This window comes from Scardinius erythrophthalmus, assembly GCF_964197995.2.
Source record: "Scardinius erythrophthalmus genome assembly, chromosome: 8".
Classification (NCBI taxonomy): Eukaryota; Metazoa; Chordata; class Actinopteri; order Cypriniformes; family Leuciscidae; genus Scardinius; species Scardinius erythrophthalmus.
Genome location: NC_138228.1, coordinates 17307432 through 17379520, shown reverse-complemented (window position 1 = coordinate 17379520; position 72089 = coordinate 17307432). Strand labels below are relative to the sequence as shown.

The 72089-nt window shown below is 38.1% G+C and overlaps 2 protein-coding genes across 2 annotated transcripts; one reads left to right on the top strand and one right to left on the bottom strand.

Annotated features, from left to right (window-relative positions):
- The first annotated feature begins 31401 nt into the window (after positions 1 to 31401).
- Positions 31402 to 36464, top strand: arsa (arylsulfatase A). Its single transcript, XM_081372009.1, has 8 exons — positions 31402 to 31796; positions 32465 to 32705; positions 32862 to 33080; positions 33914 to 34083; positions 34161 to 34285; positions 34392 to 34519; positions 35527 to 35629; positions 35716 to 36464. The coding sequence occupies exons 1-8, from the start codon at positions 31570 to 31572 to the stop codon at positions 36012 to 36014; spliced, it is 1512 nt and encodes a 503-aa protein (XP_081228135.1). The 5' UTR covers positions 31402 to 31569; the 3' UTR covers positions 36015 to 36464.
- Positions 36465 to 40429: 3965 nt separating this feature from the next.
- Positions 40430 to 71438, bottom strand: mapk8ip2 (mitogen-activated protein kinase 8 interacting protein 2; the record flags this gene model as incomplete). The annotated part of the gene is made up of 13 exons (XM_081371847.1): positions 40430 to 40502; positions 41051 to 41149; positions 41616 to 41686; positions 41863 to 41985; positions 42104 to 42213; positions 42532 to 42704; positions 42896 to 42971; positions 44333 to 46672; positions 46795 to 46989; positions 47353 to 47431; positions 47519 to 47749; positions 57153 to 57258; positions 71374 to 71438. 13 exons carry the CDS (start codon positions 71436 to 71438, stop codon positions 40430 to 40432), a joined length of 3741 nt encoding a protein of 1246 aa, XP_081227973.1.
- Between the last annotated feature and the right edge of the window lie 651 nt (positions 71439 to 72089).

The following is a 72089-nucleotide window of genomic DNA, read 5'->3' as shown; positions in this document are numbered from 1 at the left end:
CACTTAGCTAAGTATTTGATTGCATGTTTCTAGTATGTTGCTAACATGTTTAGCAGTTGGTGACACTTTTTTATATGTTATTAGGAGTCCAGAATAGTGTTAAACGTCACTTCCTGTTGCCAGCAGGCGGCGCTATGACTATATCTGAATATGAGCATGGACTTGTGTTCAGGAGATAACTATTATCAAACGTGTGAAGTTTGGGGTAGATTGGACATTGTATGCCTAAGTTACAACAACTTCCTTTAGCATTTCTAGCATGCTTTAGAACTTAGCTATGTGTTGCTAGCATGTTTATTGCATGTTACATATTAAGTTTGGGGCAGATTGGACATTCCATGCCTGTGTTACAGCAAATTCATATTTAATTGCAGCAATAGCATGCTTTAGCACTTAGCTAAGTGTTTGCTAATATGTTTCTAGTATGTTGTTAGCATGTTTAGCACTTGCTGGCACTTTTTTATATGTTATCAGGAGTCCACAACAGTGTTTAACATGTCACTTCCTGTTGCCAGCAGGCGGTGCTATGACTGTAACTGAATGAGCATGGTCATGTGTTCAGGACAGAACGCTTATCAAAAGTGTGAAGTTTGGCGCAGATTGGACATTGCCTTCTTGAGTAACAACAACATCCTGTTTCATTGAATTAGCTAAGTATTGCTAGCATGTTTTAACATTTTCTAGCATTTTTAGAAGTCAGTGGCATTTTTAACATGTTGCTAGAACGGCATCAACGTGTTAAACATGACACTTCCTGTTACCAGTAGGTGGCGCTATTACTATAACTGAATATTCTCATGTAGATGTGTTCAGGCCATGACTCTTATCAAACGTGTGAAGTCTGGGGCAGATTGGACATTCTGTGCCTGAGTTACAACAAATTTCTATTTAATTGCAGTAATAGCATGCTTTAGCACTTAGCTAAGTGTTTGCTAGCATGTTTTAGCATGTTTCTAGTATGTTGTTAGCATGTTTAGCACTTGCTGGCACTTTTTTATATGTTATCAGGAGTCCACAAGAGTGTTAAACATGTCACTTCCTGTTGCCAGCAGGTGGCGCTATGACTATAACTGAATATGAGCATGGTCATGTGTTCAGGACAGAACGCTTATCAAAAGTGTGAAGTTTGGGGCAGATTGGACATTCCATGCCTTAGTTACAGCAACTTCCTATTTATTTGCAGCAATAGCATGCTTTAGCACTTAGCTAAGTGTTTGCTAACATGTTTCTAGTATGTTGTTAGCATGTTTAGCACTTGCTGGCACTTTTTTATATGTTATCAGGAGTCCACAACAGTGTTTAACATGTCACTTCCTGTTGCCAGCAGGTGGCGCTATGACTGTAACTGAATATGAGCATGGTCATGTGTTCAGGACAGAACGCTTATCAAAAGTGTGAAGTTTGGCGCAGATTGGACATTGCCTTCTTGAGTAACAACAACATCCTGTTTCATTGAATTAGCATGCTTTAGCACTTAGCTAAGTATTGCTAGCATGTTTTAACATGTTTCTAGCATTTTTAGAAGTCAATGGCATTTTTAACATGTTGCTAGAACGGCATCAACGTGTTAAACATGACACTTCCTGTTACCAGTAGGTGGCGCTATTACTATAACTGAATATTCTCATGTAGATGTGTTCAGGCCATGACTCTTATCAAACGTGTGAAGTTTGGGGCAGATTGGACATTCCGTGCCTGAGTTACAGCAAATTCCTATTTAATTGCAGTAATAGCATGCTTTAGCACTTAGCTAAGTGTTTGCTAGCATGTTTTAGCATGTTTCTAGTATGTTGTTAGCATGTTTAGCACTTGCTGGCACTTTTTTATATGTTATCAGGAGTCCACAAGAGTGTTAAACATGTCACTTCCTGTTGCCAGCAGGTGGCGCTATGACTGTAACTGAATATGAGCATGGTCATGTGTTCAGGACAGAACGCTTATCAAAAGTGTGAAGTTTGGGGCAGATTGGACATTCCATGCCTGAGTTACAGCAACTTCCTGTTTCATGGCGAAACATCAAAATTTGTCAGGCCGCCGAGGGCCCGCCCTTCGACGAAAACTCAAGATCTTCGCAATTTAACGTCGCAAAGGCCTTAAGATTACACTCACCAAATTTGAAGATGATCAGATTAAAACTGTAGGAGGAGTTCGTTAAAGTACGAGGCCTGAAAATGGCAAAAAGTGCACAAAAATCAGAGAGGAAGTTGAAAATGGCTGACTTCCTGTTGTGTTTAGAGCTATGCTCCAAGAGACTTTTTTGTAGGTATTAGGTCATTACACATATGTACCGAATTTCGTACACGTACGTGGAACACAGCGGGAGGCGCACTCTGTTGAACTTTTATAGGTGGCGCTATCGAGCCATTTTGCCCCGCCCAATTCTGAAACCTATATCAGATGTAAATTTTCGCCAGTTCTGACGCGTGTGCAAAGTTTCGTGAGTTTTCGAGCATGTTTAGGCCCTCAAAAATGCAATTAAATGCGGAGAAGAATAATAATAAATATAGCTGCGAGCAGCGATTACGGGCCCAAGCCGGTGGCACCGCAACCCCAGTGCCTTTAGTAACCTAAAGGCACCGGGGATGGCGATGCCGCCGGCTTTGGCCCTCCATCGCTGCTCGCAGCTATATTTATATATATATATATATATATATATATATATATATATATATATATGTGTATATTTACACACACACACATATATATATAAGACAGAAAATATTACTTGTCTTACCTTATTCTGATTTTATGATACACTCAAAATATTCCACAACAAATCCTTTAAATTTAATGTAAAAATAAAAACGAAAGTAAGCAGTGTTGGTCTCACGTATCTCTCTCATTAGAATAAAAAATTTCAATATTTGCGATGCATTTGGATGCTAAACTGTTCTTTATTATAGGCTTTGTACTTCACTCATGTTCCAATATCGATAGAAAAAATCATCCTCTTCACACGCGCAAAAATGTGCTTGGAAACATCACAGTGGAGCTCTGCTTACTGTGAATGGTACAAATTGTACTACTGACTATTTAAACAGAGCAGTGTAATTCGTATATGTTAGGTTGACTATTTTTATTATTATATTGTATTAGGGCTATAATGAACAGGCTGCGATGTCAAGATTGCAATTCTGGAATGTGTGTGTGTGTGACGCGGTTGCGGTTGAACAGTGGACACATAAAAACATAAATAAAATGTTTAAGTTCATTCCTACTTCCATAGGCATACATTGAAAATGCTCGCTCTACTCCGCACCATTATCAATGTCTGTGCGGACGTCTGTATTTTACTTTCGCTTTTAAGTTAGCGATTTAAAAGCCCTCAGCGGTGTCACACGTCGATTAACTGGTGGGAAAATTTTATCACAGTCACATCCCTAATATATTTATATATAAATACAATAGGCCTACCTGAAAGAGAATTTTACTTGCCCGACCAGAGTATAGCCTGATTAGAACGTCAATAACAAAAAAATAACTTGGGAATCACTAAAACGAGAGATTATTCTAATTTCATTACATTCATTTTAAGTTGCAATCAGCAGTTCATAATAAATGTATTACTGATCAATGGTAACAAGGTTGCCCTGCTGAGGCTCATGCAGCTTCTCCAGGAGAATTGTAAACAAATGAGCGCATTACACAAAAACGCAACGCAGTTAACAACATACTGACTATAAAAATTACAAATATGGAGTTTTTTATATATTTTCTAACATATGATAAGAGTTAAGCAACCTCATTTGACGAGTAGGCAACTATTTCCTGAATACAATCACAATTGAAACTGTGACATTGATTTCATACAACAGGTTAATAAACAGTTACAATTAAGTCACTTACATTTTAGATGCAATATTGACTGTTTTTGTTCTGTTTCAGCAGCAAAAATAGTTAAACAAAGATCAGCAGAACCATCGTGCATCTCACAGCAACTTGTTTTCTCATTACTTAATGATTCAGCATTTTGAAACGAATCGGTCGACTCAAAGATTCAATGGTCAATCCATAAACATCTGTCTCAATCATGAATGACTCAGTCATTCGAACGAATCGTTTGAACGAATGAATCAATGACTCGCTCATTAAGATGGTCGCCTGGTGACACCTGATGGCGGTTTAGTGTTATGTTTAAAAGTATCATTTTTTCCAACGTGCACCATTATCAATGTCCGTGCGGACCTCCGTTTTTTACTTTCACTTTTATATTAGCGATTTAAAAGCAGCCGCTCGTGTCACACGTCGATTAACCAATGGGAAAATATCCTCACAGTCATATACCTAATAAATTTATATTTAAATACAATAGGCCTACCTAGTAAAACGTTTTATATACTATTTTAATATCCTTTTGGACACAAGAGGGCAGTATAGCCCTATGTTTGATTTTTTGTTGAACCAAATAGCACTAAATAGCCTGTTTTTAAATTTTTCATACTCCTTGAATTGCAAAAACAGAATAAAATGGGTTTAGTTCTAATATTTGTATCATTTTACATAAAAATAAATGGTGTATAATTACATTTTTAGAAGTTATGTTGAGATGTTTCCTGCTTCTTTTTTGACATAAATTTAATCCCTCGCCATAGCAAAACCGTTTGAGATATTCAATATCCGTTTACAATTTTGCATCATTAATATATTTTAATCATGTTGAAAAAGTTTGGTGGGAATAAAATAAACCTTTTAGGAGGAGCAACTAAAAACTCAGAGGCTGATTTAGCAAAAAATCCATATTCAGACCAAAATATCCGACACCCTGTTGGTCATAGCTAATAACTGTCAATTAGAAAGTTGTCCGGCTTGATGAGAACAATACACCTACCAAGTTTTGTGATTCTAGGAAAAACTAAGCCCCCATTTTTGACTAAAGGTGGCGCTACTGAGCCATTTCACCACGCCCGTTTCTGAAACTTTGCACATGTCTACTGGATAATAAATGTGATGTGTCTGTCGAGTTTCATGCATTTTCAAACATGTGAAGAGTCTCAAAAGCATCTGAAAAGAATATTAAAGTTTAATGCGTTGCCACGGCAACAGTATCTAAGATATCAATAATCCTTTCACAGGTCTACATCTGCCGTGTGTCTACATTATACACATAAAGTTTTAAGCAAATCGGGTAAAAATAAGAGGGTGATTTCAAAGCATTATGAAAGTGACACACTTCCTGTTGCCAGTTGGTGGCGCTATAACTTTGACTCACAAATGTCACATCCATGTGATCGGCCTTTTACAACGAACACACTGCTGAAGTTTCATCAAGATCAGTTAATGTATGCAGATGTTATAACACACTTCCTGTTTGAATTATTCGCCATAAATTCGTTTCCTTGCCACGGCCAAACCGTTCGAGATATCAAAAATCCGTCCGCAATTTAGCATCCTCAATGTCTTGACTTCATGCACACCGAGTTTGGAGGCGAATTGATGAATTTCCTAGGAGGAGTACATCAAATTCCACAGCATGCGTTTCCAAACAACCCATAATAGCTGACTTCCTGTTGGTCTGGCGTAAAACTTGACCAGGGGAAAGTTGTTCGGCCCGATGAGGTATATATGTGTACCGAGTTTCATATTAATTCATGCAAGCGTGTTTGATCTATGGACCAAGTTTTGGGACACCGTTCAAGGGGGCGCTGTTGAGCCCCCCTGCCACGCCCGGGTACCAGCTTCAGCCCGTCCCTGATGGCAGGGGGTTCTGACTTGTGTGCAAAGTTTCAAGAGTTTTTGAGCACGTTAAGGACCCCAAAAGCCCCTGAAACCTTGATTAACAATATAAAAGCAATAGTCAAATCCCCCCTCCCCTCACACACACAGAGACACAGAGAGAGGGAGAGAAAATTCTTCAGAAAATCCACATTCAAACCAAAATATCTCTCTTCCTGTTGGTCAGAGATAGATCATGTAAATTAGAAAGTTGTCCGTCTTGATGAGAACAATAAACATACCAAGTTTTGTTGCTGTTGATAAAACTAACCCCCCCACTTATGACTAAAGGTGGCGCTACTGAGCCCCTCACCACACCCGTTTCTGAAACTTTGCACATGTCTACGGGCTAATAAATGTGATGTGTCTGTCGAGTTTCATGCAATTTCAAGTATGTTAAGAGTCTCAAAAGCATAAAAAAAGAATATTAAAGTTTGATGCGTTGCCACGGCAACAGTATCTAAGATATCAATAATCCTTTCACAGATTTACATCTGCAGTGTGTCTACATTGTACACATAAAGTTTGAAGCAAATCTGGTAAAAATAAGACAGTGATTTCAAAGCATTTTAATAGTGATGTACTTCCTGCTGCCTGTTGGTGGCGCTATAACTTTGACTCACAATAGTCACATCTGTGCGATCGGCCTCTTACAACGAACACACTGCTGAAGTTTCATCAAGATCAGTTAATGTATGCAGAAGTTATAACACACTTCCTGTTTCTTTTTTTCGCCATAAATTCGTTTCCTCGCCATGGCCAAACCGTTCGAGATATCAAAAATCCGTCCGCAATTTAGCATCCTCAATGTCTTGACTTCATGCACACCGAGTTTGGAGGCGAATCGATGAATTCCCTAGGAGGAGTACATTAAATTCCACAGCATGCGTTTCCAAACAACGCTAAATAGCCGACTTCCTGTTGGGCTGGCGTAAAACTTAGAGCACGAAAGTTGTTCGGCCCGATGAGGTCTATATGTGTACCGGGTTTCATATTATTACATGCAAGCGTGTCTGATTTATGGAACAGTGTTTGGATCCCGTTCCAGGGGGCGCTGTCGAGGCCCCCTGCCACGCCCGGGTACCAGCTTCAGCCCGGCCCTGATGGCCGCGGGTTCTGACCTGTGTGCAAAATTTCAAGAGTTTTTGAGCATGTTAAGGGCCCCAAAAGTGCCCGAAAGGTTGACAAAATAATAATAATAATAATAAATATAGCTGCGAGCAGCGATTACGGGCCCAAGCCGGTGGCACCGCAACCCCGGTGCCTTTAGTTACCTAAAGGCACCGGGGTGGCGGTACCGCCGGCTTGGGCCCTCCATCGCTGCTCGCAGCTATATTTATATATATATATATATATATATATATATATATATATATATATATATATATATATATATATATATATATATATATATATATATATATACACATACATACACACACATACATATATATGTAAATATATATATATATATATATATATATATATATATATATTATTGTTCAAAAGTTTGGGGTCAGTAAGATTTTTAATGTTTTTAGGAGAAGTCTCTTCTGCTCACCAAGGCTGCATTTATTGATTAAAAATACAAACAAAAACAGTAATATTGTGAAATATTATTCCAATTTAAAACAGCTGTTTTCAATTTTTAAATATTTTACATAGTAATTCATTTCTGTGATCAAAGTTGAGTTTTCAGCATCATTACTCCAGTCTTCAGTGTCACATGATCCTTCAGAAATCATACTAATATGATGATTGATGCTCAATAAATATTCATTATTATTTTCAATGTTGAAAACAGTTGTGTACAGATTTTTTTTTTCAAAATGCTTTGATGAATGTTAGTTCAAAAGAACAGCATATATTTCAAATATATATATTTTTAACATTATAAATGTCTTTACTGTAACTGTTGATCAGTTTAACTCATCCTTCATAAATAAAAGTACTGATTTATTTTATTTATTTACCCCAAAAATAAAATTTTAATTATTACTAACCCAAAACTTTTGAGCGGTAGTGTTTAACGTTACAAAAGCTTTAGATTTCAGATAAATGCTGTTCTTTTGAACTTTCTATTCATCAAAGACTGTACACAACTGTTTTCGACATTTAAAATAATAATGAATGTTTCTTGAGTATCAATCATCATGTTAGAATAATTTCTGAAGGATCATGTGACAGTGACGACAGGAGTAATGATGCTGAAAACTCAGCTTTGATCACAGGAATAAATAACAGTTTAAAATATATTAAAATAGAAAGCAGCTGTTTTAAATTGGAATAATATTTTACAATATTACTGTTTTTGTTTGTATTTTTAATCAAATATATGCAGCCTTGGTGAGCAGAAGAAACTTCTCTGTTATGTGCGCGCCACAGACTGCACGCACGTCCGCTTAGAGTTCCGCCTTTTGCCTTCCGTCAATATTACGTTATTAGAAAAATATTTTTTTAGAGAATCGATTTTTTGACATTTGTGAATCGATTCAGAATCGTCCACGTCCGCATCGCGATGCATCTAAGAATAATTTTTTTCTCCCACCCCTAGATTTCATACAAATAAACAGTTACAATTAAGTCACTTACATTTTAGATGCAATGTTGACTGTTTTTGTTCTGTTTCAGCAGCGAAAATAGTTAAACAAAGATCACGGCAGAACCATCACTTATCATGTGTTTTCTCATAACTGAACGATTCAGCATTTTTAACGAATCGGTTGACTCAAAGATTGAATGATCAATCCATAAACATCTGTCTTAATCATGATCGACTCATTCGAACGAATCGTTTGAACGAATGAATCAATGACTCGCTTATTAAGATGGATGCCTGGCGACACCTAATGGCGGTTTAGTGTTGTTTATTCTTTCCCACATGTGTGTGATTTGTGTGTGCAACATTATCATTATTTTTCTTTCACTATTATATTAGCGATTTAAAAGCACCCACTCGTGTCACACGTCGATTAACCGGTGGGAAAATATCCTCAGACACATACCTAATATTTAAATACAATATTGGCCTACCTGGTAAAAAGTTTTATATACTATTTTGATGTCCTTTTGGACACAAGAGGGCAGTATAGCCCTATGTTTGCTTTTTTGTTGAACCAAATAGCACTAAATAGCCTGTTTTAACTTTTTCATTCTTCTTGAATTGCAAAAACAATATAAAATGGGTTTAGTTCGATATTTGTATACTTTTATATAGAAATAAATGGTATATAATTACATTTTTAGAAGATTTTTAGTGTTTCCTTTTTGGACATTACTTTAATCCCTCGCCATAGCAAAACCGTTTAAGATATTTATTATCCATTCACAATTTAGCATATTTAATGTAGTTTCATCATGTTGAAAAAGTTTGGTACGAATAAAATAAATAGTTTAAGAGGAGTGGCTAAAAATTCAGAGGCTGATTTAGCAAAAAAAATCACATTCAGACCAAAATATCTGACTTCCTGATGGCCAGAGCTATTGAATGTAAATTAGAAAGTTGTCCGGCTTGATGAGAACAATATACAAACTATTTTTTCTTTACTGTAGTTAAAACTAACCCCCCCACTTTTGTCAAAAGCATGTTGAAAGTGACACACTTCCTGCTGCCAGTTGGTGGCGCTATAACTTTGACTCACAATAGCTACATCCATCTGATCGGCCTCTTACCACGAACACACTGCTGAAGTTTCATCAAGATCAGTTAATGTATGCAGAAGTTATTCCACTTCGTGTTTCTCTTTTCTCGCCATAAATTCGATTCCTCGCCACAGCCAAACCGTTCGAGATATCAAAAATCCGTTCGCAATTTAGCATCCTCAATGTCTTGACTTCATGCTGACTGAGTTTGGAGGTGATTGAATGAATTCTCTAGGAGGAGTACATCACATTCCACAGCAAGCGTTTTCCAAACAACCCATAATAGCCGACTTCCTGTTGGGCTGGCGTGAAACTTGACAGAGGGAAAGTTGTTCGGCCCCATGAAATCTATATGTGTACCGAGTTTCATATTAATTCATGCAAGCGTGTTTGATATATGGACCAAGTTTTCAGACCCTGTTCAAGAGGGCGCTGTTGAGCCCCCCTGCCACGCCCATTTCTGAAACTTTTCACATGTCTACTGGCTAATAAGTGTTATGTGTCTGTCGAGTTTCATCCAATTTCAAGCATGTTAAGAGTCTCAAACGCATCCGAAAAGAATATTAAAATTTGATGCGTTGCCACGGCAACAGTATCTAAGATATCAATAATCCTTTCACAGGTCTACATCTGCCGTGTGTTTACATTATACACATAAAGTTTGAAGCAAATCGTGTAAAATTAAGAGGGTGACTTCAAAGCATTTTGAAAGTGACACACTTCCTGCTGCCAGTTGGTGGCGCTATAACTTTGACTCAAAGTAGTCACATCCTTGTGATCGGCCTCTTACAACAAACACACTGCGAAAGTTTCATCAAGATCAGTTAATGTATGCAGAAGTTATAACACACTTCCTGTGTCCCATTAATCGCCATAAATTCGTTTCCTCGCCACGGCCAAACCGTTCGAGATATCAAAAATCCGTCCGCAATTTAGCATCCTCAATGTCTTGACTTCATGCACACCGAGTTTGGTTGTGATTGGACGAATATTCTAGGAGGAGTATTTCAAATTCCAGAGGATGCATTTTTCAAACAACCCATAATAGTTGACTTCCTGTTGGGCTGGTGTAAAACTTAGAGCACAAAAGTTGTTCGGCCCGATGAGATCTATATGTGTACTGAGTTTCATATTATTATATACAAGCGTGTTTGATTTATAGACCAAGTTTTCGGACACCATTCCAGGGGGCGCTGTCGAGCCCCCGTGCCACGCCCGGGTACCAGCTTCAGTCCGGCCCTGATGGCCGCAGGTTCTGATGTGTGTGCAAAATTTCAAGAGTTTTTGAGCATGTTAAGGGCCCCAAAAGTGCCCAAAAGGTTGACAAAATAATAATAATAATAATAAATATAGCTGCGAGCAGCGATTACGGGCCCAAGCCGGTGGCACCGCAACCCCAGGCACCGGTGGTGGCGGTACCGCCGGAACATATATATATTTATATATATATATGTGTGTGTGTGTGTGTGTGTGTGTGTTTTTAGGAGAAGTCTCTTCTGCTCACCAAGGCTGCATTTATTTGATTAAAAATACAAACAAAAACAGTAATATTGTGAAATATTATTCCAATTTAAAACAGCTGTTTTCTATTTTAAAATATTTTACACTGTAATTAATTTATGTGATCAAAGTTGAGTTTTCAGCATCATTACTCCCGTCTTCAGTGTCACATGATCCTTCAGAAATCATTCTAATATGATGATTGATGGTCAATAAATATTATTATTTTCAATGTTGAAAACAGTTGTGTACAGATTTTTTTTCAAAATGCGCTGATGAATGTAAAGTTCAAAAGAACAGCATTTATTTAAAATATAATTTGTTTTAACATTATAAATGTCTGTACTGTAACTTTTGATCAGTTTAACTCCTTCTCGATGAATAAAAGTATTGATTTATTTTATTTCTTTCACCCAAAAATAAAATTAAAATTATTACTGACCCCAAACTTTTGAACGGTAGTGTTTAATGTTACAAAAGCTTTAGATTTCAGATAAATGCTGTTCTTTTGAACTTTCTATTCATCAAAGACTGTACACAACTGTTTTCAACATTTAAAATAATCATAAATGTTTCTTGAGCATCAATCATCATATTAGAATAATTTCTGAAGGATCATGTGACAGTGACGACTGGAGTAATGATGCTGAAAACTCAGCTTTGATCACAGGAATAAATAACAGTTTAAAATATATTAAAATAGAAAGCAGATGTTTTAAATTGGAATACTATTTTACAATATTACTGTTTTTGTTTGTATTTTTAATCAAATAAATGCAGCCTTGGTGAGCAGAAGAAACTTTGCTTAAAAACATTAAAAATCTTACTGACCCCAAACTTTTGAACAGTAGTGTATATATATTATATAAAAATGTAAGGGACAAGACACAGATAATTTTACTTGCCTGACCTGATTAAAACAATGAAAAAACTTAAATGAAAAAATAACTTGGGAATCACTAAAACGAGTGAATTAATCTGATTTTATGATAGAGTCAAAATATTCTACAACAAATTCTTTAAATTCAACGATGTTGAGAACGGAACAAGAATAAAAAAGAACTGTAAACAAGCTGAAACTAAATAAAATAAAAATGAAAACGAAATTAAGCAGTGTTGGGCTCACACAACTCTCTCATTAGAATCAAAATGTTTCAACATTTGCGATGAATTTGGATGCTAAACTATCCTTTATCATAGGCTTTGTACTTCACTCACTTTCCAATATTGACGGAAAAAATCATCCTATTCCAATAGAGTCTGGCTGCAGACTTGCACTTGCACTCTCAGACACCAGCGCTTCCTCTGCCTGTGACGTCACTCGCAATCGACACAAATTAACCGGAAATATGTTTCCAACAGTAAATATGTTATATTATTTATTTTTTCAGAAAAAAAAAAAACGGCATATTTTTTTAAGTTATTAAACATGGTATCGTTAAAGTTGGTATTATACCTTATATTGCTATCATATACTGTTGTGTCCCAACATTAACACAACATTTCCCCAAAATCATGTTTAATCGGAGATACTAGATTTATGACTTGGGAGCAGGGAGATACGAGGTTACGCTGTCATTGATAAGAGTGGTACGGACACTGAAGTCGCTGCTGCCGGTGTTCTGACGGAACGACTGGCAGTGTTCATCAAAGTCTGCGGGCGCGTTGAGCCTTTTGACAAGAGAAGGCTTAAAGAGCTATTCAAATCTAATGATTGTGGTTACATACATCTTCCTAAACTCCATTTTAAACGTTTAAGAGATATGAGTGATGCAATACCAAAATACTAGGCTGTCTAGGCGGAAATTAGCCTAATCTGCACGCAAACTTGCCTTCGTGGCTCACGGGCTTCATCTGCACCGAAGCATTACAGTTATCGATTTTTAACAAAACATGCCTACTCAAATGTATCTAACCTAACTATTTTCACTCGTTATTGTCTAAAAAACATACAAAATTATCCAAAGAAAGGCTTACTTAGCGCCAGTAACTTAGGCAGACCTTTTTTCTCCCATAAATTAAAACCTTGCTACTTGGGGTATTTTACATGCACAGTGCCAACTTCCAGTCAGTAAAATAATAATAAAAACAATAATTTAATGCTGGTATCCAAAACATTTAATTCAATTCATTATATTAGATACCTTTTAAAACTTCAATGTACACGTGTAATAAGTAGACATTTAAAATACATCAATAACTGATATCATAGTTTAACACAGATAAAATCAGAGTTAAGTCTTGCTTTACGTGTTGCTCGATGAGGATTTCTTAATCGCTGCGACTTTCAATCCTGAGGAGACAAAATGCCGCGGAGTGAAGAAGAGGTGGAGTTATGAGGATTCTCAGACAGTTGAAGTGTCCAATGGAGTTAAGAGATTTGCTCTCTAACTATTTTCAACACTTTAGATTGGTTAATAATTTGTGAAAATAACAGAACGTGGGGATATATATATATATATTTATGGTATATACTAACAGAAACGATTTTTGAACGACATTGGGAGCTGTTCTCAATCCGACACAAACCACACTATGCGTCGATTGCAAGCGACGTCACTTGCAGAGGAAGCGCTGGTGTCTGAGCGTGCAGGTCTGAGAGTGCAAGTCTGAGAGTGCAAGTGCAGGTCTGCAGCCAGACCCTTCTCTCCTATTCACACGCGCAAAAATGTGCTTGGAAACATCACAGTGGAGCGGTGCTTACCAATTGAATGGTACGGATTGTAGTACTGACTATTTAAACAGAGCATTGTAAATTTTATATGTTAGGTTGACTATTTTATTAATATATTTTATTAAGGCTATAATGAACAGGCTACCTGATTTTGAACACAAGAGGGCAGTATAGCACTATGTTTGACTTTATTTATTTATTGTTTAGACTAAACAACCATTCTGGCAGTTTTTAAACTTAAACTTCATTCTTAAATTGAAAAAAAAAGAATAAAATGAGTTAAGTTCTGATATTTGTATACTTTTATATAGTAATAAATGGTGTATAATTACATTTTTAGAATAAATGAGACTTTTAGCATTTCCTTGTTTGACATTACTTTAATCCCTCACCATAGCAAAACCGTTTGAGATAGTTATTATCCGTTCACAATTTAGCATCATTAATATATTTTTATCATGTTGAAAAAGTTTGTTGGGAATAAAATAAACCACTTAGATAAAGGTGGCTAAAAATTAAGAGGCTGATTTTGCAAAAAAATCCACATTCAGACCAAAATATCTGACTTCCTGATGGTCAGAGCTAATGACTTTAAATTAGAAAGTTGTCCGGGTCGATGAGATCAATATATGAACTGAGTTTTTTTTACTGTAGTTAAAACTAACCCCCCCACTTTTGTCAAAAGCATGTTGAAAGTGACACACTTCCTGCTGCCAGTTGGTGGCGCTATAAACTTTGACTCACAATAGTTACATCCATCTGATCGGCCTCTTACCACGAACACACTGCTGAAGTTTCAACAAGATCAGTTAATGTATGCAGAAGTTATTCCACTTCGTGATTCTCTTTTCTCGCCATAAATTCGATTCCTCGCCACGGCCAAACCGTTCGAGATATCAAAAATCCGTTCGCAATTTAGCATCCTCAAAGTCTTGACTACATGCACACCGAGTTTGGAGGGGACACGGTGAATTTTCTAGGAGGAGTATTTCACATTCCACAGCAAGCGTTTTCCAAACAACCCATAATAGCCGACTTCCTGTTGGGCTGGCGTGAAACTGGACAGAGGGAAAGTTGTTCGGCCTGATGAGATCTATATGTGTTCCGAGTTTCATATTAATTCATGCAAGCGTGTTTGATATATGGACCAAGTTTTGAGACCCCGTTCAAGGGGGCGCTGTTGAGCCCCCCTGCCACGCCCGTTTCTGAAACTTTTCACATGTCTACTGGCTAATAAGTGTTATGTGTCTGTCGAGTTTCATCCAATTTCAAGCATGCTAAGAGTCTCAAACGCATCCGAAAAGAATATTAAAGTTTGATGTGTTGCCACGGCAACAGTGTCTAAGATATCAATAATCCTTTCACAGGTCTACATCTGCCGTGTATTTTCATTATACACATAAAGTTTGAAGCAAATCGGGTAAAAATAAGAGGGTGACTTCAAAGCATTTTGAAAGTGACACACTTCCTGCTGCCAGTTGGTGGCGCTATAACTTTGACTCACAATAGTCACATCAATGTGATCGGCCTTTTACCACGAACACACTGCTGAAGTTTCATCAAGATCAGTTAATGTATGCTGAAGTTATAACACACTTCCTGTTTCTATTTTCTCGCCATAAATTCGTTTCCTCGCCACGGCCAAACCGTTCGAGATATCAAAAATCCGTCCGCAATTTATCATCCTCAATGTCTTGACTTCATGCACACCGAGTTTGGAGGCGAATGGAAGAATTTCCTAGGAGGAGTACATCAAATTCCACAGCATGCATTTTCCAAACAACGTATAATAACCGACTTCCTGTTGGGCTGGTGTAAAACTTAGAGCACGAAAGTTGTTCGGCCCGATGAGATCTATATGTGTACTGAGTTTCATATTATTACATGCAAGCGTGTTTGATTTATGGACCAAGTTTTCAGACACCATTCCAGGGGGCGCTGTCGAGCCCCCGTGCCACGCCCGGGTACCAGCTTCAGTCCGGCCCTGATGGCCGCAGGTTCTGACGTGTGTGCAAAATTTCAAGAGTTTTTGAGCATGTTAAGGGCCCCAAAAGTGCCCGAGAAGTAGAAAAAAATAATAATAATAAATATAGCTGCGAGCAGCGATTACGGGCCCAAGCCGGAGGCACCGCAACCCCGATGCCTTTAGTTACCTAAAGGCACCGGGGTGGCGGTGCCGCCGGCTTTGGCCCTTCATCGCTGCTCGCAGCTATATTTATATATATATATATATATATATATATATATATATATATATAATCTTGAATGTATTTTTTATCATGTTGAAAAAGTTTGGTGTGAATAAAATAAACCACTTAGGAGGAGTAACTAAAAACTCAGAGTCTGACATATCCAAAAAATCCACATTCAAACCAAAATATCTGACTTCCTGTTGCTCGGAGCTAATGACTGTAAATTAGAAAGTTGTCCGGCTCGATGAGACCAATATGCGTACTGATTTTTGTAACTGTGGGTAAAAGTAACCCCCCCACTTTTGATAAAAGCATTTTGAAAGTGACACACTTCCTGCTACCAGTTGGTGGCGCTATAACTTTGACTCACAATAGTTACATCCATCTGACCGGCCTCTTACCATGAACACACTGCTGAAGTTTCATCAAGATCAGTTAATGTATGCAGAAGTTATAACACTTCGTGTTTCTCTTTTCTCGCCATAAATTTGTTTCCTCGCCACGGCCAAACCGTTCGAGATATCAAAAATCCGTCCGCAATTTAGCATCCTCAATGTCTTGACTTCATGCACACCGAGTTTGGTGGCGATTGGATGAATTCTCTAGGAGGAGTAGTTCACATTCCACAGCAAGCGTTTTCCAAACAACCCATAATAGCTGACTTCCTGTTGGGCGGAGCTAATAACTTAGACTGCGGAAGTTGTTCGGCCCGATGAGATCTATATGTGTACCGAGTTTCATATTAATTCATGCAAGTGTGTTTGACATATGGACCAAGTTTTCAGACCGTGTTCAAGGGGGCGCTGTTGAGCCCCCTGCCACGCCCGGGTACCAGCTTCAGCCCGGCACTGATGGCCGTGGGTTCTGACCTGTGTGTAAAGTTTCAAGAGTTTTTGAGCACGTTAAGGACCCCAAAAGCCCCTGAAACCTTGATTAACAATATAAAAGCAATAGTCAAATCCCCCCCTCCCCTCACACACACAGAGACACAGAGAGAGGGAGAGAAAATTCTTCAGAAAATCCACATTCAAACCAAAATATCTCTTTTCCTGTTGGTCAGAGATCGTTAATGTAAATTAGAAAGTTGTCCGTCTTGATGAGAACAATACACATACCAAGTTTTGTTGCTGTTGATAAAACTAACCCCCCCCATTTATGACTAAAGGTGGCGCTACTGAGCCCCTCACCACGCCCGTTTCTGAAACTTTGCACAAGTCTACGGGCTAATAAGTGTGATGTGTCTGTCGAGTTTCATTCAATTTCAAGTATGTTAAGAGTCTCAAAAGCATCAAAAAACAATATTAAAGTTTGATGCGTTGCCACGACAACAGTATTAAAGATATCAAAAATCCTTTCACAGGTCTACATCTGCCGTGTGTTTACATTATACACATAAAGTTTGAAGCAAATCGGGTAAAAATAAGAGGGTGATTTCAAAGCATTTTGAAAGTGACACACTTCCTGCTGCCAGTTGGTGGCGCTATAACTTTGACTCACAATAGTCACATCCTTGTGTTCGGCCTCTTACAACGAACACACTGCTGAAGTTTCATCAAGATCAGATAATGTATGCTGAAGTTATAACACACTTCCTGTGTCCCTTATTCGCCATAAATTCGTTTCCTTGCCACGGCCAAACCGTTTGAGATATCAAAAATCCGTCCGCAATTTAGCATCCTCAATGTCTTGACTTCATGCACACCGAGTTTGGTGGGGATGGGATGAATTTTCTAGGAGGAGTAGTTCACATTCCACAGCAAGCGTTTTCCAAACAACCCATAATAGCCGACTTCCTGTTGGGCTGGCGTGAAACTTGACAGAGGGAAAGTTGTTCGGCCCGATGAGATCTATATGTGTACCGAGTTTCATATTAATTCATGCAAGCGTGTTTGATATATGGACCAAGTTTTCAGACCCCGTTCAAGGGGGCGCTGTTGAGCCCCCCTGCCACGCCCGTTTCTGAAACTTTTCACATGTCTACTGGCTAATAAATGTGATGTATCTGTCGAGTTTCATCCAATTTCAAGCATGCTAAGAGTCTCAAACGCATCCGAAAAGAATATTAAAGTTTGATGCGTTGCCACGGCAACAGTATCTAAGATATCAATAATTCTTTCACAGGTCTACATCTGCCGTGTGTCTACATTATACACATAAAGTTTGAAGCAAATCGGGTAAAATTAAGAGGGTGAATTCAAAGAATTTTGAAAGTGACACACTTCCTGCTGCCAGTTGGTGGCGCTATAACTTTGACTCACAATAGTCACATCCATGTGATCGGCCTCTTACAACAAACACACTGCTGAAGTTTCATCAAGATCAGTTAATGTATGCAGAAGTTATAACACACTTCCTGTGTCCCATTATTCGCCATAAATTTGTTTCCTCGCCACGGCCAAACCGTTTGAGATATCAAAAATCCGTTCGCAAGAATTCATCCTCAATGTCTTGACTTTATTCTCACCGAGTTTGGTGGCGATCGGATGAAATCCCTAGGAGGAGTATTTCACATTCCATTGTATGCGTTTTCCAAACAACGTATAATAACCGACTTCCTGTTGGGCTTTTGTAAAACTTAGAGCACGAAAGTTGTTCGGCCCGATGAGATCTATATGTGTACTGAGTTTCATATTATTACATGCAAGCGTGTTTGATTTATGGACCAAGTTTTCGGACCCCATTCCAGGGGGCGCTGTCGAGCCCCCCTGCCACGCCCCGGTACCAGCTTCAGCCCGGCCCTGATGGCCGCGGGTTCTGACGTGTGTGCAAAATTTCAAGAGTTTTTGAGCATGTTAAGGGCCCCAAAAGTGGCAAAAAGGCAAAAAAAAAAATAATGAAGAAAAAAAAAAATAATAATCCTTACGAAAACAATAGGGCCTCCGCCCTTTCAGGGCTTGGGCCCTAATAATAACAAATAATCCTACCGAAAACAATAGGGCCTTCGCCCTTTCAGGGCTTGGGCCCTAATAAATAATCCTACCGGAAACAATAGGGCTCTTCGCCCTTTCAGGGCTTGGGCCCTAATAATCCTACCGGAAACAATAGGGCTCTTCGCCCTTTCAGGGCTTGGGCCCTAATAAATAATCCTACCGGAAACAATAGGGCTCTTCGCCCTTTCAGGGCTTGGGCCCTAATAATAATAAACAGAGCAATTCCAAGAGGGTCCTCACACCATCGGTGCTCGGGCCCTAATAAACAGAGCAATTCCAAGAGGGTCCTCACACCATCGGTGCTCGGGCCCTAATGATTAACACGTGCAAGCACTATAATCCATGAACTTGATAAATGTTGCAGATATGTTTTACTATCTACAACAAAATGCCATTCAACTTGCGTGTGCAAAATTCTAAATAGAATGAATGTGTAGCAATTTGTACAAATAGAGAAATTTTTGTTAATACAAATGTTGTATTGAACAAATGTCATAATTTGCTGATGTAACAAAGAAGATGTGTTTTTGTGGATCAGGTGACACGTGCATTCATTGACGTCTTTTCTGAGTCAATCTCAAACAAACAAGTACAAATTAATAGGCCTGGTGTTAATTATTAATGTGTGCACAACTACCCATTTATTTGACAAATTCACAAATGTGCATCACTACATTTAAACTAATACAATACAACTTGTGTGTGCAAAATCCAGAAATGCATGAATGTGCAGCATTTTATACAAACAGAGACATAGTTGTTAATACAAAACATTTTGTTTGAATGTATATACGATTTTGTATGAATGTAGGTCAGAATATGTACATGCAACAAGTAAGATGTGCGATTGTGGATCAGGTGACACGCTGAATTCATTGAATCGTTTCTGAGTCAATCCTATTTGATTCATTTGGATTTTGAGACTTTCATTTCGCCGGTTTAGCCTTGCACGATCTTTAGACCATGTGCTTAGATCATTAAAATAGGGCCCTTAGTCTTTATTCACCTTTTTCTAATGTTTTCTCAATAGAATTCAATAGAATAGAATAATTAATAATTAATAGAATAGCATAGTTCTAATATGGGCTCATTGTAATGCAGTGTTATAACGTGCCTCACCTGCACAACTGGGATTTAAACCCTGCTAGTGTCTTCTGCTACTTAGTGAAGCATTAATGTACCATATCAACTGTTAAATAACATATTGGAGATTAAAATAATATCAGATTTGTCTAATTTAAAATAAATACCAAAAATAGAGATTAAATTTTTCCAAAGATTTCTGAATTTTTTCAGTTTGAATTTTCAGTTTCAAATTGAATGCAATTTTTTCTCCATGTTGATATGGCAACTTGAAATTACACAATACAAGTTTCGTCATGCGACATGTGTGGAAGTATTTAAAACAAGGGTGTTACAACTAGCCCCGCGTTAGGTTGTACCCCGCTCTCCCCTACATCGGAAATATAGGCTACTGAAATGTTTGCCTTCGCACCCAAAAGTTGCAGAACCATTAATTTTCTGTAAAGAACGTGCATTTTCCCCCCCACAGCTAGCAACGTTCTCGGACCCATACGTTTCTCTGTACCATTTCCATTACGGCATCTATCCACATTATTAGTACTTGCAGCCTCTTCATCCTCCTCATTTTGTGAGATTTGTAAAATGTCCCCCGACTGAAAACTGTTTTTAAAAGAAAACCCACCACTTCAGGTCGACTTTGCACCGGAGCCATCCTTTTTTTTTTTTTTTTTTTTTTTTGGCGGGAATGCGAGATCCGATCTGTTATCCAGATACAGAAGCCACTTGATGTGGACAGGTGTAAACGCACCGTGTCCTGACTGTCTTATGATCCGAACTGCTTGATCGGATCACGGTGATCGCATGTTAATGCCAAGTGTAAACGCAGCCTTAAGCCGCTTGTCCACCAGCGTCTCGATTTCTGACGCGACGCCAAAGCCCATTCATTTCCTATGGAACTACGTCAGGCAGCAAAAACGCCCCCGCAAAGCATGATGGGTCGCGTCGCGTCGCGTCGATTTGGTCAACAGCGGCGCTGCAAAAAATTATCTCGGTGGATACTTTATGCAAATGAGAGCGTCAAAACGCGGGGCAGCAGCCAATGGAAACTGGGCGCCGAGAATTTGTGTATGGCCGTTTCTATGGTTTCATGTTTAAAGTACACACAAACCCCGGCCCCAAGCAGCGAAAACGTCACAGGCGTCGCGTCGGAACAAAAATTGATCGGACGCTGGTGGACAAGCGGCTTCAAGGCCCGTACACACCGGGACGAATATCGGCGCGCATTATTCGCCAACGTTTTTCAACGCGTTTTTTGTGTTCACACCCAAGCGATTTTCGCTGACGATGAGCCGAGTGAACATGCAAATTCATTCCCTGACATCAGATGGCGCTTAATACCACTCCATAACAGTTCTCTATCAAGATTTTTGTAGTCGCAAAAAGTCGCATAGTTCTTTATGTTCCGACACCAACGAGACCAGCAGCTCTACATTCATCTTGCCTTGCATCTTCCTCGTCTTATTTCTTCCCGGCAGTGTTTTTAGACGCTACTCGGCATATATCATCTTCGCCGTTACGTATGTGTGCTCGGCAAGACCGTTTTGTGTTTGAGCGCCCCCAAGTTGTGTTTTACTGTAACTTCAGAAGCTCCAGACACGTGAGCAAAAGCGCCAATCTCATTGGTCGGATAGTTTTTGACGCGGCGCGTCAAACCAAAAAAACTAACCCGAGGTGTTTTTTAAAAAACGACGCTTTTACGTGTGGCGTTTTTCGCGTCGGTGTGCACACTCACATTGGCGCCCTTTGTTTAGTTACGAGGCGTTAAATGTCAGCAAATATCGCGCGCGAAATTCGTCCCGGTGTGAACAGGCCTTTAGAGTACATTGCATACAGATCAGGCATATAAGTGCATCTATATCTATATCTATATCTATTGCTCTCGCTCTCTCTATCTAAATATATAGATTTGTTTATTAAAAACGCACATAAAGGCCTGGTTTCAAAGACAGGGCTTAGATTAAGACAGAATTAGGCCTGAGTTCAATTAGGTCATTTAGCTTTTGTGCCTTTTATAAATAAATAAAAATATTTCTGGTGTGCATCTTGAGACAAAACAATGGCACTGACATCTTTAAAGATATTAAAATTCAGTTTTCAGTATTCAGTTAAAACAGCTCAAACATGCATTTTAATCATGTGATTAGCCTTAAGTCTTGTCTGTGAAACCTGGGGTTAAAATATTAGATATCAATTAAATACATTATTATTTATATATTATTATAAATGTCAGGAATCTTTGATATCATTGTTCTTCAGAGACTTTTCTTTTAAAGATTATAAAATGGGACTATAAAATGAGAATGAGGGTGCCCAAAGAAATTATTTGATGCTACAGAACTGCTTATTTCTTGAAATGGGCTCCCGCTGCCAACATCATGAAGATTGTAATTTGAACATAATAAACATAGATCACTGTCTTTATTTAAGTTACAACAGATCGGTTTCAGGATTCATTTCTTTGAGTGCTTCTGCTTTGGTTCCACAAATAGATATAGGCTATTACTAGTGTTGTAGTCAAGACTACCTAAACTGAGACCAAGTCAAGACCAGCGTGTGTTGAGACCACGAGGGGTTGAAACCAAGACCAGACCAGCACTCATCAAGTTAATCTAAAAGATCCACATTTACTGCCTTAGAAATGTCTTATATTTAATCAATAAATTCAATTAGAACAATAATATAGAGCTGTTACCAGTCGAATGAAAAACCAAAAAAAAGTATTCTTTGCAATGCAGAGGTGGCACAGAAGCTGCATCTGATTTGGTACAATTAGAACTACATAAATAATGTTGAGATTAATGTTTCATTTTTTTATTTTGAATATAGAAATATGACAAAAAAAAAAAAAAAGATAAATAAGCAACTAAAACTGCCTCGTTGTGTTGCTCAGAAACGCACAACAGTTCTGCTATGGATTTGTTTGAAACTATTTTTGTTGCCAAATAGTCAAAAACTTGCCTTTAAAATTGGGTCTGAAATGTAAGTCACTTAATATTAAGTTGTTGTTAATTGTATTGAACGGTTGTATAATATCAATATCACGTTAGCATGGTGCTCATATTCGTGAAAACAGCTCTCTTGCTCTTGTGACATTGCTTAAAGGGGAACTATGCAGTTTTTTTCAGCTTAATTTACCTCAACTTAACAGCTTCGGAGTCATTGGAATGGTTATATGACTTTTTCCGGGTTGAATGGTGGCCGTCTCGCTTCCCCCTACCGCCTGTGAGCGGAAAAAACACCCTTGCAACTTTGGGCCGGTGGGCCGGAAGTATCGTGTGTTATCAGGTCTCGCGATGTAACGAATTGCTTTACGGCACTGCACACATACATTTACATAGCCTTCTGTGTATCATACATACCTCAGTGGACATGGCTCCGTGCGATCGCCGGCTTCTTTGAAAACAAATGCACATGACCAGAAGGAGAAGATGGGAGGGGAGAGAGTTGCCAACGAGTTTTTACGACAGTGTTGTCAAATATCTATTCCGAAGCTGTAGGGGGAGCTATATAGAGAAACCCATGAGCAAAAAGCGAGAAAACAGCGAAGAAATTGCCAAAATTGCATAGCACGCTTTAATTATATGTTATAATATAAAAAACAAAGTACTTGAATGAGATCTTTTGCATTTTGTGGGCATATTAATTGTGGGCAATTGACTTGACACAATCCGGCATTGTTTTATGAACAGGCACAGCAGTAAAAAAAAAAAAAATGACAAATGTAACAATAAAGATGATTTGATTTGAAAAAAGATATTGATGTATTTGAAGCAAGAAGTTTTACATACAATCACAGTAATGATCAATCATACAATGCACTAGCAATTTAGTGATATCCCGCAGTTGTGGTCTTGACCCATCTTAAAATACAAAACATAGTCCTCTTAGTCTGAGACAGAGAAAAGACTGAATACAAATGCATTTAGGACTGAGACAAGACCTTGACCTTTAAAAAATGGTCTTGAGACCAGTCTCATGACCAAGACTGGTCAAGTACTACAACACTAACGATTACAGAAAATGCCATCAATAACTCTGAGAGCTCTGAGAGAATAAACAGCATATCAAAGACAGAGAACTGAAACAAAGCATAAAAACTCAAGCAGACATACTTTAACTCACTAATGAGCATCTGTAGTAAGTCTCAGCACGCCCACAGACGTCTGATGCACACAATAATGCTAAGAGCGATTTAAAACTGCAAGCTTCAAACTGATTGGCTGGGTCTGGGTATACATTTTAAAAACTGACTAGTTGGTGGTTGCCTGAATGACTACTAATAGGTCTAACGGTATCCCAGTATAATTAATAGGCTGTTATGGTTCATCTCTTACTAATTTGATGCGTTTACATAGGGCACAACTGTTTTAAACGTTGATAATAAGAAATGTTTCTTGAGCAACAAATCAGCATATTAGAATGATTTTTGAAGGATCATGTGACACTGAAGACTGGAGTGTGGAGTGATGCTGCTGAAAATTCACCTTTGCATCACAGGAATGTATTAGCCTATATTTTAAAATGTATTCAAATAGAAGACTATAAAAAAAGTTAAAATAACAGAAAGCTGTTATTTTAAATTGTAATATTTCAAAATATTAGGCTACTGTTTTTACTGTATTTTGGTCAAATAAATGCAGCCTTGGTTATACTTCTAAACTTCTTAATAATATTAGTTTTAAAAATCTTAATTAAAAATAGAAATTCAATTTGAGATGGGGGAAAACATATAAGGAGATTAAAAAAAGACCACTGGATGAATTTTTATCATTATATGATGGTTGTGTACAGGCACTGCCAACACACATTTCAGTACAATCAACTTGTAAATGTGCATGTACCATTATATGACCCCTTTAAAGGTTCTTTGTGATAGCTACGAAAACCTTTGGATTTGGATTTTCTAAAGTCCCCCTGTAGTCAATAATTGTATACCTTAAAACTCCTCTTTGATCACCAAAATAACATTAAACACCAAATAACACCAACAAAAATCATGTGAAAATAGCTTGAATGTAACTCTATACCCTCTCTTTCGTTTAGTATGCAGATCAATGAATATGCAAATTAGCCCCACCTCCATTCATTCACACCAGCTCAGAGATCCACCCGGTCAACTTTACTATTGTAAACGCTGCACAATGGCAAGTGGAACTGGTTTAATTCAGATATACATGTTTGAACCAACTGATTCAGAAGAAGTGGAAGAGTGAATTATACAGGCTCGTCTACAAGTCGATGTATCAGAATGGTAATGCTTGTTATGTATAGCTCTCTACAACGTCAGACACATAACAGTATTTAAAATAAAATGATTAGCATTTTGCTTGACTACGTTATCAGCTAATAATGTGTTGCTAATGTTACACAAACCATGTTCTCGTTCGCCAACTCAGACACACAGCTGCCTTCTAAAAATCAGTATCCTTAGAAACGCTTTGAACAAATTAGAACATCAGGGGAGAAAGGCATTTAGTTCATCATAACATAATAATCCTATACATAATTCACCCGCTATATTGCTAAATGTATATGATTTTTCATATCAACAGAAAAATATACCTGGCTTCTCTTGAGACTCCCCTGCTTCGCAGAATAGTTAATGATATGCTAAAGCCCACCCGCACAATGACGTGATTGGTTATAAGGTAGTTTGTGATGCAAGGAACACCGGCGGTTTCAAACCACGTTTTTGAGACTGTCTTTGGTTCACTGCAGTTTTAAGGAGAAAATACTCAGCAATGGTGTTGACTTATGAATTTACACATGGTTTGTCTTAAAGCATATCAAAAACACCACATGGACATATAAACAACATTAAAAGCTTGATTTTCACCACAAGGGGTCTTTAAGAGACACACAATCTTTTGCAGACACTACTGAGCTATTATTTACGTAATGTGCTGCATGACGGTCTATTATTGTGGTATCATCAATTTCAAGTATGCTTGCCCCTAAATGTCACATTTAAAAATATATATATATATATATATTTTTAATTAAAAAAATCTGTGGTTGGTAATTATATATGCCAGTCAGATTCTTATTAAGTGGGTGCTTTTTGGCCAGACTAAAGCTGCAAAGTGCACCAGATGTTATGTTGATAGTCAACGTGTGACTCTGCGAGACTAATGAGTATCGGTCTGCAGGATAATCTCAAAAGCACTGCTTGTTTCAATCGTCCACATACAACGCAAATGGCTGCTGAAGTACCAGACACGGACTCATTACAGAAAATTACCATCAGCTGATCTTTGATCTTCACTCTTTACTTCCTGCATTGGTGAAATGTGAAGACTTTTTTTTGCAATGGCATATTTTTAATACTTGAGGCATCTGAAAGGTCAGATTTGCTCTGCTCACAATTACTTAATGAACTCGTTAACATGAAATCCGAGATCAAACGACGACCTGGAGGGAAAAAAAAGTCAAGTGTCCAAAGTTTGGTTGTGTAATAGGCTATGGTGAGATGAGATAGCATCCTCTCCCTCAGCTGTTCAAGCTGACTTCTACACTGAGGCCAGGATTTAACACTCCCAAGAATCAATGCAGCATGCCAAATGTATCGGTGGCGACGCAGGTCTGATGTAAGGGCCTGCTCTTCCTCCACCTCCACCTTCGCCAGCAGGAACACAGCCAGACTCAGTTAAAGTCATCTAACATGTCTGCCGGTCACTGGGGCAAAGATAATTGTCTTTTTGATAAACAAAACCCCAAAAAAAACTGCTTGGGGTGGAAGCAAACAGGCGTGCAAAGGAGAGTATGTGGTTGTGGAGAAGGAGAAAGAAAGAGAGAGAGTGAAAGAAAGAAAGTATTTCAACAAAGGGCAAGAGAGAGACATTTAGAGCATCTCATGGTTTCAATTCCTCCCCTCCTTCCTTCTCATTCGCTAGCTCTCCACCTGCCTTCATTAATCTAAAACCACACACACTCATGTTGAGCTGAATGTAGGTCATCTCTAGACGGGCATGTAAAATTAAATGGTAAATGAAAACAATCTATCAACGTGCAGATCCCTTTAACATTATACACAGCCGACCAGGAGGGAAGCGTCAGATAACACACCCCTTAATGCATAAGTACTCAAATCATATGTAGATTTTTATATTTAACAAAAATGTGAGAAGCGTTTGACTGTGCAAAACTCGCTGAGGATTTAGTTGCAGGCCGTTGCTATATTGTTGCTAAACACGGCTGTGAAAATGGCCGTAGCCAGCTATAAGATCACTGGGGTCCGGACCTCTGTATTTTTCCAAGGTGTAGGCCTATATAATTGCCTAATATACAGTTAACTCTACTTTAGTACTGCAAGGATATTTTACTGCACCAAGATCTTTTCATTTGAGCTGCCTCTGTGGTCTATCGCCGCTCGTCAATGTCAAAATATTTGAGATGACCAATCAAATCAAAGTAGGCGGGATTTGTTCACAGAAGCTGCTGAGTGCCGCGAATTCCAGCGCAACGCAGTGTTGCCAGATGTACGATAATTATCGTATTTGTGCGATAATTTTGACCTCTGTACGATGTACGATCAATAATGGAAAAAATCCTGTAATGTACGATAATTTCAGAACTGTGTGACACTTCAAATGATGGTCGTTGTAATAGGGCTTCTCATTGATCTAGCTGTGGATTCTACGTCTACCGGGGAAGAACGTGTAGAGAGAGGGAGCGAGAGACCTTGTGTGTGTGTGCTAGTTTGTCTCACGAAGCGCATGTAAGGACCCAACCAATCAATTGTAAGTGCGGGCGGGCCTTTATCTATACTCCCGAATCAGAACCGAAAATGACCAGAAATGACTTTGTGCAGGTTGGGATGTCTGTCATTTTCATGTCGTTGACTCGTGTACGATAATTTTCTTCCAAATACGATAATTTTGAGCTTCTGGTACGATACTTGGACATTTCCAATCTGGCAACACTGGCGCAACGCTTCAGTTAACAGTTATAAAGTGCGAGATAAGATGTAAGTAGTAGCTAGCTAAACTAAACATTTCATCTTTGACAGCTATGTTAGGATAGAAATGTTAAATGACCGACAAAAATAATCAGGGAAACTAATCAACTTTCGTCTAATTTTGCCATTTTTAATTGAAAATAGGCCTATAATTTATGTGATTTATGTAATGTAATAAACTTTAAATGTGAGGGGACTGGCAACATTAACAAAGTCGTGCTCATCATATTAGGCATAAGATTAATAATGAATGTGTAAATATTGAGAATGAATTTAATCAAATTAGTTGCATAGCTTTCCTGGAAGCCTTCTGTAAATTAACTTATCTATGAAAATGATTCATAAAACATATAGACTAAATATCATTTGACCCCATGTTTACTTTCTTTACTGACACAGATGAAAATGAAGAGACTATCAGTCAAAGCTTAGCTTTAGGAGGGGAAGAGAGGGGAAGAAAAGGAGACTGAGAGAAAAAGAAAGAGTGATAGAGATGAGGAAAGAGCAGATATTGATAAATAATCTACTGCCCACTGACAAATTGTTATCCAAATGTTTTGGCCTTTTGGCCAAAAGTCTTGAAATGCACGTAGATCAGGAAAAATGCTTTTTCTCGGAGGAACCCCCGAACACCCCTAAATAGATCAAATTTGGGGCCTCTGTGATTATAAAACCCTGCCTACTGTACATCTCTGGCTACGTCCCTGACTGGGCATAATTCAGAACTGAACAATTGGCTTTCTTTCAGTTCATGAGTGTGAATATGAATTTTGGTCACACCTCACAGGAAGCTGAATACTAATAATTTGAATTGCAATGTAATGCAATTGAAAGAAATTTAACAGAGGCAATGCATTGTGTTCTGTGTTATTCCACCCTGGTCCAAAAAAGTTAATTTATTAAATGATGAAGAAATATACTCTACTGTTCAAAAGTTTGATGTCAGTAAGACTTCAAAAAAATTCAACATTGATAATAATAAGAAATGTTTCTTGAGCAGCAAATCAACAGAATGATTTCTGATGGATCATGTGACACTGAGGACTGGAGTAATTATGCTGAAAATTCAGCTTAAAACAGAAAATATTGTTATATTTTTTTATTAAACAAATGCACTTTTGTGAGCATAGGAGACTTTTCTTCAAAAACATTCAACATTAAAACAGGCTTTGTCAAGTTGAAATTCTAAGTCCATCTTTTTTTTTCTAGTTAAATATTACAGGCATATGAAGTCATTTTAATTCTACATCCAATTACAATTTATGCTCATCAAATTACTATTCTGCATCCTGTCTGCTACCTCAAATTAAAATCCAGGAACTGCTATCCTGTTGCTAAGTATCACAGAGTTTTTAGCACATTGCTAAGTAGTAAGGTACTGGCTAAAGTCTAAAGTGTCCAACCAGGTCTTTAGATATTCTGGTCTCTAGATATGGCTCAAGTTCTCCTTCAATGTAAATCTAAGGAGTTTTTCACTTGCTTTATGGTCCACAAGCAAAAAAAAAGAAATCTGAAGAATTAAAAAAAGTAACAGCACACCTCCCAACAAGTCACACGGTTTCATTCACGTATAGCAAAAACAACAAAGCTATTCGTTTTATACTAAGAATTGTGTGAAAGTGCCATAATAAACAACTAGGCTTAGATGCCAGTTGAGTTTCTCATGTATAATCAGTGAAAAGATCCTTCAGATGATATAATTTGATTCAGTTTTAATAATGAAGTGCTTCTCAACCTTTCTGACTCAAAGCCCTGTTGTCCAACACAATATTCAAAAGCCCTCCCCACCAAAAAACAAACAATATGATATATTAAATGAATTAATCATGATTCATTTTGTGATTCCAGAAGTTCTTCAATAAAATCATGAGTTATTGAGGGTGGGGGACATAATTTGGGGAGAGCGGAGACCATTATGTTAATTCATTTCACAAGTCCACGCATTTTGGGCATTTCCTAATTTAAGCGCATTGATTTTGTAATGTTTGTAATGTCTCCTGTTGAAGTCTGGCGCTCGAGGTAAAGGTGTCTAACACCCACCTCTCGCTTCTGTGTGTGTGAACTGTGAAAGCAGAGCAATTCAAATGCAGAGCGTGATAGATTTCCCTCTCTCCCTGAAAATCGCCACTGACTTTCACCTCCTCCAGCTAGTGGAGCAATCTATTTCATCCCCCGTTCATTTAATTGACTGATTGTCACGTTGTATCACAAGCAAAGCAAGCGCAGGGCGATGTAAAGGACAGCGGCTGGACACTGCACCCCTGCTCTCACTGCCTCTAATGGGATATTAATGATCGAACCTATCAATCGCCACAGCTTTAGTGCACCTGCTAGACTACAGTGAGCTTCATTCCAGCGCTTATGAAACAGCTACCCACAGTGGCAGAGGGCTGAACTGCGACCTGATGTCCATTTCTAGTCATATACAGATAGAGCAGTGTTTTGTGCTCAAAATACAAAGTTTAGGAGTCATATATGCGTCTACACAACAAGAGCATCACTTGCTGGCAATGAAAACAGTGCAGTAGCTCAACACCACCTGTAAGCTAAATGAAGATGTAGATGATTATGACATGATTATCACCTGCATTTGGTGGGTATGATTTAACATCGAATTTAATAAACTTAGAATTAAAAACAACTAAATTCTTCCGAATATTCATATTTCTTTTTGCACCCTGAAAAACAAATTTAAAAAGTGCAGAGGGATCAAATACACTAAGACTGTAAATCCATTATCCATATGATTAACATAAATAAGTGTGTGTGTGTGTGTGTGTGTGTGTGTGTGTGTGTGTGTGTGTGTGTGTGTGTGTGTGTGTGTGTGTGTGTGTGTGTGTGTGTGTGTGTGTGTGTGTCAGACTTATGACTGGCCAAATCAACTCCTTGGTAACTAAAAGGTCAGATTTTCACAAAAGATGTTCTTTGAAACATTCTCAAATATTGCTGGATGTATTTATGAAATTACATTCATGTAATTTTGAGTGTGGCTGTCACAAATACAAAAGGGGGACATTGGGCCTACCAAAAATGAAGAAGACATCTTGAAATTAGAATTTACATTTATTTTTCACTCAAACTGTTAGTAATAATAATAAAAAACTGTAATGACACAATCTGTAGTAGCCTAAATAAGGCCAAGTACATTTTGCAAAATAAATGCATTTCACTATGTGGTCTCAAATCTTTGGATCCCAATGCATTTCTCAAACATTTCAATGCTGAAATGCGATTTCTCTCATACAGTGAAATAATAGGAATAAGCATTCCATTTGATAAACACGTGATTTTTCTCACTGGTTAAAGCCTTTATTTGCATAAAATTGCCTAATTTTATTAGTTATTTAGATTGTGTCAGTTTTTTGTAGTGCTAATGTTTCTTTCCTCATTAAATTGCAGTAAACTGAGGCATAGCTCGCACAAAAAAATTGAAATAATGTTAATATTTACTCACCGTCATGCTGCTGCAGACGCCGCTCATTTTCAGAGATGTTTTAAGAAAGTTGTCGATGTTATTGATCATGTAGGCCATAGGAAAGTACACTTTGATATATTCCGATATAAAGTTCGATAAAAAAATATATATATACCACGGAAACATAAAAATAACCATAATCCATTCCACACGAAACAACCATTCACTGAAAACTTCATGATGCACTACACATCTCTGGCTAGAAAACAACATATCCCATCAGCCCCTTCTCGCCGGATCACGTGTCAGTGATCATATGACTCACAATGAAAAAACCTGAGAGACTTCCACAGCGATAAAGCTGCGAAGAAATGACCCGAAGCTAATAACAAAGCGGGAATTGTCATGATACTTAACGTTTTATAGGTGTATAAATTATAACGCTTTTGTAAGCTGCGTTACAGATGATGGATTTGACGTGTATAATCGCGTTGCTTGCTTTGATCACAGCTCAGTGTGTTCGTGCATCACCGCCGAATTTTGTTCTGCTTTTCGCCGATGATTTGGGTTACGGTGATCTGGGGTGTTTTGGACACCCAAGCTCTCTCACCCCGAATCTAGACAGACTAGCGGCGAAAGGGCTGCGTTTTACCGACTTCTACGTCACGAGTCCCGTGTGCAGCCCCTCCAGGTAAAGCCAAATCCACCTGTTATCCCGCCGATTATCCATATGCTAATACTTTCATGCGTTCACTTGAACACGAGCTTTTGGTGATTTTTGAATCACCTTCCAGGTATCTGTATATGTATTATAATTATAAAATGAGAAATTATGAATATTAATTATAAATTATTGTAAAAGTAATTGTTATTTTAAATGATTATATTTAGCTTAATATAGCCCGCGCAGTTATTTCAGAATGATCTGAACTGGTTTCGTTTTTTACTTTTATGCTATCAAAATTTATTTATTGTAGAATTGATTAGATATTTTACATTATCGACTTTACATAATCTATAATTGATCGTGCAATGTCTCGCACAGAAGATGGCGCCAGAATACAGGCTAATATTCACAGACTTTGGTTCGAAAAAATCATAAACACACTACCAGTAGGCCTACAGTATTTATGCACAGTATGTGAATTTTTTGTGTGCAAGAAAACCCATGATCTAAATTTGTTAAAATGTATATACGCCGCACACTGCATGATATATGCAGTGTGCTCAACTTGACCTTTAATTTCCCTTGTGAAGAATGAATCAATATCAACCTGATTACAATTTATCCTCATTCTGACAACAATTGTGCAGCATATATGCAATAATGTTTGTCTTACATACTATTTTTTGGCCCAGGGCAGCCTTGCTGACGGGTCGATTCCAGACTCGTTCCGGGATCTATCCGGGTGTGCTCTATCCGGGCTCAAGAGGGGGTCTCCCACTCAACGAGACCACTATCGCAGAGGTCCTGAAGGCTCAGGGTTACACAACAGCCATGATCGGAAAATGGCACCTGGGCGTTGGACTTAATGGCACTTTCCTACCCACCAGACAGGGCTTTGACAATTATCTTGGAATCCCATACTCGCATGACCAGGTAATTATGTTTTCTTGTATTATTTCCAGTCTCATCTGGAAATTGCATTGCATTATTATAATATATATTTTAATGCAAGATAATGTTCATTTTGTTGATCTCTCTCATCATGGCATAATAATATTTAAGGTAAATCCCTTTATCTCTGTATCAAAGGGTCCCTGTCAGAATCTCACCTGCTTTCCTCCAGATGTGAAGTGCTATGGCCACTGTGATCAGGGTGTGGTAACTGTGCCTCTCATGTTTAATGAGAATATCAAGCAGCAGCCCGCAGATTTCTTGCAGCTTGAGAAGGCTTACAGCGAATTTGCGTCTCAGTTCATTAATGAGGCCGTCCAAAATAAGAGCCCCTTCTTCTTGTACTATCCTTCACATGTAAGTCAAGAATCTGAATCAAATCATTTTTGTAATGTTTTATGCTCATTGCTTGTATGTCTCTAAAAATACCAATATTCTCACACCACCAAAATTTTCGATTATTTACTAGACTAAAGGTGTGTTTGAAAAGGTGTAGCTTATTGCATACTATACAATTCATACAGTATAATGATTTTTCTTTGAAAAATGTAAACAAGTATTTATTTTTGCAGAAATATTGAATCTGTTATATGGTTATTTTTAATCAATTTAATTTCAACTTTGGGTACAAATGCTTTACGTAAAGAGTCAAGAAACTGTTTACTGAAATTTTAAAATTATCTAATGAAGGCATCCCATGATACCACATTGTTTGTAATTTAATATAAAACTGCAATATAAAAATCAATTATATAAAATTTAAATAAAATACAAATTATTTTTAAGTTTCTTGCAAATTATTAAAATGTATACAAGTTGTTTGGGTTGTAGGGCGACTTGCTTGATTCTGTCTTGCAAAGCTTCATGGGAGTGGCCAGTCGCTGATTACCTCTTGGCACTTTTCTCTTTTCCATGGTAACAGTGACTTTTCTGATTGGATGGTCCAAAGAGATGGAAAGCATTGTGGGTAGTGTAGTTTTTCATTAAGAATTCAGCAGTTAAAATGATTTAAATAAATAAATAAAATAGTGGAAGTCACACTGATTTTCTAAAGGTTTCCACTGAAGTGTTAACCATCATTTAACAATCTCGGAGCTTATAGCAAGCGTTTCTTGAAGGTTTGACACAATATATTTCAAAATAAATGGGATTTTTACTATCTCAACCTTTTCTGCATGGTCTCTTTCTAGCACACACACTACCCTCAGTATGCAGGTGCAGACTATGCAGGTAAGTCACCCCGTGGGCCGTTCGGTGATGCTTTGATGGAGTTTGATGGCACAGTGGGGAAGATTCTGCAAACTCTGGAGGAGACAGGTGTGATCAACAATACTCTCATTTTCTTCACTGGCGACAACGGGTAGGTGTGGTATAAGTGTTTCTTCTTTTATGAGTGTTTCCATGTCCCGTGACATCTATATATGTGTGCGCTCCCAGGCCAGAGCTAATGCGGAAGTCGCGTGGGGGAAACGCAGGACTGATGAAATGTGGCAAAGGCACGACTTACGAAGGAGGAATGAGAGAGCCGGCCATCGCGTATTGGCCTGGATTGATCCAACCGGGTGCTGAGAGATAAACGGCCCGGCGTATACATTCAGCTACAAGAATTATACCACACTTTTTTTAAATGGAGGGCATTTATTTGACATATTTTCCCATCATTCAAAGGTGTCACCCGTGCTCTGGCCAGCTCTTTGGATATTCTGCCCACCTTTGCCAAACTGGCTGGGGCTCCATTACCCGAGGTGCAGCTGGACGGGGTGGACATGACAGACATCCTGTTCAATAAAGGACCGGTAAGAGACAAAATTATCAAAATGAAGTTATATATTGTATATATTTTTAACCACTGTTCAAAAGTTTGGGATTGGTAAGATTTTTTTGGGTCACACTTTAGTTTAGGGTCCAATTCTCACTATTAACTATGACTTTTGCCTCAGCAAACTCCTAATTACTGATTATTATACCATGGTCTGGGTGAATACTCGATTCTGATTGGCTGCAGGGTGTCCGTTAAAAAGTGATAATGTACACCTAGGAAAGGCGTCCCGTCAATTTGACTGATGACAGTTCTAAATGATTGCGCTGGCTCAAACTAACTGATCAACTGCTGCGGTTGGGTCGCTGTGGCCACGTTGTTTGGCAACGCCTGTATACGGGAGATATTAAATAGTGCGCTCGACTTAATAAATAAAAACCCTCACGATTTTTACTCTAAAACACATTAAAGTATTATTAATTGATTAAATATTTCTTTATTTCGTAAGTAACCATGGTATAAGCGGGTTTATACCATGCTTCGGCGTGCAAGGACTGCATTATACCATGCAAGGACTGCATTATACCATGCGCGTCGGACGGTTCACGCCTCGCCGTCGCCTTATTCCGATAAATGGCAAGCCATTACTCCAGTCTTCAGTGTCACATGATCCTTCAGAAATGAATCAAATATGCTGATTTTCTGTTTAAGAAACATTTCTTATTATCATCAATGTTTAAAACAGCTGCTTACATTTTTTGGGGGAAATTGTGACTTTGTTTCTCTGGATTCTTTGATTATTTTACCCTGAACGAGCTCTGGCGATGAGACTGGTCATTAAAACCAGTTCTCGAGACCCTTCTTTTATGTTGCACATCTTTTTTTGTTTTTCTTTTTTTTTTTGTTTATGCATTAATATATCCTCAAGCACATTTCACTACCTCGGTAAGGATGTATAAGTGACAAATAGATCTGAAACTGTGTGTACACCTCCAAAATGGGCCAAAATGTAATGTTGTTAAGCAAACGTTATTTGTGTTTCAGAGTAAAAGACAGACCATGTTTTACTACCCCACTGATCCAAGTAAGAAGTATAGCGTGTTTGCAGTGAGATGGAAAAATTTCAAAGCCCATTACTATACACGGGGTACGTTCACCATCTGTTAAGGCTCCCTATTTAAACCTCATTTCCTTCCTATTTATTTCTAATACGTCTTTTCCCCCATAACTCAGGCGCAGCTCACAGTGAGACCACCCCAGACAACAACTGCTCATTACTGGCCTTCCTCAAGTATCATGATCCTCCTTTACTATTTAACCTGGAGGCAGACCCCTCAGAAAACTATAACCTTGATGGTACTGAATGGGATCCTGTGCTCAAGCAAATTCAGACCATCAAAGAGCAGTTTGAGGCTTCTATGGTGTTTGGTGAAAGTGAGATTGGCAAAGGGCAAGACTCTGCACTCGAGCCATGCTGCACTCCGAATTGCACCCCTAAACCCGAATGCTGCCGCTGCACTTCTGCACTTTAATGGAAGCGGCAGCCAGCCGGAACACTGCCGAATCCCAGCACGACCACGAAAATAGGATTTTATAATATATTTTTTTTAGGTAATATGTAATGTAATCTGATTTTATAAAATTGGTATCAAAAAAAGTATTGTTCAGAAACTGGTATCGAAGTCCAGGTATCGGTATCGATATCGAAAAATTTTGAACGATACCCAGCCCTACTGTCATGACAGTAACTGTAAGTGACTACATGATAGTATGATAGCAGTGACTGGTGTTTTCAAAGGGAATAAGGGAGCTAAATGTTCATGCATGACAGTTATGGAACGTGTTTTTTTTTTTTTTTTTAAGCACAAATGTATGAATGTTTACTCTCCAATTTATCTCATATGGTCTTTTGAGATGAATTTGATATCAGTCTGCTTTTAACACTTAATCTTAATCATTACGTTTTAGAAATAAAAGGAATTAAAAGAACACCGGTCTTGAGATATTCTATTCCTCCTTGTCACACATATCCTAACTAGCTGAATGACTTCCCATTTATTTGGACGTATAGATAGAAAAACTAATTTTAATCATTAAAATATACAAATTAAACATCTTTTAAATTACATATCATATCATATTATATTTACACTGCTGAATGGTTTAATTAAACAGTGCAAAGTTAAAGCTATTTTGATCACCTAGAGCTGTGGTTTTCAACCTTTTTACAATTCAAAAGCCCTCCCCACCAAAAAACATTGATATATATATATAGTAAATATGATATATTAAATGAATTAATCATGATTGTCAGTTGTCAGCATCAGTCCTACAAGCGGCAAAGTCTCACCTTTGCCAAAAAAAAAAACTCCGAAACACTTGGTGACATCAAGCATATAGTATTTTATTCATAAGACCAAAACCATGACAAGGCAGTGAGATTTTTTTTGTTTGATTTTTTTTTTTACAAGTTGTCATTTTTAAAGATACAAGATACATAGTTTTGTCATACTGAAGCTGTTTCCGTTATACAGTGAAGGACTGAATTATGTAAGTTTAAGTCCAGAACTTTGCATTTCTTGTAATTGTATTTCAGCTACCCAAGCTTAAGTAGAAATATTAGATGCTCTGCCTGAATGTGTTAGGGGTTTCACAGCCAATTTGTCACTACAAATTGCTAAAGTGAAGGCTAAAATATTTAAGATATTTATTTACTGTATGAACACACAAAATGTAATGTAACAGTCATAACAGAGGATTGGGAGCTCTGACTGAAATAACTGACATTTGCGCTCATAAATGAGACGAAACTGCTGATTTGACCCATTAAATGCAATGATGAAATGCCAAGAATGAAGGTTTGGGGCATTTGATTTTTTGTGAATGAGGATTTGAACATCTAATTGACACGGCGTTCTGTTGGAACATCAGCGATTGCATGTTATTCCGCACATGGTGAGCACACATCCAACAACAGATGTATACCAATGTAAAGCAGATAAAGGAAAGATACAAATACTAATTAAAAGCTATTTATATCTTTTCACCCCATCACAGTTGGCTTTTGGTTGTGAGATTGTTATCATCAACATTATTATTTTTATTATTTCTTTTAAATTTACATATTTATCTCAATTACATACTCAACAGAAAGGACACAGCATGGCAACCCTGACTCTAGATTATTTACAGCAATCTAACCAAAAACAAGTCACATTGAAAACATAAAACTCCTTATGTGACAGCGTCACCGTCACAAATAAATGGATATCTGTGAAAACAGATTGCAGGCTGCTGGAAGATACAGTCATGTTTGCAGGGAATGTTGGGCTGTGCTCAAAATAGCATACTATCATACTACTCGTGCTAGTATAAAGCATGTATACTTTGTGCGTGTGCACTTTATCTGTATCAATAGAAAAAGAAATTCAGATTACCTACTACATTTGCCAAAATGTGCAATATACGTACAAGACGGCACAAATGACAGGATACTAAAAATCCCCCAATGCAGTGTGACAAATGAATATGAAATAGCAGCTGTGATTTTGCTCTCCTTGATTATTTTAACAGACTGATGAATCTTGACTCATCGTTACCTGAATTAAACGTGCAATTTAATGAGTAGTAGTATGTTTGCGTAGTATGCCAATATTCCATTCTGAACACAGCCCTCCGCTTCTTAATAATAAAACAGGAAATTACCTGACAGGCTGTGATGGAAAAAACTGTGATGTAAATGTAAATATGCTGTCATTACTTCATTTTGACCTATCCATGTCCCGCACATTTTACCTTGGATCTACCAAGTCGTTTTTAATGAAAACTGCACAACAAATTTTCCTGCGATATTAACTGAATGTCTTCACGTCATGATTTTGATTGTGAACTGTTGCATGGCCCTGGATTGCTTTCATCAGATTGAATGAGGTAATTATTGTATGAAGCCAGCAGGGGGATTTGCTCTGTTCAGTCTCAGCAGTGGCGGTCAAGGTCAGGACAAGGGCTTGTTAGAAGTCTGAGAGTCTGTGACTAGCTTGAAACAAAGTGGAGGATTGGTTTCTGATGTCCTGAGCTTATTACATAATCACATGGCATCTACATAACTGAGATACACTTATTCATTGCTGATATATTAGCCGTGGACCACCACTGGACAGAACTTCACCAAGGTATTTTATTCTTTTTCAATCTAATATGAAGCAATATTTGTCCTGAGATGTAAATTATCTGGTTAAACTGATTGGGAAATTATTTCTGAATTCAATGTGCTTCCTAATGAACTGGGACAGTCTTTTTACTCATTTTGCTCTGTGTCTATAAGCATTGCATCTCACTGAAATATCTATCTGCTAACGTTCAAAGCATAAGAGGTGGACTACTGTATATCAGGCTTAAAAGCTAAAAGCGTCAGCCCAACCTGACAATCGTACAAGACAGCAGACAGTGGTAGCAGAGAGGCTGTCAGGTTTGAAAGCTAGAGAAATATCATTTGACTGAATGGCCAAAGGACTGTAGCATAGCCAACTAGGTGAATCGCACAAAGTCGGTCAAACATATCTGAGTCATATTTCACCCCAAAATTAAATGAGAAAAAAAATAATTATAAAAAGAATGTATATACTGTATTTATTTTTTGTTATGAACTAAGAAAATGAAGAATTATATTATTGTTTCATGAAAATTATCACATTCCATAACCACACCCTCCATTACTGTAAAGCAAAAAAAGAAGAAAAATATGATATAGCAATAGTTATATTAATTAATAATGTATTAACTAATATTTTAATTATATTATTAAATATATTAATTATATAATCATTATGGTCCAGTAGTATTTGTAGCATAGTCTCGACTGCATGCTGATTTTATTTGAAAATATTGAACAGAGTTTCTAAGAATCATCAATGACTATAAATGTAAAAATATACTCAAAACTAAAACATCTGAATGCATACCAGTCATTGTGGGTAATCAATTATGATGAAAATAATGCCAAAATGGCAGTGAAAATAATGAAAATGATAAACAAACTCAACACTAAAACATCCGGATGCATTACAGTAATTGTAGGTGTTAAATTGGGATGCAAATAATGACACAACGGCAAATTAGTTATTGTGATTTTGGGGTCAAATATGTTGACTTCATACCATTCACCAAACCATATCTAGGTCCGTCAACACCAAACCTGCCTACCTACAATCCGTCCCACTTTTTCATTCGCAGACAAACGGAGCAGGATACTTGCTTACCGTGATGTAATGAAGCATCTGTATTCACCTACAATTGTCCCTAAATGTACAGTATCTACATTGCAATAAAATCAGAAACATACATTAAACCTTCTACTACATTGGAACAGACAATCTGTAGACCTATCAATGTTTACAGGTCACGTCCTACTGCCCTGTCCTTTTTTTAGTACAAACCCAGTACAGCAATGTATTAGAATCGGACAAATACATATATACAAACAATCCTGGTCTTCAGACTCAAAGCTTTCATTGCCTTTCGATTTTAGACATTGTTAGATTTCTCCTATGTGTTTGTGAGCATAACCCTCAAAGCCATGCATTCAAACATGTGAAGTCATATTTCGCCTTTCCTAAACCAGGACTATATATATAAAAAAAGAAATTGAACCAATGTTTCCACCCCTAACCATGTCCCTAATTATATAGTAGAAAAGTTAAATAAACAGGCAATCCATCTCAGTGAAGAGAATAAATGAATCGATAAACATTTAAATAAATAGACAGACCACTAAGAGCCTATGTAGAGTATTCAGCTCAGTTCATGTTGAGAGAACAAGAGAAACTGAGGAAGGGAATAAAGAGATGAGGGCCTATGTTACATTTGAGAAGGCTGCCAGGCGCCTCGTAGTGGCCAAGCCCAGGAACAGACATCTGTCAGCAGTTGCCATGGTTACCCTTTTCCTCCTCTACTCAAGGTAGATATCTTCGGTAGGACAGGCGTATTCTAAGTGCTCCTGGTAGTACTCGTGGAATGCCCGTCTAAAACAAGCACACAGAGACACAAGTGATCAGAACATAGATGTAGCGAAAATCCCACAATAAACTGTGGGATTATTGTGAAATGCTGTTGGCAAACCATATATTTTCGTAATGTGATGTACTGTACATAGCAGGACACTTTTTTTCTAAGTGAGTTATAATTTCAACAGCACTACAGAAAACAAGAAGCTGTGAGTCTGTAGATGTGCGTAGGGTGATGAGCTTCACTTTTCTTAATTTCGTTTCTGTTCTTAAACTTTTTCCTCCATTTCTCTGCTCGATGATAAGGTTAAATAATGTATATGTTCATGAGGTCATATTATGTAATGTGGCAGAGCTATCTGAGGCCCATAACTCAGATGTCCTGTCTGCTCCAAAAGAGAGAAGCTTTAATAATTCACACAGCAGTCTGTTCTGTGCTCTGATAATGGAGCAGAGACCAATCACTCTCATTGACTTCTCTTTTCTTTTCTTTTTGGCTCTCTATTCTCAGTCTCAAAAGTTCATTGTGAATGTTATAGCGTGACGTTTAAGAGATTTAGACTCACCCCACACACTCGGCTACATGTCTCATGGAGTCCTGAGAGACAAAGACGTGACATGCAAACCTGTTCAGCATCGGGTGCTTGGTGATAAAACCAAAATAACTACAGAAAGACACATAGAGACAGGGGTGAGTGTTATTAAACCTGCAATATCTTCCAAGACTTATTTGGGGCTTACTAAAAGTAGTAGAAAGTGTTACGGTGTGTGTGTGGCCTGGTAAACCCTACATTACGGAGACAAAAGATGGCAATATCCAAAATCCTTGTCCTTGTGGGGACATTTTTATGTCCCCATGAGGAAAACAGCTTATAAATCATACTAAGGGCCAGATTTACTAACAGCTTGCACCAGCGCAAACCCTTTTTTAGCATTAAAAAACTACTCCCAGGATTTCCCAAAAATTTGCAGTGAAAAATTAGTGTTGAAAAGCCGTGGAGACAATTATTTTTACGGCTGACCTTATTGCATATGTATTTAAATCAATCACGCAAGTTGATTTACTACAGTTTGTGCCATTACTAACCGCCCAAAAAAAGTGTGTGTGTGTGTGTGTGTGTTTGTGTTTACCAGTTGTTTTTAGGATGACATCCACAGAAGGAGATGTTTTTCATTTGGAAGAAGTGACTACATCTGTCAAACTATGAAAAGAAAGGAGAAGAGGAATTATATTAAATGTCAAAAATAATTTAATCATAGCTGACTGCTGATTGGGTATAAAGTCCAAGACCATTGTCATATCTGGCAGAGCCAAAAAAGGAAAAGAAAAAAGATTGCATGCACGTTTTCTCTCTCTTTTTCTCAAGCTCTCTCTCACCTCCCCTGAAAGGTCGTACTCATCATCCAAACTCATGACTAGTTTCACACCCTGCATGCTTATTTCTAGCTCACAAATAGATGGGGGATGAAGATGCACCGTCCTCTTCCTTGCCATTGCGATCTGTAAGACAAACACAAACACATTTGTTCAGCTTTGCATCACATGATAAAACATTGTGCATTCATTCATTATCTCACACAAGTAACGCACAAACTGATAAATGTCCTGTTTACGGTACCTTCTGCATGGCAGCACACAAGATGCCGTTGCCTTGGTGATAAGGAACCTCCACCGAACCCAGGAACTGCACTCGGAAGCTTTCCATCCAAGCAGGGTTCCTCTTCATTGCTATGGAAACACACATATATACAGACAATGCTGAATCACCAAGTGCTTTGACAAAGAGACCAGATGTGAAGGCCAAAGAAATAGAAAAGAAAAAGAAAACAGTCACACATTGCTTACTAGAAAAACACTTAAATAATTACAAAAAGTCTTTAACATATATATATATGTACTCTTTAGAATACAATAATTTTATAAAATATTTAAAAAAATAGTAATAATGGAAAATAGAAGGGTATTTTTTTTATCAGACTCCTCAAGCATGAGCACAGGGAATAAAAAAAACATGTTGTAAAAACATTGTATTGTTAAAATACTTACTCATCAGGTCTTTTGTTTGGCCAACAACCTCGTGGGCGTAGTACGCTGGGAAAATCCCCCTGGCCCCTGTGCGCATATTGTACCCACGGTACCAGTAATCATCCTCCTCTTCCTCAACGAATAATGGATCATCAACATCTAACTCCAGCTCATCTGCATGTCGTGGGATGAACCTGCAGCGTGGGCATTAAAACTTGCATCTGCATCGCTTGTGATAGACATTCAGTCATAGCAGTCAATTTTAAGTGTTTTGACAGAGACTGAAAATAAGAGTTCCTTGAGGGTTTGTGTACTTTAAACCAGCCTGGAGCTTTTTGATTAGAACTAGGTGATTTTAGGTTATAGCGTGGGCAGCATTACTCACCTGAAGACTGCTCTGTGAGTCTGATCTCTTTCTTCTCCATTTATAGTGCACGAGAAAAGCCCAAAGGACTCTGTGCCTGAAACACGCATAGTGCACATGCATTATCCCACTGTCTGTGTGTGTGTGTGTGTGTGTGTGTGTGTGTGTGTGTGTGTGTGTGTGTGTGTGTGTGTGTGTGTGTGTGTGTGTGTGTGTGTGTGTGTGTGTGTGTGTGTGTGTGTGTGTGTGTGTGTGTGTGTGTGTGTGTGTGTGTGTGTGTGTGTGTGTGTGTGTGTGTGTGTGTGTGTGTGTGTGTGTGTGTGTATGGTCCTGGTAAACCCTACGTTATGGGGACAAAATGTCCCCACAAAGTGGCAATATCTGAAATACTTGTCCTTGTGGGGACATTTTTTGGTCCACATAACCACCTCATGAATTACATGAGGAAAACAGCTTATAAATCATACTAAATGAAGTGTTTTGAAAATGTTCTGTGATGGGTAGATTTAGGAGTAGGGTTAGTGTAGGGGGACAGAATATACAGTTTGTACAGTATAAAAAACATTCCCATAACAAGTCCCCATAAAACACGAAAACCCAACGTGTGTGTGTGTGTGTGTGTGTGTGTGTCACAGACTTCTGCAAAACCCATTTAGAACCATGTCATATAAAACCCTTCATCTTCTGATGTCATCTCATTAGGAATATTAAATATCCTTTCTTTTCAGCAAGACAGCCTCCTAAATTATGTAAAATTATCATCTAAATCTCTACTAAACTGAACTAAAAGAGCTCAGAATGGCTCTGTGAATGGGAGTGAATTTAATTTGTTAATTTATTTAGATAATATACAAACATTTATTTAGCTTTTCCCCATTGTACATATTAAACCATTTACATTAGCTTTGAATGTTTTTTATTGTCACATCAGTTAGCTTTGAATCCAGCAAGAGAAAAAACAATAACATTGGATGCTGCTGGATTCACGTGTTAGGTCCAGCTCTGTCTCTGAGATGGAGGAAAACATGTTACTAGCAAATGTACCACCACACGCAAATGCAGCCTCAAGTTTCCCTTCAAAGCAGTAGAGCTAGGGTTATCACTGTGACAATTTTTGGCACTAAGTAATCTTTCAAAGAAATAAAAATAGGACATTTGATGCTAATTTATTTAACTAAAGGGATGGTTCATCCAAAAAACATAACTTCTGTCATTGTCTACTCACCTTAATGTTGTTCAACCTGTATGATTGACTTTCTTCTGCTTTTTGTTCATACAGTGAAAGTCAATGGGGCTCAAAAAAATCGTAATTGTTTGCGCAAAAAACACATTTTTCAAAACATTCCCCTTTGTTTACAGGTTTGAAACAAAATGGAGGTTAGTAAATGATGAAAGAATTTTCATTTTTAGGTGAACTATCCATTAAGTACATTGTGCAGAGTGTTAAATTTCACTTACTGGAGGACCGTGACGTGCTGTTGACAAACACATTTAGGAACTTCTTTGAGAAAGGCAAATCCGCCTCAGGGGAGGAGTCTTCTTCAGAGGAACTTAACAGCAAATCGGATCTCATTCCTTCTACTATCTGGCTCTGCCCGTAAATGTCTTCATCTTCATCAACCCCTTCTTCATCACAGATAGTAGAGAGTCCGTCACTGTCCTCACTAAGGACAGAGGTACAGCGCTTTAGACTCACCAGCTCTAGCGTTGTGTTTTCATCCACCACTAGGGTGTACTTCATCGAATCATATGCCAAGGAGTCATCAATGGGCCGGTTGGAGGTTGCATTCCTAAACTCTCGTACACTTTCATCAATAGGGGGGGAGCTGTCCAAGTAAGTCTCATTTCCAAAGGGTGAAGGTGCCTTGTGAAGATCATCCAGAAAAGGGGAGGTATCTTGCTCATCTTCATTATTATCTGTTGAGTAAGTAAGACTGAAACAGTGATTGGTCTGTGCTGTTGGGAGGTCCAGCGTAAGGCTGTTTTTGACGTCTGTGATTCGCTGCAAAGTGAGCTGATCGACCCATGTCTCCCGACCCTCATCCTTGTCACTGATTATGCTCTCGCTCAAGCTGGGAGAGTCCAGCTCTTTCATTCTCTCCATCATTAAGTCATTATTTGGCTCCTCCTCTTCCTCTTTCTGCTTGTTTTTCAATGAGTTCTGGGGTGGGAAGTCTTCCGCTTCGTAATTCTTTGTCCTTGTATCGAATCTCGCCATAAAGACAGGTGTACCGGTGCCATATGTAGGGTTGCTCATGTACAGACAAGAGTCTGTTTTCTTCCTTTCTTTCTGTCCCTCTTCAAATACAGTGCTGGCTTCTTTCTCCTTCTCTTCCTCCACTCTCATCTCTGACCTTTCAGAGGTGACCTTTTGTGACTTTTCTTCAGATTTCTGCTTTTGCAAATTGCAGCTATCTGTCTCATTGAAATCATCTGTTTCTATGTCCGACGAGGGCGAAATGGTGTCGGAGATGGAGGCTGACCGTTTGAAGCACTCCTCTGGGCAGCTGATTGGGTATGAGCCTTCTGATATCATCCTGTTGACCAGATTGCTGAGAAGCCAAGGAGAATCCGAGTTTTCACTGAGCTCGTCCTCGGACTCGGACTCGGACTCCCCCTCGCTGTTACCATCGTAGTCGTCCACAGAGGGCATAAGTTTGGGGCCAACCGGCAAGTAGAAGGAGCGTTTGAAGCTTTCAAGACTGTGGTCAGGCTCAATCTTTAACAACAGCTGCTGAGAGCTGCTATCCTCACAGGGTACGGCAGGGGGAAGAGTCTCGTCTGGATCAGCCTGGTGCTCATAACCCTGTTCGTCATCTACGTTCTGCAGACCCATCAGAGCTTGGCCGTCATCTAGTTGCAACATGTCTGGGCTGGTATCTAGGAATGGTGAAGGGTCTTGTTTAATTGGGTCAGGTTGGCCCAAAAGAAGAGATGCTTTTAGACCTACAATACCACTGTCTTGCTCTGTGTCCAGCTCCTGGTCCAGTTCTTGGTCTGAGGTTGGGGAGCTGGCTTCTTCAATGGAATTGGTGAGGTGCGAGGAACGCCCGCTGCTGGATTCACTTGTTAGGTCCAGCTCTGTCTCTGAGATGGAGGAAATCATGTTACTAGCAAGTGTACCACCACACGCAAATGCAGCCTCAATTTCCCCTTCAATATCAGAGTCCGAACCAGGAGAGCTAAGGTCATCGCTGTGGCGGTCTGACTCAGCATAGCGTTTGGTGTTCATATCAGCAATACCTGGATCTGAAGAAGGAGAAGTTGTGTCATTTGCAGCAGCAGGTTGACCCTGATGCATGTTTCGGGGTTCATCCAAAGCGTCAAGGATGTCTGATCGACTGGACGACACATAGCTGGAAACAGAAATGGACTCCGTTGGTTCAATGCAGGGGAACTCAATGTAAGAAGAGCCCCCAGCTTCCTTGCAGGTGTGATCATAGGTCTCCTTACTCATGAAGTCAATGACAAACTCTTTGTCCAGCTCCTCGTCCGATAGTGGAGTCTCAGCATCATTACCAAGAGGTGCAGTTGAGGACAAACACCTACTGGTGCCATCGTTTTCTAACTCATCGTCAGCAGTCTCAGTGGTCACGGTGTAGGTGTCATTGGTGGGTCGAGAGCGGCAAGGTCGACGTTTGGCATGGCCATTCAGGTCGTGGTCGACCTCGGTGTCGGAGCACTGAGAAGTGCAGTCATCAACCGAGGGGACAAGCTCGCTTAAAGTGGATTCTTCAACATCAGCTTTCACCTCAGTTGCCTCAGAGCCACTTGAAGAGTTATGCTGACCAAAGGAGCCTGGTTTAGAAGACAATAAAAAGAAATGGAGGGCAATTGAGATGAGTTGACAAGGACAAGAAAAAGACAAAATGAGAAATGATTTTGGAGGTTCATTTTGCTATTAGCAACAGGATTCTAACCATATTCAAGTCGCTCTCGTCTGTTGCCCTCAAAGTCGTACAGCAGAGGCCTGCCAGGTGACTGATGGAGACCACAATGTCCTGGTGGGTTTGAGGGTGTACCTTTGGCAGAGCCGTTGTTGTCTGGATCCCCTGGGCATGAGGTGGTCACATGGGAACCGTCCTCAAGGCAAGAGTGGTTCGGAGACAAACAGCCTAAAATATTGAGTCACAATGGGATAGATTTATAGCTACAGAAATATCCAGAATAAATATGAATCGATAGAATCAGTCGGGCAGATTGTAATCCAAACATTTCATGAATAGGTAAAGCTTTTATAGAGCATACAAACTGAATGTAAGGGACTTTGAGCTTTTGGAAAGGTGCTATATAAATAAAAATAATAATAAAATATCTAAAGAATCACAGATTTAAATCAAATAAAAAAGTTTAACATTTTTATCAATATTAATATTATGTATGAAATATAATTACAAAAATTATGATTATTATTACATCTTTTATACATATATTATTATTATTATTATTATTATTATTATTATATGAGGAATAATCACCCTGTGAAGTCGGGTTTCGAATAGAATCCTGCCAGCTTGACTTTCGTGGTGACACATTGCTGTTGTTGTTTATGGAGTCCTGATATTAGAACAAAAAAGAGGAGTTTAAATATTGATATACATATATTTATTGATTTATTCATTGTGTAAGGCATGATAGAGGTACCTGTGAAACTGGTGCTGTCAGGTTTAGAGTAGTTGGGCGGCTCTTGAGTGTGCCCAGAGTAGGGGAGGGGGGAGGAGATGCTGATGGTGAGGGAGGGGCATCAGGATCTGCTTCCTCTTCTTCTTCCTCTTCATCTTCATCTTCATCATCGATCATCTCAAACTCTTGGAAGTCATCTTGGAATGAGCATACTGGATGGTGATAATCATTCTTTTCCAAAATTAAGCAGTCCTTTACAAAGGAGGAAAAAAAAGAAAAATATATTAAATATCATTTACCTGGAAAAATCTGGTGTAGTACTGTAAAACAATACCATAAATCAATACTGCAGCCTGAAACAGGGGTGACTGAATGGACTAGTGAAGACTGATTATACACAAAAAAATAAATATCCACAAATGTCAGTCAGCATGAACATTCCAGCTCAGAGCAAATGCTTCTCATGTTTACCAAACACGATTCAACATGGACTTTTTCTCTACCGTTAATTTTGTGTTTCATCCATTAGTTGGGCCATATGTTCATCATGGACTGGATGAAGACTCGACTGCTAGCCAGGCCATAATTTTTGAAACACGTGTTATAGATGGTCAGAGGCAAAACAAACTCCATCTTGCAGATATGTTTCATGACACATGCAGCATATATTTCTGACTGTAATAATTCAACCAACAGTGAGTTTATAGGTTTATAAAACAACAAAACAAAAACAACAACTCGAGGTTGATTACCACAGGCAATGATTTTGACTTATCCTTCCAATTATCGTTGACAATTTAAAAGCAGAAATGTAAAACTCACATTATTGATAAACCTTCAATACTCCTTTATAGATGTTCACAACCTATTTTTCTTAAATGTAGGGAAGGATTAGATTTTATCGTTCAGTAATTTGATTAGTTAGTGACAAGTCTGACTAAAATGGCTAATCACTACCACAAATGTGTATTAAGAAAGTAAAAAGGGTCAATTTTTTGGACAAATGTATTCATTTATTGTCCAATTTATTTTGTCTTTAAAAAGGGAAAGACTGTGGATGGACTGAACAAAGCTTCTTGTGGGGAAGGGCAGATGGTGATCGATGCTAAATCTCCTCAGGTTTCAGCGCCCTTCCAGGAAAACAAGTCAATGCACTTACATAAGCATAACGTCTGATATTCACCTCAATTAAGAACACACACACTACAGCTAAAATTCTGTTTGTTGCTTGGCAAATGTGTGTGGGTGATGTCATTAAAAGTCCCACACTGCATTAGATTCACAACCAGCTGGCACTGCAGGGATCTGAATCTATACACCATCTCTATCCAAATCAATACCCCTGACCAGCAGCAGTCAAACACACTATGACCGATAACTACATTCAGGAGAGTGCTGTATAGATGTAGTTTTAGCTGTACTGCATGAATTAGTCTATAAATGTTCTATGGAAACTCTATCGCTCTAATATTTCCAAGGACGAGGCCTCACCCCTGACCAGCACTGATTTTACATCCCTGCTTAGAGACGGAGTCAGCATTACACCAGCAAAAAGTGTTCTGCTGAGCCAGCCGAACTCACACAGAAGCCATGAATGAATGCAGTGCTCTCGACGATGACCGCAAAGGCAGAGCAAGAGCGAGACGAAGAGAAAAAAAATAAAAGATACAGTGTTAGAAGGTGAAGGAAACGCCATAAGATTGTAAAGAGAGAAAATAGAAGCTAAAAGAGAAAACACACACAAAAGTACACACATCAACTTTATACTGCAGTGGATGCAGAAAGTAGGAGGGACAGCGATGCCACTGATGTCTCAGACAAGTATCTATACTAATGCAGAGACATTAACTACAGCACAGCACTGCATAGTCGAGGACTGTTGAATAATTCATAAGACGACCTATTCATCAGTTCTCAGTCAGTCAGTCAGTCAGTCAGTGTTGCCTGATTTATTCTAGTTACCAAAAAAAATAGAACATATGTCCAGTTAATAATAATCTTATTTACAATATAAAACATAATATATATTATTATATAAAATTAATAAATAAATAATTAATGTCACTGCCCAGGAAAAATAAAAAGATAGTTCACTGAACATACCTTTTGTTACAACATACCCCAGTATTGGAAATCTACCATAAAATAGACTATTAAAGGGTAAATAAAGGTCTTCAAACTTTAAATTGAAATATTGTAGAATAATTTATTAATTTTAGAAAAAGAAATTAAAATAGAAACACTTTTCATTTAAAAATCTACCTTTATTATACAGTTAACTCTTGTTCGAAAACGTCAGTTTTGAGACCAAATCTACGATATAGCTTTTGAGACAACTTCCAAGTGACTAATATTATATATGATATAAACCTAATATATTGTTAATAGCCGAAATAAAGGTCATCGCAGTGTTAGCAGCAAACTGCCTACCTGTGCTGTTTTCTGCTCCACCCTATGAGCAGCTAACACAATTATAGTCTTTCAGATGGATTTGATACAGTACAGCTCATTTTATCAGACTGAAATGTGATGAAATGTTACCAGCTACATTAAATATCAACTGTATACACTGATGAGTTAGAAAGCGGATGTGTAACAAATGCACAAACAAATGTACGTAAAACAACAGACTGTGTATTCACACATATCCTGTTCTGCAAGAAAAACATCTCACCGTCTTGTCTTTGATCTCCTATTATGAGCAATTTGGACTGACACTAAGATGGCACATCTCATGCTGCTTAGCTAATCCCACACACACACACACACACACACACACACACACACACACACACACACACAGTCATCAAACACCCTAACTGCAGATTTAACCCTTAAACATGCACTTGATTTCTACAGAGGTGGGAGACAATAGGAAATCAAAATTGGCCGTATTTAGTGTGAACAAATTATTAGTGCCAGTATATTATTAGCATGCTCTTTTCATAATTAAAATGTATGAATCTCCAACTTATAACTTTTTGTTTTTTTATACATTTTCTGCTAACATAACAATTAATATTTAATATTAATATTTTTAGCATAATAATCACATTCATAATTTCATAATGTGTACTTTTAAAACCAACAGTATGCACTTTTCACAATAAAATGTATGAATTGCTTTCATCAAAACTTTCTCCTACTCTTAAATCCTTTTTAGTTGACTCTGCATAGGAAGGAAGTAGTGCCCCACATAATTTTAAGCTAAAAGTTTCATTAAGAAATGCCAAATTATATGAATTAAATGTGTTGTGAAATTTGCTGTTTTATGTGTTTTTTCCCCAATATTGCACATACTCAGCTGACGTTCATCAACAGCATACTGTAATATGCAAAACCCCAGAAACCCAAACCTGTTAAATGTATTCAGAGAGCCAGTGCTCTGTGTGACAGAATGAATAATCCATGAAGGAATCGAGAGCAAGGGTGAGAAAGCTGGAGCAAGAGAGAGAGTGTCTGGAAGGATGGAATTGAGTCTGATATACAGTATCTTTCCCTTGTAACTGCAGGACTTTAATCTGTTTTCAGAGATGTAGAAGAACACCAGAAATTTTTTAGGTTCTAAAGGCTGTTTTAAGGTGGTCACACATTCACATGATTTTCAAACTCCTGTCAAAATGCTCACAAGTCTTCCTTGACCAGTCACAGCACTTTACATTCTGCTGTAGTGGTTTCACTCTGTGCTTTGAAATAAGTATGTGGATATTGTGATCATTCACATCCTGCACATGAGCAATATCCAAAACTGACTGACCAGATTTAGCCATTTTAACACTATCCTCCTTGGTTGCAAAGGACGGCTCCTTCCATCTGGCCATTTCCACTAAACCCCACAAAATAATATATATATATAAAAATACAATAAAATAGCTTAATATTTGATTAGTGATTTATTGAATTATGGGCTAGGAATAATGAGTGCAAGATTGGTATGACCACTTGGCCAAAAATGGCATCCACACAATTCGGTATGTTTCATTGCGTCATGACAAATGATACAATTGGAAGTTTTAAATTCCAGGCACAACTTCACATCATGCATACAAAATATTCAATAAATATGTAATAAGAAAGTTTAAAAAAGTGTGAACAAGCCAATTTTCCGAGTTCGGACATCACTTTTTGCCTCTACTGTAGAAGTATTCATTTCTATAATTTAAGTCAACAACATCACTGCATGGTAGAAAATGGGCATTACAATAATTCAGAAACATACTCTGTCGGCGTTTAAGTCCAATTTTCTATGCCCTTCCCTCACTAACTTCCCTCTGTCTTGTTCACTCAGATGTACGTAATTGCTTACACTGCACAAATGCCCAATACTGGCGGAATCCGTGCAATTGGTTTTAAATGGAACACCTTAACCCCTTGATCACTTGGAATCCACTATGGAACTGATTTATTATTTACAATTTGTTTTACGCACCACTCATAGGCCTGTATGTATGCTTGGGCTGTTGGAGAAAATATAAAAACACAAACGAAAGCGATAACAATACAATAAGCTGTGTAAATAACACTAAACTTAAAGCCACAATATGTAAGATTTTTGTATTAAAATATCCAAAAAACACTTACAGTATGTAATTACATTCTTCCAAATGTTTCCAACAATGTTTAAATCCAGAGAAATCTGCAATTTTAACCAGTGTCATGGCCCATCAAGTTCAGGAAAGTAGGAGGCAACCGCCAAATGTTAAACGTAACTTTAATCTAAAAAAAAAAGTAAAAAAAGTAGCAACTGCAGCAATTAAGCATAATAAGGCCTGGTCCTCTCTTGCCCTTCACTGTCGTCTATTTATTTTTTTGGCAGCATTTTTTCCTTTTTTGCCCACTTATAGACTGCAGTCGGCTTGCTCTGTTTAGAGCAGAAGAAGCAAAACCTTGAGGACCACACGAGGGAATTTTTAGATCTAGGTTGCCTCACCCACTACCCGAATTACACCAGTCTCAGTGAGCGGTCCAAGGCACGCCTGTCCGTGGATGGTCCTCGGGGAACCTTTGCAGCATTCATGGAGTGGGTTCTGGTGAATAATGGATCTCCATTCACCATCTGCCCTGCTGAGGAGGACATCACCAGCCCCACTCCAGACCCAGAGCCTAGTCTTCGTTTTTACATGGTTGTTATTTTCTCTCAGTGTTATCTCCTGGATTATTATTTAGATCATTGGGTTTATTATTGAATTAAACACTGTATATCCTTCTTCGTGCGATTTACTACAGCCAGAAGCATGACAGACCTCAAAAACATTGTGGTCTAGCTCTGCTTGGAGTGTACATATTGTGTGCTTCTCATTTCTTTATTTTTGCATCAACCTTTTCTTTTTCTTGCTTCCTTTCCTCGAGTCTCAGCTCCACCCCCTTAGGATGCGAGGGAAAGATGCAAGAAAAGACAATTAGGACAGAGGAATCTGAGGAAAGCTTATTTGTACATTTGAATATTCTTGATCACTCAAGCATCACTTCAAAGCATCACAAGCTGAGCTCATGAGTCAAAGTTTGGTTATTTAAGAAATTCATAATAAATGTTACAATAGCAAGATGCCCTGTTTAAGTATTTGAGATGTATCTGTTATTTAAACTGCAAAGGTAAAACTTTACTTAAAATTGTTGTGACATATGTAACGGGGAAGTAGAATTTATATGTGCATAAGGTTTTTCAACGAGAAAGACTTCCTCATAGGATACACCTGTGTATCCGCTATCTTAGTTCCTCACCTAATTGTGGTGCAATTAGAGAATTTAGATGTTCTTCAAAATGGCTTTGTTACTGTTGATAACCTGTCAAGCTTTCCAAGCAATTGCTAATAGTCACCAAAAAAGGCTGTGGTGTGGAGTGGAAGGCTACATGTGAAAAGTGAAATTTTTGATTTTTGATTCATAAATAAACACTTATCACATTCACTGTTAATCTATTTTGCATTTTTTTTTTTAAGAATGTCATATGGATAAACAATATTAGGTATTATATGTATATATATATATATGTCACATTTTAAACAATACTAATATTAAGTTATTTCAACAAAAAAAAATAAAAAAAATAAAGGACATTTAATGCATATTCCCAAACCAACAGCCATCGTTCGTATATATAAACCTAGAAGGTTTCTTATGTAACCGCTCTTAGTGGCACATTGGAGGCACAGAGGATGTCTACTGTGATTTTTTAGTCTCTTGTTGCATAGACAAGGGACAGGCCCTTCAAACACAATGCAGTGTTGCTTTCACATAATCCTGCGGGACAGGCATTTGTGCATGTGTGTGTGTGTGTGTGTGTGTGTGTGTGTGTGTGTGTGTGTGTGTGTGTGTGTGTGTGTGTGTGTGTGTGTGTGTGTGTGTGTGTGTGTGTGTGTGTGTGTGTGTGTGTGTGTGTGTGTGTGTTGGATTAGAGCTGCCAACTGTGGTAAAAAAGAAAGACTGTAGCCTGATGCACTGCATAGACCTGGCATCTCCAAATAGCGAACCGAAGACTAAATAACTACAGCACCATTTTACTGTTTCTACAGTTTAAAGTGAGCAGCGTGTCAAAACAACAGAGTTATTCACACCACAAGCACTCAGGTCCATTTATGGTTATGATCATTCGGCACCATATCCTCTAATATTGTTTTCTAGAGCTAAACACGCCTCTCCGTGTTCAAGGCCTTTCCGCTCTATGCGTAGTGCTTATATCTCGTGCTAAAGACTTAAAGGAGAACTCCGGTCAATTTTAACATTGAGCTAATTTTTTTGTAAATTTGGAGTGCTGTCAATACAGAAAACAATGACAAAAATCGATGTTGCCAACACCGTGTTATCCTCTTTTTAAAATTTGCACCCTGTTGACTTTAATGGGGCAAGTTTTAAACCTGCTTTTAGCCTCTTAACATCCTTGATGTGTCATTACAAGTGCACAGCTAATGTGAGTGATTCCTTTAGAGTGATCACGGGTGAATCTGACTGCAATAGATGTGAAAGATATGAATAAAAATGATGTTATTTCAGCCAGCGCACATACTACATCCTGTTTTCGGTCGAAGTCCACAGTAATCGATTGTCGAGTTCACGTGCATAGGTTTATCACGCGCGTGAACTCGACAATCGATTACTGTGGACTTCGACCGAAAACAGGATGTAAATACAGGTATGAGCGCTGGCTGAACTAACATCATTTTTATTCATATCTTTCACATCTACTGCAGTCAGATTCACCCGTGTTCACTCTGAAGGAATCACTCACATGCCTGGGCACTTGAAATGACACATCAAGGATGTTAAGAGGCTAAAATCAGGTTTAAAACTTGTCCCATTGAAGTCAACAGGGTGCAAATTTTAAAAAGAGGATAACACGGTGTAGGCAACACCGATTTTTGTCGTTGTTCTCTGTATTGACAGCACTCCAAATTTACAAAAAAATGAGCTCAATGTTAAAATTGACCGGAGTTCTCCTTTAAAGCAATACGATACAAGAGCTACAGACAACGCGGTTATTTTCACAACAGTAGCAGAAACAGGGTGAGCAAAATAATATAGTTATATACATACAGTATATGACTCCGACCGTTCAAACCATGTTTGTGAAAAAACATGTTTTATTTATTTTTTTATTTTTATCTACATTTAGCATTAGGCCTAATCAGCATGTTAAGAGCATTTCATAATAAACAATGTTATAATTGGGGAAATTATTTGTTGATGGTAAGGAAAGACAATTAAAACCTTGAAATTTCTAGTTAACTTTGTTTTATGCTCATAATGAGAGCATTTTGATTATTATGTACATTGTTCGTTTTTAGAAGATACTTATTTTAAGCAAAATATAAAAATGGTCCAGACTTCAAGAGGAAAACCTAAATCCCCCCATACAGTATATTTTATCAGTCACATGGCATTCTGCCATAAATAGGTATCTAAATGTAAATCTAATAATAGCCTGATAAAACATCTGATCTTACCTTTTAATATTCATATCCAATTGGGCTCAACTGATCAAATATTATATATTTTTTATATATATATTTGTTTTATTTTTTTACACCAATGCTTTGGCTCTGAGGACCCAATATCCTCATCTTTGATTACTATGTTGACTGTTTACAATATATAACTGTTCCAAAAAAGGATTGTCCGGTTTAATTAAATATACCTGGCATAGACTCTGCTGCTCACCAGCCAATCAATAAAAGACCAGCCCATGGACCATCCAATCATCAGCCAGTTCCAACTAATCAATCTGCCTCTATACTGAACAATCTGAGGTCACTGCATGCTATGATGCCCATAGACTGCAGTTATGTGGTTCAAATCATTTTGAAACACCAAAGGCATGTGAAGTGTTATAATCGAAACTTTACATGCATCTTTGAACATTGAGAACACACAGGCAGAAGAAATTAGGAGCAGGATAAGGAAGAGGAATGGTTTTGTTGTAACAGGAATGAGGTGCAGAAAGCTGAGAAGAGAGGTCTGCATAGCAGCAAATTTCACTGGGTCACCACCAGCCCTTCTACTGCAGCCGTGGCACACCGCCACCGCAATAAAACATTTACAAGCCCTCAATTCAGCCAGCACACAAATACACACACATAGCATCAAATACAACTATGGGTATTAACACATAGCACACAAGGAGGACTTCAAAGGCAAAGCCTCTTCATTTGGGTGTTTTACAGCAGTCTATAGTGTAGATTCTAATGTTTCTGTTCCATTTGGTTGTTAACATTCAGGATTGAATTGAGAATGCTTTTTTTAATTCCTGATTTTGAATTAACGTAGCAAACAGGATACAGAATTATATTTAAATTCTAAGGGAATGTTCAAAAATCATTAAGGAACTGAAATTCAAAGAAATTCATTTAACTGTATTTTTTTACTGAAAAAAGCAAAGTTTATCAAAACAGATTTCGAATGTTGGCTTTTAAAAAAAACTTTTAACAAGTGCTAAAGTTTGAAGGTTTAATGCTTATAGACAGAGAGATAGATAAACATAAAAACATAAACATCAATCAAAATCAAATCAGCTTAGCACGAGGCAGCCATTAAATTCCACTTCACGTGAAAAATCAACATCGACACTCAGACTTACTGTCATGAGCATACGTGAATATGTATGCTTTCAAACCTAGATCCTTTTAAAATGCAAATGAGCTCTTTGACATGCCAACTAGCGAGTGAAGTGATGACACTATTTCCAATGGTGTGATTAGCCACATCCATATATCTATATGTTCTAGCTGCTCTTGCTATGACCATGAAAAGCATGTTGAGCATGATAGAGCTGGATACTAAAAGTGATTCTTCAGGTTTCCTTTACTCATAGGACCGGAAGCATCACACTTTACTGCAGAACACTAAACTCACTGCAGAAAACACAGCCTACAGTGTACAAGTGAATCAGGTAAAGTGCTAATCTAAGTCTTGCATAATGCACAAAGGATCTCAGTTATTTCTAAAGAGCTGTGGATTATTGGGAATAGAATAGAATAGAATAGAATAGAATAGAATAGAATAGAATAGAATAGAATAGAATAGAATAGAATAGAATAGAATAGAATAGAATAGTCTCATCTAAAAGAAAATAATAGTATGTTTTCCAGAAATAGAATAGAAGAGATTATCTCCTAAAAGTAAAATCAAATAAAATCAAGCATGCATTGTGAATGGTTCATACCTTTTCATATGGATCAGAGTCGTAGTTGAGGCCTATGCCACAATCATCTGTGATTTCAGACAAATCTTCATCATCAAACTCCTCCAGACTGATGTCATGAGCCGGCCTGCAGATAGAAACACAAAATAATGAATATGCCAGTTCTCTCACTATTCGAAAGGCTCATTAATTAAATCATGCATTTCTTGAAATCAACAGGTTTGTGTGAGGGTTAGATTTAGGCATAAGAATAGAAAATATCACTTCTGATATACTGATTGACTACCATCTACAGTTTGAGATGTGGTGGCTAATATAGGGAGACCAATGTGTGTGTGTGCAGTGTTGGGGGTAACTCATTACAAGTAACTTTACTTTGAGTTACGTAATGAGATTACTTTTTCAAGTAACTAGTAAAGTAATTACTTTTAAAATTTACAACAAAATATCAGAATTACTTTTTCAAATAAGTAACGCAAGTTACTTTGTTTTCTTTGCTTTCTTTACTTTACTAAATTACTTGTCCCCATGTTGAGACAAATCGAAGTGTAAAGCATTGTGTGTATACATGATGGTTATTGTATTTCTAGACTACATGTGAGTGTGCATTTACTCATCTCACTTGCACACAAAAAAGATTCAATATTCCTCAAAATGAACAAAATCAGTGAAATGCAGAATCAGAATCCTATGCAAACCTAATATATTAAATAAAACATAAATTTTTATGCATTTAATCTCCTGACCTTCGATGATTCAGTTAACCATAAGCAAAAATTGCTATAGATTTATTTATTTATTTTTATTGTAAAAGTAAGTGTTAAACTTTTTCTCCTTCATCTTATTCTTTAGCTATCCAGAATAACAGCAGAGCTGAAATATTTGCTTGAGCTGCACCCTACTGTACATGCGTGAATTTGCATTTCCTGCAGCCTGAGGCTTGTTATTTCACTTTTGGGGTGAAAGGATCTTCATATTTGCCCAAAAATATAACTTTTTTGTTATAAAAAACAAGCCCAGGCCCAGATGAAAAAAAAGTAACGCAAAAGTAATGTAACCAATTACTTTTCTAAAAAAGTAACTAAGTAATGCAATTAGTTACTTTTTAAAGGGATAGTTCACTTTGAAATTTAATTTTGGTATGTTTTAGCTTACTTCAAGGGCATCCAAGATGTAGGTGTCAATTTTTCTGCAGTAGTTTCAATTTTGATATTTTTAGGTCAAACCGTTTTTGTCTGTCAGTCGTATAATGCAGGTCTATGGTCACTGTCTCAAAGAGCATGCACAGAGTCCAAATTAAAACAATTCCCCATCGTCCAAATTAAATAATTCCCCGTCGTAAGTACACATTGATGGCCTTAAGACACGAAACGAGCGGTTTGTGTGAGAAAACGAACAGTATTTATATAGTATTTAGCTCATATACACAGCCACGTCCAAGTGATCTGTGGGCGCTCGCACATCCTGGTGTGTGATGTGTACGCAGACTGGTGCATAGATATATACACTAGATATTTCTCACACAAACCGCTCGTTTCGTGTCTTAGGCCATCAATGTGTACTTACGATGTGGAATTGTTTAATTTGGACGATGGGGAATTGTTTTAATTTGGACTCTGTGCATGCTCTTTGAGACCGTGACCATAGACCTGCATTATATGACTGACAGACAAAAACGGTTTGACCTAAAAATATCAAAATTGAAACTACTGCAGAAAAATTGACACCTACATCTTGGATGCCCTTGAAGTAAGCTAAAACATACCAAAATTTAATTTCAAAGTGAACTATCCCTTTAAGGGAGTAACGCAAATTTGTAATGCATTACTTTTCAAAGTAACTTTCCCCAATACTGTCTGTGTGTGTGTGTGTGTGTGTGTGTGTGTGTGTGTGTGTGTGTGTGTGTGTGTGTGTGTGTGTGTGTGTGTGTGTGTGTGTGTGTGTGTGTGTGTGTGTGTGTGTGTGTGTGTGTGTGTGTGTGTGTGTGTGTGTGTCTGATCTGAAATATGAGCTGCCACAACTACCTAAGCCTCTTAGGTCACTAGCTTAAGAAATCCACAAGGTCACTCAACCTATTCGGTATATGCACACACACACACACACACACACACACACACACACACACACACGTTCACATAAACACATACACATGAGCATAACACCAGATAGGACACGGCCATCACACCTTATTTTCTTTCCTCCACCATCCCCGTTCATTATTTATAAGTGGGTCAGCATGGGTTAGCATGCTGCTAAATAAGGCCAGCCTCTGTTTTGCCTCTGCATTGGCTCAGCAAAATGCTATAACCCGGATTCTGGTGTATGCTAGCCGCTAACGCAGGGAAGATTTCATCTTAGCTGAGCTCCACTCGGTTGATAGCAGTGCTGCAATGCAGCTTTTCACAGTCAGAGCGTCACAATCACACAGATCTGTAATGTATGGAGGATCCAAGACAGAACAAGAAAAAGAGGAGGAGGAGAGAGGCTTGTTTACTGGGTGCACTTGCCTGAAATTTTTTTTATTTTTTAAATAGAAATCTGGATTCAGAAGCAATGTTTTAATTGAATCATGCCAAATATATATATATATATTTTTTTTACAAATTACTCCACTAATATTGCTACAAAATAACTAATATTGTTGAAAACTCCCAGGCCTTGTAAATTTTAGTGACAGACATGGTTAGAAATATTTTCATATTTGAATAGATTAGTACATGATTTTGATAATGTAATCTTATAAAGAAATTGCAAATTTAGTAAATTGTCATTTAAAAGAGAAGCAGCTCTCTCTAGATTCTTTTTCTTTCAGAATTCATTGTGTGTAAGGCTATGCTATTCTGTAAAGTAATATCATCTATTCACACCATAAAGAGCTTTATGTAGCCAAACATGAGTTATAATGTGATGAAATAATTCCTGAACGTAGCATTTGCTCAATTGTGTTGTTTTGGTCTTTTAATGTATTCTGTGAGCATTTCTCTGCTGGCACTCATATCCTTTTACTCACAAGGCTTATTGAATCACATTTGTCAATAATGAGTCATTTTGTTCTAGGTTTCTATTAATGTTCATGCTTTTCCTAGCTTTTGTGTCACAGGTCAAAACTGCTGAACTCATGACAAACTATGCTGACAAAAATGTTACCAGCCATCTTCTAAAAAACATCCATCATTTCATTAATAAAGTATACCTCCAAAAAGAATGCTAAAACCATCTGGATTAACCTGTATTTAATATATGAAGTCTTGTCAAACTCTTAATGCCAGAAGTCCTACTATTATGGCGCCCAGTCCTTTTTTTTTTTTTTTTACTTTTTGGTTATGGTGTAAAAAAGCAAGCAAAAATGGTAAAATAGTATTCAGGTTTTTGTAGTGTGATGTAGGCTATATGAGTTGCTGTCTAAACCTGCTGAGCTGTGATCATTCAGGCAGTGAAGTGGCTTTTGTAGAAGTGGACACTCCCATAGGGTCAAATGTACTGGGCTCCAGTCAGCTCTCACACCTATCGCCAAGTGAGTTGTACTTGTTTAGTTACATTTCTGTGGGCTTTTTCTGCTTTTCTGACTATATGATACATATGAATGATCTCAATTCACTAAATCTGATTTCATTTTAATCAACTATGCAGGTGCACGGCCTATTTCGCTACTGTCGGCAGAGTTTAGGCTAGAAGATATTAGCAAACAGTTCTTAAATTATTTATTTAGAGGTATATTAAAATGTTATTCTCTAAAACAAAATTAAATATTAAAAATGTATGTCTATGTCTAATTTAGAGATACAACATTTTGTCATCTGCACTGTAAAATGTTTTGTCATGACATTTTATTTGATTAAAAAAATACATTTCATAAAACTGAATCAACAGGACAACATTAAATTATGCCAATCAAGTCAGCAAGATAGACACAGCCCTAAAAGCTAAAAAATGCACATATTTACTTTTGTGCATGGATTGTCATAAACTAATACAAAAAAAAATTGTATTTAAAAAAATCAACTGTGGAAATCTTTTTGTGACAGTGTCCTGCATGCTGATGCACAAGGGAAATCAAGTGTAGAATCTCATCATGTGTGCTGACCTGTGGGTCAGATTCCAGATGAACGGACAGGAGACGGGCTGGTGTAATCAGGGATGCCAGGCTATTGTTGACACTGGCACCTCCCAGCAGTAACTGGCAACCCTGACTCTAATAGAGCACAACAGAGCCAAAACGGAAAGGTAAACTACTACTAACTCTTCCCCACCTCTCAGATAACAAAGGGTGAACAAAAGGTGAAAATTAATCTGGGTGTTTTTTCCATGCTTCTAACAAGCTGTGTTTGCTTTTTCTGTGACATCTACTATAGTACACGGCAAACTGCAACCAAATGAACTATTTGACATGTTTTTAAATAAATAATGACAATAGTATTTCAAGTAGTATGCTACAGTATGTAAAATAAAATAAATATCAATATGATTCAAAGTGGAATTAAAGGGTTGGTTCACCCAAAAGAATTATATTTTATCCTCATGTCGTTCCAAACCCGTGATACTTTCGTTCATCTTCGGAACACAAATTAAGATATTCTTGATGAAATCCGAGAGCTTTCTGAGCCCCCATAGACTGCAACGTTTCTACCACTTTCAAGGCCCAGAAAGGTAGTAAAGACATTGTTAAAATAGTCCATATGACTACAGTGGTTCAACCTTAATGCAATGAAGCGACGAAAATACTTTTAGTGCGCAAAAAACAACATAAATAACGACTTTATTTAACATTTTCCTTTTTGGGTGAACTATCCCTTTAACTAATTTACTGCAATTGTCAGAGTGTGAAACAAGTATTCAAAAAAAATTGTGTTTTAATCTGGATTCATATACAACGTCATATGGTTCAGCATAGCAATCCCCGAGTTTGGAAAAGCTTTAAAAATGTTCAAGATTCTTAATGCTTCCAGAAAAGAAATAATATTTCTCTAACCTCTGTCAACCTGCCATCCTGATCAGAGCGCCATTTACAGGGATTTCAGCGCTGAACATATTTCTACATGAGACTCTAATGACCTTCCCATGAGATGAAACATGGTAGTGCGGAAATAATCCCACATACACGAGAAAAAACATCAAGGATCCAGACAGTGGATTGTGTGCTTTGAGGAAGCATTTTAATAAGCTTCTGTTTAATCACTGAAATATCAGAGGATTTAAAAGAACGTCAACCAAAGCATGTGTGTATGTGTGTGTGTTTCGGGTCTAATGCCGGGGACACACTTAACGACTAGCTGAAACATTCTAAGACTGAACTGAACACACTTACAGACTGTTTCCAATGACTGGAGCAGATTTTAAACACCAACTGTGAACACAGACTGAACGCAACTGTCTCTGACTCGGTGTGTTTGGGCATGATCAGTCGTAAGTATCAAATTAAATTCATAATCGGCCTTACAGTCGTTAAGTGTGTCCCTGGCTTAATGCCACTTTAATCTGGCTGGCTAAAACCAAATCATATCTTCCACATTTAAATTTTGATGTCTCCAAAAAAAAAGGGAAAAAAGAGAGATCTACATCTACGTCTCTATTCACAGTGCATGCTCAGATCTAAACTGTGGCTTCACTGCAGACAGTACAGGAGCTCCTGGGAGAAGCTGTGCTCTAGATTCAGAACCACTCTGTGATATTAGTTACAGACTCACAGTGATTCATGAATTATGAATGAGTAGAAAATAAAACAGATCTAGCAACAGGGATAGTAATGGGATGCATCTACAAACACATTTAGCTTTGGAAATTAACCTACAGTATCTTTGCTGAAGGTTAATGATGTTCGTTTAAAGTCAGTTTTACCTCATTACAAGTGTTTTATACAAAAATGTTATTTAGTAATCATACTTTTGACACAAATAAGTATAAAATAATCTATTATTATTGGTGCTGTAAAACCGATGAATTGCGATTAATCGTATCTAACATAAAGGATTATATACAGTATGTGTGTGTGTATTGTATATATATATATATATATATATTGAGGAAAATAAGTATTTGAACACCCTGCTATTTTGCAAGTTCTCCCACTTAGAAATCATGGAGGGTCTGAAATTGTCATCGTAGGTGCATGTCCACTGTGAGAGACATAATCTAAAAAAAAAAATCCAGAAATCACAATGTATGATTTTTTTAACTATTTATTTGTATGATACAGCTGCAAATAAGTATTTGAACACCTGAGAAAATCAATGTTAATATTTGGTACAGTAGCCTTTGTTTGCAATTACAGAGGTCAAACGCTTCCTGTAGTTTTTCACCAGGTTTGCACACACTGCAGGAGGGATTTTGGCCCACTCCTCCACACAGATCTTCTCTAGATCAGTCAGGTTTCTGGGCTGTCGCTGAGAAACACGGAGTTTGAGCTCCCTCCAAAGATTCTCTATTGGGTTTAGGTCTGGAGACTGGCTAGGCCACGCCAGAACTTTGATATGCTTCTTACAGAGCCACTCCTTGGTTATCCTGGCTGTGTGCTTCGGGTCATTGTTATGTTGGAAGACCCAGCCTCGACCCATCTTCAATGCTCTAACTGAGGGAAGGAGGTTGTTCCCCAAAATCTCGCAATACATGGCCCCGGTCATCCTCTCCTTAATACAGTGCAGTCGCCCTGTCCCATGTGCAGAAAAACACCCCCAAAGCATGATGCTACCACCCCCATGCTTCACAGTAGGGATGGTGTTCTTGGGATGGTACTCATCATTCTTCTTCCTCCAAACACGTTTAGTGGAATTATGACCAAAAAGTTCTATTTTGGTCTCATCTGACCACATGACTTTCTCCCATGACTCCTCTGGATCATCCAAATGGTCATTGGCAAACTTAAGACGGGCCTTGACATGTGCTGGTTTAAGCAGGGGAACCTTCCGTGCCATGCATGATTTCAAACCATGACGTCTTAGTGTATTACCAACAGTAACCTTGGAAACGGTGGTCCCAGCTCTTTTCAGGTCATTGACCAGCTCCTCCCGTGTAGTTCTGGGCTGATTTCTCACCTTTCTTAGGATCATTGAGACCCCACGAGGTGAGATCTTGCATGGAGCCCCAGTCCGAGGGAGATTGACAGTCATGTTTAGCTTCTTCCATTTTCTACTGATTGCTCCAACAGTGGACCTTTTTTCACCAAGCTGCTTGGCAATTTCCCCGTAGCCCTTTCCAGCCTTGTGGAGGTGTACAATTTTGTCTCTAGTGTCTTTGGACACCTCTTTGGTCTTGGCCATGTTAGTGGTTGGATTCTTACTGATTGTATGGGGTGGACAGGTGTCTTTATGCAGATAACGACCTCAAACAGGTGCATCTAATTTAGGATAATAAATGGAGTGGAGGTGGACATTTTAAAGGCAGACTAACAGGTCTTTGAGGGTCAGAATTCTAGCTGATAGACAGGTGTTCAAATACTTATTTGCAGCTGTATCATACAAATAAATAGTTAAAAAATCATATATTGTGATTTCTGGATTTTTTTTTTTAGATTATGTCTCTCACAGTGGACATGCACCTACGATGACAATTTCAGACCCCTCCATGATTTCCAAGTGGGAGAACTTGCAAAATAGCAGGGTGTTCAAATACTTATTTTCCTCACTAAATATATATATATATACTCACTAACAGCATAGCAAAGCCATAGCAACCACACAGAACACCCTAATAACTAAAAAAATTATATAATAAGCAAGTACATCATGAATCCATTTTCCAAACTGTGTTTTTTTGTCTTATCCTGGATCACTAAGGTACACCATGAGTGTTTATATTCGGACTATTTTAGATCGGTCGGGTCGCCACCGCTGCGGAGTACCCCAGAACTGCATTTCTATGCACAAAAACACTCATAATACTTTAACAATGACATAAGACACTGAAACCAGCTCAGAGCACATTAGCAACAACATAGCAACGCCCTGGCAACCACCCACAACAAATTAAGAAGGTGCGAGTGAATAGACAAAGTCATCACGGTGACAAAAAGACAAAAAGATTTCAAATGTTCCATCTCCAGGGCCGCAGATGGGATGTTCTTCACATAATTAATCAAAGATGGAACACCTGTTTTCCCAATGAACTAACCTCTTCACAGACAGCCTTAACATTCTAAATGAAGAGATTATTTATGAAGATTCTTCATTGACGTCCATTTAAAAGCGCATGATTGCTCCCCATGATCGGCTGTCTTCCAAAGCCCCAATTTTACTCTAGCCTTCCAGGCAACCAACAGTTGGCCCTTCCAAACCCTTTTATCCTAATTACGAAAGATGGGGCATGTTTCGTGCCCTGGGGATGCACATAAGCTGCCAATCATTGGCTGTTGCCATAGTAGATGTGCTTTGCAAGGGTGATGTCACACCATTAACAGAACCCCCACTGAGGCACAAGGCAGGTTAAGTAGGGTGAGGTCATCTCTGCAGCTGTCACCATGACAACACATCCCATCAGAGATGGACTTAATGTGCTGAATCATGCATCTAGTCACTAGCTGATTTGTTTTCAAACAATTGTAACTTCTGGATTGTTGCATGCACTGAAATTCAAATACAATAAAGAAAAAGTCTGATTAATGTGGGAAGCTTCTCGTGTGAATAAAATACTAATAATAACAATCAGAAACTACGTTAACAGTGATTCTCAAATTAATGTAGACCACATATTTTAATATAGACTTCCCTTCAATCCGTTATTTTCTCACCTCTAAGACAAAGAGAATGAACTGAGAAATGAGGGACACTAATAAAGCAAAACCTCAGGAAACCCAGCACTTGACTGTATGTGTCTGCATTAATTATGAGGAAAGGAGTAGAAGAGGAAAAGACAGAACAGTAAATGAGGAGAGAGAGGGAGAGAGAAGTGTGCAAGATGTAAAGGTTAGATGGGTCATGAGAGATTTTGTAAAAGACTGGATAAAAGGAAAAAGGATAAAACTGCAGAGACATATGTCTATGTTTGGGTGTATATTTACATTTAGAACATGGATCTATGGAATACCTGATTCTGATTGCATTTTTCTATCAAATATTGTAATATACATAAACATAAGCATATACATATACAGTGTTTCTTCAATCTAACATGAATTCAACTTGTTTACTTAACGTCAGTGTATCTGGCCAGTACAACACAGCAGTGTCAATTACAGCTCATGCAGAGTGCCAATTTAAATCCAAATCATACACCATTCAAAGATTTGTTACGCTTCACACAGTTCACAAACTACTTCTAAGGGCATCATGTGACAACAGACCAGAAATCTCTGCCAACACACTTCTCTTCTCCTCCTGTAATGAAATTACGTCTCGTGACTCACAGCACTAGCTGAAATTTAGTTTAGGTGAACCTCTCATCACAATTAATATTCTGATTAGACATGCTGATTACACCACAGGTAGGTCACATAATATTCAAAATGATGTGAGAAAGTCACGTGACCATACCTCTTATTAGCATTCTAATCTGTTTCAAATTCTTTTCTATATTCATCAAAGAATCGTGATTTTTTTTTTATTAGTGCAGTACTAAGTACTGCACTAATAACAGTGACATCATTACTGCCTTTTGTTTTTACCCACTAGATCAGACTTCTCACAACCAACAGTAATATTCTAACTGAAACCAAGCAGATGTTGACAGCAAAACACAGAACATTCATTTCCAAAAGCTGCTACGACGTGCACGCGCTCAAACATTTTAATAGTATTTCTGTATTCCAAAGGGAGCAGCTGTAGACTTACATAAACAGCTTAAGGAGAGGTTGCTTTTATTGGTGTATACTTCACAGCATTAGTATATTTGTGTTATGTGTGTCTCTTTATGTCCCTATATGCAGTGTCTATCTGAGAAAGCTTAAACCTACCCATCACAGAAAACTTATCACATTTTTACATTTTCAAAAAACATAATTCTGTATTATTTAAGCTATACAGCTGTATATAAGCTGTTATATAAACTGTTTTCCTCAGGGGGACCAAAAAAGGTCACCACAAGGGCAAGGATTTCAGATATTGCCATCTTTGTGGCAATATCACACACGCGCGCACACAGAGACACAGACAAATTGTATAAGTACACAGAGCTACACATTCCCTGAGAAATGGGAAATCCTTTCACCTGTAATGTTCCACATTTTTTCATTTTTTAGTCTATTGTTTAGTCTAATCCTTTTTTTGATTCTGTAAATTCTGTTAAAAAGGGCTAGATCATTTTAGATTTTGTTTGGTAATTTAAAAAATATATACATATGCTGCATGTGGTAACATCTAAATTAACTGGTTTTATTCAAGTGAAATACATTTAATATTACTAAAAATCCACTGGACTACATTAGGTTACACCAACAACAAAAGTAATTTTAAGGACAAGATCAAGCAAAAAATCTGCACATGTCCACTGTTGTGTACACTGTGGTATTAAGTGAATGCATGACACAGAAAATCCAAACTGAGATACTTTAATAATCAAGGAGAATACACACAGGAGAATACTTGCACAAACACCAAATAACATAAGACGAGAACTGACAAGGAACTGAACAGAACAGGGAGTATATTTAATCATAGTTAACAAAGGAACTAAATGAACAACAGGTGAATATAATCAGTAACTAAGGGAACCAACAGTGAAGACTAAACTGAAAGGGTAAACATGAAACCAAGACACTTGAGTTTTTGTTCATAGCTAACAAATTTGTGAATATTTTGAATAAAAAAGGAAAAATGGCATAAAAGCAGATCATCATTCATTCAGCGCTGTTGCTGCTGTGGTGTGTCATGTGACAAGCAATGACGTGTCACCATGGAAACCATAAAGTGACATGTTCTAAATAACGGTCGTCTTGAAAAACTCACGCTAGGGGTTCAACCAGAATATTTTAAACTTATGTGTGAAAGGATTAACTGAGGCAGAGCTGGTGACCTAGGAGACCCCCGCGAAGCCATGAAAACGATGGCCCATGGAGAGTCCACAGCAGAGTCAGAGGCAAATAGGAACCCGGTGAAGCTGAAGGGTGGAGGGCTGAGCCACAGCCGGAGGCCCAGAACTCTGCTGTGGAACCAGGATGACGAGTGACCAAGGTGGAGTCGGAGAGAAGAGGGAGCCCGGTGGAGCGCGAGCGATGTCCACGGCGAAACTGAAGGAGCGCAGAGCCAAGGTGGAGCCGATGGGCCTGCGTTGAAGCCAGGGGATCCGTCTTGCAGAGCTTGGCTGGTAGAGAGGAGACCCGAGGCGGAGCTGGAGAGTTGGTGAGAGACTGTGGTGGAGGTGAAGCCAAGGAGCTGCACACCACCAGCGAAGCAGGTAAGTCCTGGGGTCTGAAAGGAGGCATTACAGGAGACAACGGAATGGATCTGAATAGCCACAAAGTGTATTCAACAATCTCTGCAAAAGGATGGTGATCCTCCCCCAACAGCAGCATCTGGCCGAGGATATCGTCCATCCCGCTCCAGAGGAGATGTTTGAGAGTTTCATCGTTCCAACGCGCCTTGTTGTAGAGTTGCAGAAAGCCCTCCATATATTCCTCCAGCGTCCAGCCGTTCTGAAGGTAACAGTGAAAGTCCATTTCTTTTTGGGTCAGTTCTTGCGTACACTCGTACACTGTGGTATTAAGTGAACGCATGATGTAGAAAATCAAATGGAGATACTTTAATAATCACGTAGAATACCAACAGGAGAATACTTCCACTAACACCACATAACATAAGACGAGAACAGACAAGGAACTGAACAGAACAGGGAGTATATTTACACATAGTTAACAAAGGAACTAAATGAACAACAGGTGAATATAATCAGTAACTAAGGGAACTAACTATGGCGCAATAAAGACTGAAAGGGTAGACATGAAACAAGACACATGAACAAAAACACAACTAAGGATATAACCCTGACATCCACTTTCTACAGTATATTTTGTCATTTAAATACTTTTCGCACTATTTTTTGTACGCATCTATAGTCCTACTTCAAATGCTTTAGCTAAACAAAGCATCTGTGACGCCAATCATGCACATTAAACCTGACACTGATAACTGAGAAACAGAGACAGAAAGTGTGCAAAGTAAACCTTTTTTTTAATCATGCCAGTAAATCTACTTCAATCTTAGAAGAGAGGGACTGTGTTTTTCCTCTTCATTAAAATATCATCCTGATGCATTAGAGAACGCAAACTGCAGCCCTTCATTTCTACTCAAAGAAATTACAGGTTTATGGGAGGACAAGGGGAGGATTCACAAATCCATTGTAAAGTAAACGATGAGAGAATAAGTAAAAGTAGACTAAGAAAAGAACAGCTGGAAAATAAGTAAAGAGGTACATCAGTTTGAACTGACAACAAAACCATCATGTTCAAAACCTCACTTCCCTGACCTCAAGAGGCGCATTAGCGACATACGCTAGAGGCTGATATCATTGGCGTCCTTATTAGTGTGCCTGCCTCCCCTGCCAGAAACATCTGTTTCGGAGCAGTGCGATTAGAACCGGAGGGGTTACATTGGTGCCGTGACCCGGATGGGAGTGAGGCCTTAGGGGGTTGAGTGCTAGTAAAGGCCAGCGGAGGCCAGCTAGTAAAGAGCTGTGCAGGTAAATCTCACTGCCCTGGCCTCAAGAGGCACACTAGCGGCTAACGTTAGGGTCTGCGGTCTTCTCTTTAGCGTCCTTGTTAGCGCACCCGTAAATGCTGATTCGAATTCCGCTCGGAGCAGTGCGAATAGAACCGGAGGGCTTACATTTACAGCTCATGCAGTTGATATCACCTGCCCTTTTCCAGCACATGACCCTTTTGATTTACTCTGCTGGATGCTGAAGGACAATTTGAATGTTTTTTTTCTGCTCACATATACTGATGCTGTGCAGGAGGTAAATTTAGTTTAGTATGAAGGTGGAAGGATTACTCTCTGCGTCTGTCTTTGTGTGTTTGTTGTGACTAAATATTCCCTGTGAGCAAACATCACCTTTATTAATACACTATACACTAGATGACAGAGTGACAAGAAGTAGGCTAACTCAATTAAATATTAACATTTAGCAGTTTAATCAAAAGATAACCACATATTTTGTTTAAAAACAAATTAAAAGTAATAATCCAACAAGCCAACAAAAGTGAATTAAAATTATTTTAATACTTTAAAATTATTATATGTTTTAATGCACCAACAGTAGCTGAAAGCAATTTGCGTGTTAAACATATTTGATCAAATAACCTAAAATGCACTTAATGCAGTAACGTCTAAATTAACTTATTTTGTTCAAGTGAAACATATTATTTAATAAAACTGAATTGACCTGACTATTGTGTTACACCAATGAAAGTCATTTTAAGTGTCAGGTCAGGTAGAAATGGCTCCTTATAGAAGCAACTGCAATTTTTATGTTGAAATAGAACTGAGAATATATTGTTTTCAGAATGTGAAGTGGCTCCATTTATCCATTTAAATGACTAATACTTGGTACACTGTACTAGGTACATTCACATGTCAAGAATAGCCAAGTTAATGCAATATGCACTGCACAACTTTTAATGAACATCTACCCTCTTACCAATAAAAAAAAAGGGTATTTAAAAAAAATCCATTATACGCTGCTCATGGATGGTAATAAATTATTGCATAAAGTGACAGAAGAATGAGGTGACAACTTATAAATGCCCATATTAGACAATAATTATCAAAGCATAATACCAATAACAATGTGCAATTACAAGCAGCTCCACAACACAATTATGTACTGTTCATTAGTATTACTCACCACTATATAATTACACAATTGTGGGAACACTGTAATGTGTCATCAAACATTAAAATGCAGTTATGAGCATCACAACAGGGCGTGGGCCTTTCCAGTATGCCAACTATCTCAGAGAGGATGCGTCAGGCAATGACATGCCGGGGGGGTAGGGGGGAGAGAAAAAAATCAATTGTCTGTCCTTTGCTCAATATCATGCACATGAGTGCATTATTTTACATACACGCATACGTGCAAAAATATTAAATAAATACATTTAAAAAACAACAACAACAAGGGCGTTAGTGTTAATCCTCATTAACAACACAAGGATGCTGAGCATCACTACTTGCGGATGCTGATGCTGAATTCTGGATGTGTTAGAGGACATTACAGATACATAAACAGCGCATATGGTCACATATGACCAGCTTATATAAATAAAAATGCCAGAAGAAGAGAAAACCCCGCGCATACTTGAGAGAAATACTGCGCGTCTTACCTGCATCCCGGAGGAGAGAGGGAGTGGAAGGTGGAGAGAGAAAACATCTCTGCCCTGTCCGCCATCTTCTTAGTGACTCAAAAACAGAGACTGCAGATGCAGATGTCCGCAGCCCATCCACAGACACTGGAGAAGCGGATATTAAATATGATCTCGCTTTATTCTCTCTCCTTTTCGGCCACACTGACTGCTAACGCCCGCTGGGAATCAAACCATCAAAACGGTCCAATCGGTGATCCAAAGAAATGAGAGTCAGATATAAAGAACACACATAGGTGGCTATGTATTGATATCGATTATCTTCTGTTTCAGTCACACACCTGCTGATAAACCAGTGCGCTGTTTGGCGTGATCTGCGCGCATCTGATGATGCTGATGCTGATGAGGGAGGGAGGCAGGCAGAGGCGCGTGCATGCGATCCCATAGAAATAGAACGAGTGGATAGAATGCCAATGAACACGAAACGGGATGAATAAAGTGGGTGTGGTTTAGAGTTCCAGATGCTGTCTCTGATTGGTCAGGCTAATGGGTTTATTAGAGACTAAATTGCAAAAGTTACGTTTCATGTGTTTAGAGCAACAATTAAACAAACAGTTAGTTAAAATAATTCAAAAAGCCTATATAAAATAAAAACATAGCAAAGAATAGTAATCAAAAATAATTATAAACTTAATATGAAAATCACAAAAATATTTCTTTCTTTCATTTATTTATGT

Excerpts from the sequence above, each read along its gene's own strand:
- arsa (XM_081372009.1), top strand. The coding sequence starts at position 31,570 with ATGATGGATTTGACGTGTATAATCGCGTTGCTTGCTTTGATCACAGCT. Across the intron at positions 31,797-32,464 it reads CCCGTGTGCAGCCCCTCCAG|GGCAGCCTTGCTGACGGGTC; the intron begins GTAAAGCCAAAT and ends TTTTTGGCCCAG. Across the intron at positions 33,081-33,913 it reads TCTTGTACTATCCTTCACAT|CACACACACTACCCTCAGTA; the intron begins GTAAGTCAAGAA and ends GTCTCTTTCTAG.